Source organism: Coregonus lavaretus (genome assembly GCF_964263955.1).
Source record: "Coregonus lavaretus genome assembly, contig: HAP1_SCAFFOLD_1433, whole genome shotgun sequence".
NCBI lineage: Eukaryota > Metazoa > Chordata > Actinopteri > Salmoniformes > Salmonidae > Coregonus > Coregonus lavaretus.
In genome coordinates this window covers 29989-100983 of record NW_028162720.1, presented here as the reverse complement: position 1 = coordinate 100983, position 70995 = coordinate 29989, and the positions used below count along the sequence as shown (strand labels likewise).

The 70995-nt window shown below is 46.3% G+C and overlaps 2 protein-coding genes across 4 annotated transcripts in view; both read right to left on the bottom strand.

Moving 5' to 3' along the window:
- Nucleotides 1-8689, bottom strand: part of LOC311118978 (protein disulfide-isomerase-like) — a gene marked incomplete at its 3' end in the record, with an annotated part of 22520 nt that extends 13831 nt beyond the window's left edge. Inside the window, exons 1-3 of the mRNA XM_084193725.1 lie at nucleotides 8423-8689; nucleotides 4383-4583; nucleotides 4121-4254 (exon numbers count right to left, since the gene is read on the bottom strand). Coding sequence (XP_084049851.1) covers nucleotides 4121-4254; nucleotides 4383-4583; nucleotides 8423-8579 — 492 coding nt within the window. The remainder of the gene's footprint in view (nucleotides 1-4120; nucleotides 4255-4382; nucleotides 4584-8422) is intronic.
- Nucleotides 8690-28472: 19783 nt separating this feature from the next.
- On the bottom strand, nucleotides 28473-50729 carry LOC311118979 (serine/threonine-protein kinase PLK1-like). 3 transcript variants are annotated; one of them, XM_084193727.1, is made up of 11 exons: nucleotides 50493-50729; nucleotides 50018-50397; nucleotides 49415-49583; nucleotides 48886-49030; nucleotides 48100-48193; nucleotides 44256-44478; nucleotides 39786-39929; nucleotides 36198-36275; nucleotides 34474-34628; nucleotides 29956-30138; nucleotides 28473-29527 (listed from the first exon to the last, which is right to left on the bottom strand). In XM_084193727.1, exons 2-11 carry the CDS (start codon nucleotides 50378-50380, stop codon nucleotides 29336-29338), a joined length of 1746 nt encoding a protein of 581 aa, XP_084049853.1. In that variant the 5' UTR covers nucleotides 50381-50397; nucleotides 50493-50729; the 3' UTR covers nucleotides 28473-29335. The 3 variants fall into 3 exon arrangements, with proteins under 3 accessions (XP_084049853.1, XP_084049852.1, XP_084049854.1); XM_084193726.1 differs by having other exon boundaries at nucleotides 50018-50729; XM_084193728.1 differs by lacking the exon at nucleotides 50493-50729 and having other exon boundaries at nucleotides 39786-39926; nucleotides 50018-50470.
- Between the last annotated feature and the right edge of the window lie 20266 nt (nucleotides 50730-70995).

The following is a 70995-nucleotide window of genomic DNA, read 5'->3' as shown; positions in this document are numbered from 1 at the left end:
TTAACCAGGAAGTCATGTCTAGCTATGTATAAGTCTGGAGCCTAGTTAATCAGGAAGTCATGTCTAGCTATGTATAAGTCTGGAGCCTAGTTAACCAGGAAGTCATGTCTAGCTATGTATAAGTCTGGATCCTAGTTAACCAGGAAGTCATGTCTAGCTATGTATAAGTCTGGAGCCTAGTTAACCAGGAAGTCATGTCTAGCTATGTATAAGTCTGGAGCCTAGTTAACCAGGAAGTCATGTCTAGCTATGTATAAGTCCGGAGCCTAGTTAACCAGGAAGTCATGTCTAGCTATGTATAAGTCTGGATCCTAGTTAACCAGGAAGTCATGTCTAGCTATGTATAAGTCTGGATCCTAGTTAACCAGGAAGTCATGTCTAGCTATGTATAAGTCTGGATCCTAGTTAACCAGGAAGTCATGTCTAGCTATGTATAAGTCTGGAGCCTAGTTAACCTCCCCTTTCATGCAAGATAGTCATGATCAGCATGATTTCAGGGAAATAAGATTATTTTGTACATGTATTAAACTGCGAGTTTGACCAATTCCAGTCCAGTTATTGTTAATTATTATTTATGATTATTCACTCGGGGGGGGGGGGGAAATGTTTATTTTGGTTTCTATTTGATAAAGGATGTCATTGCCCTTTTAAGACGCCATTGCCCCTTTAAAGAGCTCTGTTGTGCAGCTCCACCTAAACCATGCCCTGGTTGGAACGGCGTTTTTTAAAACGATGCCACGCCCTCAATTATTGGAGTAGAGAAATAAACGTGGTAACAATGGAAAGCTGGGATCTTTTTTTAACAAAGGGTTAGGGTTTCAAACTGCTTTCAAAACGTGTTTCCTGAGATTGCATTAAGAACTGTTGTGAGTTGACTGCTTGTCAGAATACACGTTTCACTCCCTATGGCTCTCACATGAATGCGCCTGGAGAGGAATATTTATCTTGCATAGAACAACAAGTTGCCTACTATGGGGTTGTCCTGTTTTGTTTTAATAGCAACATTACATGGCAAAAAAATAGTCGCACTGGAAAGTTCCATCCTGAATAATAATTAATGACTTCGCCATTAGCTACGGTAGTCTTCACACCACTGTGTGAGTCGCCATTAGCTACGGTAGTCTACACACCACTGTGGGAGTCGCCATTAGCTACGGTAGTCTACACACCACTGTGTGAGTCGCCATTAGCTACGGTAGTCTACACACCACTGTGGGAGTCGCCATTAGCTACGGTAGTCTACACACCACTGTGGGAGTCGCCATTAGCTACGGTAGTCTACACACCACTGTGTGAGTCGCCATTAGCTACGGTAGTCTACACACCACTGTGTGAGTCGCCATTAGCTACGGTAGTCTACACACCACTGTGTGAGTCGCCATTAGCTACGGTAGTCTACACACCACTGGTCGCCATTAGCTACGGTAGTCTACACGCCGCTGTGGGAGTCGCCATTAGCTACGGTAGTCTACACACCACTGTGTGAGTCGCCATTAGCTACGGTAGTCTACACACCACTGTGTGAGTCGCCATTAGCTACGGTAGTCTACACACCACTGTGTGAGTCGCCATTAGCTACGGTAGTCTACACACCACTGTGGGAGTCGCCATTAGCTACGGTAGTCTTCACACCACTGTGTGAGTCGCCATTAGCTACGGTAGTCTACACACCACTGGTCGCCATTAGCTACGGTAGTCTACACACCACTGTGTGAGTCGCCATTAGCTACGGTAGTCTACACACCACTGTGGGAGTCGCCATTAGCTACGGTAGTCTACACACCACTGTGGGAGTCGCCATTAGCTACGGTAGTCTTCACACCACTGTGTGAGTCGCCATTAGCTACGGTAGTCTACACACCACTGTAGGAGTCGCCATTAGCTACGGTAGTCTACACACCACTGTGGGAGTCGCCATTAGCTACGGTAGTCTTCACACCACTGTGTGAGTCGCCATTAGCTACGGTAGTCTACACACCACTGTGGGAGTCGCCATTAGCTACGGTAGTCTACACACCACTGTGGGAGTCGCCATTAGCTACGGTAGTCTTCACACCACTGTGTGAGTCGCCATTAGCTACGGTAGTCTACACACCACTGTGGGAGTCGCCATTAGCTACGGTAGTCTTCACACCACTGTGTGAGTCGCCATTAGCTACGGTAGTCTACACACCACTGTGTGAGTCGCCATTAGCTACGGTAGTCTACACACCACTGTGGGAGTCGCCATTAGCTACGGTAGTCTACACACCACTGGTCGCCATTAGCTACGGTAGTCTACACACCACTGTGTGAGTCGCCATTAGCTACGGTAGTCTTCACACCACTGTGTGAGTCGCCATTAGCTACGGTAGTCTACACACCACTGTGGGAGTCGCCATTAGCTACGGTAGTCTACACGCCACTGTGTGAGTCGCCATTAGCTATGGTAGTCTACACGCCGCTGGTCGCCATTAGCTACGGTAGTCTACACGCCACTGTGGGAGTCGCCATTAGCTACGGTAGTCTACACACCACTGTGTGAGTCGCCATTAGCTACGGTAGTCTACACGCCGCTGGTCGCCATTAGCTACGGTAGTCTACACGCCACTGTGTGAGTCGCCATTAGCTACGGTAGTCTACACGCCGCTGTGGGAGTCGCCATTAGCTACGGTAGTCTACACACCACTGTGTGAGTCGCCATTAGCTACGGTAGTCTACACACCACTGTGGGAGTCGCCATTAGCTACGGTAGTCTACACACCACTGTGTGAGTCGCCATTAGCTACGGTAGTCTACACACCACTGTGTGAGTCGCCATTAGCTACGGTAGTCTACACACCACTGTGGGAGTCGCCATTAGCTACGGTAGTCTACACACCACTGGTCGCCATTAGCTACGGTAGTCTACACACCACTGTGTGAGTCGCCATTAGCTACGGTAGTCTTCACACCACTGTGTGAGTCGCCATTAGCTACGGTAGTCTACACACCACTGTGGGAGTCGCCATTAGCTACGGTAGTCTACACACCACTGTGGGAGTCGCCATTAGCTACGGTAGTCTACACACCACTGTGGGAGTCGCCATTAGCTACGGTAGTCTACACACCACTGTGTGAGTCGCCATTAGCTACGGTAGTCTACACGCCGCTGTGTGAGTCGCCATTAGCTACGGTAGTCTACACGCCGCTGGTCGCCATTAGCTACGGTAGTCTACACGCCACTGTGGGAGTCGCCATTAGCTACGGTAGTCTACACACCACTGTGTGAGTCGCCATTAGCTACGGTAGTCTACACACCACTGTGGGAGTCGCCATTAGCTACGGTAGTCTACACACCACTGTGGGAGTCGCCATTAGCTACGGTAGTCTACACACCACTGTGTGAGTCGCCATTAGCTACGGTAGTCTACACACCACTGTGGGAGTCGCCATTAGCTACGGTAGTCTACACACCACTGGTCGCCATTAGCTACGGTAGTCTACACGCCGCTGGTCGCCATTAGCTACGGTAGTCTACACACCACTGTGGGAGTCGCCATTAGCTACGGTAGTCTACACACCACTGGTCGCCATTAGCTACGGTAGTCTACACGCCGCTGGTCGCCATTAGCTACGGTAGTCTACACACCACTGGTCGCCATTAGCTACGGTAGTCTACACACCACTGGTCGCCATTAGCTACGGTAGTCTACACGCCGCTGGTCGCCATTAGCTACGGTAGTCTACACGCCACTGTGTGAGTTAAGCACCTCGTGCATTATAGACTATTTAATTGACTTCATCTGAACATCGTCAGTGTCAGCAACAAATCAACAATGCATTTCAGTTTGGGGCACAAAGCGTAACCGAGAAAATAAAATATTTGACAATACATTTATTTTGGGGGAATATATTTCGTAGAACAGACATGCTTCTATAACAGGCTACGTCATCTCCAAACCAGATTTTTTTTATATTGCGGATTGAAATTCTTCGCAGTGAGAACTTTAACCCAATGTGAGTCTGCAACAACTGCAACTGTCTGTGTCCATCTGAGATCCACTCCAGTCCCCCGGTAGATAAAAAAAGTTGTTGAGGTCACACACGTTACAGCTACAGGTACAGGAAGTACTACGGACCCTACAGGAAGTGATGTCACCTTAAACAGTCCGAGAACCACCAGCTCCTCCGAGGCGACGAAGCGATCTGATTGGTTCAGGTCAGTGATGATGTCAGCACTAGGCCCCGCCCTCCTCTTCAGCCACGTTACGATGGAGGCCGAATTCTGGAAGACTAACAGACAGAAGAGAGAGGGTGTGTGTGTGTGTGTGTGTGTGTGTGTGTGTGTGTGTGTGTGTGTGTAATGTGTGTGTGTGTGTAATGTGTGTGTGTGTGTAATGTGTGTGTGTGTGTGTCTGTACCTGGGCAGGGTACAGGGTTGTGTCTGTCTCCTGATAGGTAGAGCCGTAGAGGGGGTGGAGTCGTGGCGTTCAGTTCTTTGGTCAGTTTGGGTTCCTTGGAGACGTCGACCACGCCCAGTTTCACCTCCGAGCCAATCAGCTGCTCCGCTGCACCACGGAACGCTAACGCCAGCCGCTGGGCATCCCCAGAGAGAGGAGCAACTACATGCACACACACACACACACACACACACACACACACACACACACACACACACACACACACATTACACACACACACACACACACACACACACATTACACACACACACACACACACACACACACACATTACACACACACACATTACACACACACACACACACACACACACACATTACACACATTACACACACACACACACACACATTACACACACACACATTATAAACACACACACACACACACACACACACACACACACACACACATTACACACACACACATTACACACACACACACACACACACACACACATTACACACACACACACACACACACACACACACATTACACACACACACATTACACACACATTACACACACACACATTACACACACACACATTACACACACACACACACACACACACACACACATTACACACATTACACACACACACATTACACACACACACACACACACACACACACACACACACACATTACACGGCAGGTAGCTTAGTGGGTAAGAGCGTTGTGCCAGTAACCGAAAGGTCGCTGGTTCTAATCCCCGAGCCGACTAGGTGAAAAATCTGTCGATGTGCCCTTGAGCAAGGCACTTAACCCTAATTGCTCCTGTAAGTCGCTCTGGATAAGAGCGTCTGCTAAATGACTAAAATGTAAATGTAAATGTACACACACACACATTACACACATACACATTACACACACATTACACACATTACACACACACACACACATTACACACACACACATTACACACACACACATTACACACACATTACATACACACACACACACATTACACACACATTACACACACACACATTACACACACACACATTACACACACACACATTACACACACACACATTACACACACATTACACACACACACATTACACACACATTACACACACACACACACACATTACACACACATTACACACACATTACACACATACACATTACACACACATTACACACACATTATAAACACACACACACACACATTACACACACACACACATTACACACACGCATTACACACACATTTAGCGTCTGCTAAATGGCATATTATTATTATTATAAAGTAAAACTGTCAAAAATGTGGCAAAGAAATTAACTTTTATGTCCTGAATACAAAGCATTATGTTTGGGGCAAATCCAACACGACACATCACTGAGTACCACTCTCCACATTTTCCAGCATGCTGGTGGCTGCATCATGTTATGGGTATGATTGTCATCGTCAAGGGAGGGTTTTAGGATACAAACAAACAGAATAGAGCTAAGCAGAGGCAAAATCCTAGCGAAAACCCTTTCCAACAGACACTGGGACACAAATTCACCTTTCAGCAGAACAAAAACCTAATGTACACTGGAGTTGCTCACCAAGACCACAGTGAATGTTCCCGAGTGGCCGAGTTACAATTTTGACTTAAATCAACTTGAAAATCTATTGCAAGACAGCACCGCCGAGTGCTGAAGCGCATAGCATATAAAAATCTTCTGTCCTCAGTTGCCAACACTCACTACAGAGTTCCAAACTGCCTCTGGAAGCAACGTCAGCACAATAACTGTTCGTCGGGAGCTTCATGAAATGGGTTTCCATGGCCGAGCAGCTGCACACAAGCCTAAGATCACCATGAGCAATGCCAAGCGTCGGATGGAGTGGTGTAAAGCTCGCCGCCATTGGACTCTGGAGCAGTGGAAACACGTTCTCTGGAGTGATGAATCACGCTTTACCATCTGGCAGTCCGACGGACGCATCTGGGTTTGGCGGATGCCTGGAGAACGCTACCTGTCCGAATGCATAGTGCCAACTGTAAAGTTTGGTGGAGGAGGAGTAATGGTCTGGGGCTGTTTTTAACGGCTCGGGCTAGGCCCCTTAGTTCCAGTGAAGGGAAAGGCCCTTTCCTGTTTCAGCATGACAATGCCCCCGTGCACAAAGCGAGGTCCATACAGAAATGGTTTGTAGAGATCGGTGTGGAAGAACTTGACTGGCCTGCACAGAGCCCTGACCTCAACCCCATCGAACACCTTTGGGATGAATTGGAACGCCGACTAATCGCCCAACATCAGTGCCCGACCTCACTAATGCTCTTGTGGCTGAATGGAAGCAAGTCCCCGCAGCACTTTTCCAACACCTAGTGGAAAGCCTTCCCAGAAGAGTGGAGGCTGTTATAGCAGCAAAGGGGGGACCAACTCCATATTAATGCCCATGATTTTGGAATGAGATGTTCGACGAGTAGGTGTCCACATACTTTTGGTCATGTAGTGTAACTACTACTATTATGACCCCATATAACGACTACTACTATTATGACCCCATATAACGACTACTACTATTATGACCCCATATAACGACTACTACTAATATGACCCCATATAACGACTACTACTATTATGACCCCATATAACGACTACTACTATTATGACCCCATATAACGACTACTACTATTATGACCCCATATAACGACTACTACTATTATGACCCCATATAACGACTACTACTATTATGACCCCATATAACGACTACTACTATTATGACCCCATATAACGACTACTACTATTATGACCCCATATTACTACCCTGGTCATGGCAGTCAGTAGAATCAGTTGATTGGGAGAAGCAGGGTCTTTACTGCTTGGTTGGAGCAAAAGCCTGCACTAACACCAGCCCTCTGCAGATTGGTTCCAGTACCAGGTTGGATGTGTAGAGGGCTTAGGGTTAGTACTAGTTAGGGTTAGTACTAGTTAGGGTTAGTACTAGTTACAGTACTTAGGGTTAGTACTAGTTACAGTACTTAGGGTTAGTACTAGGTACAGTACTTAGGGTTAGTACTAGGTACAGTACTTAGGGTTATTACTAGTTACAGTACTTAAGGTTAGTACTAGTTACAGTACTTAGGGTTAGTACTAGTTACAGTACTTAGGGTTAGTATTAGTTAGGGTTAGTACTAGTTACAGTACTTAGGGTTAGTATTAGTTAGGGTTAGTACTAATTACAGTACTTAGGGTTAGTACTAGTTACAGTACTTAATGTTAGTACTAGTTACAGTACTTAGGGTTAGTACTAGTTACAGTACTTAGGGTTAGTACTAGTTAAGGTTAATACTAGTTACAGTACTTAGGGTTAGTACTAGTTACAGTACTTAAGGTTAGTACTAGTTACAGTACTTAGGGTTAGTACTAGTTACAGAACTTAGGGTTAGTACTAGTTACAGTACTTAAGGTTAGTACTAGTTACAGTACTTAGGGTTAGTACTAGTTACAATACTTAGGGTTAGTATTAGTTAGGGTTAGTACTAGTTACAGTACTTAGGGTTAGTACTAGTTACAGTACTTAGGATTAGTACTAGTTACAGTACTTAGGGTTAGTACTAGCTACAGTAATTAGGGTTAGTACTAGTTACAGTACTTAGGGTTAGTACTAGTTACAGTACTTAGGGTTAGTACTAGTTACAGAACTTAGGGTTAGTACTAGTTACAGTACTTAAGGTTAGTACTAGTTACAGTACTTAGGGTTAGTACTAGTTACAATACTTAGGGTTAGTATTAGTTAGGGTTAGTACTAGTTACAGTACTTAGGGTTAGTACTAGTTACAGTACTTAGGATTAGTACTAGTTACAGTACTTAGGGTTAGTACTAGCTACAGTAATTAGGGTTAGTACTAGTTACAGTACTTAGGGTTAGTACTAGTTACAGTACTTATGGTTAGTACTAGTTACAGTACTTAGGGTTAGTACTAGTTACAGTACTTCAGGTTAGTACTCGTTACAGTATTTAGGGCTAAAGGTTAGTGGGTTACTTACAGAAGTGCACCAGCAGCTGTTTGTGTTGTTGGAGCGCTCGGTTAAAGTTCTCCTTCTTCAACTGCAGCACCCCGTTCTCCTCCGGGAGAGAGGTAGAGCTGCCAGGTCCACTCAGACAGCAGCCAGCTACGCAGAGCAGCAGTAGTGCCCTCCTCATGGTTATTCACAGTGGAACTGACTCTCACACAGAGGGAGTCTGGGTCTGTCTGTGTGAATGTGTGACAGTGTCTGTGTTAGTATGTGTGTGGTGTGTGTGTGTGTGTGTGTAGTGTGTGTGTAGTGCGTGTAGTGTGTGTAGTGTGTAGTGTGTGTGCTGCTGAGGGGGAATGTAAGATAGGGCTGATAAGAAACGTGTACTTTGGTTCCGCTGGTAATGGCCCCTCTCTGATTGTGTGGGTGTGTGAGATGTGTGAGATGTGTGTGTGTGTCTGCAGGTGTGTGTGTGTGTGTGTGTGTGTGTGTGTGTGTGTGTGTGTGTGTGTGACTGTGTGTGTGTGTGTGTGTGTGAGTGTGTGAGATGTGTGTGAGTGTGTCTGTGTGTGCAGGTGTGTGTGTGTGTCTGTGTGTGCAGGTGTGTGTGTGTGTGTGTGTGTGTGTGTGTCTGTGTCTGTGTGTGTGTGTGTGTGTGTGTGTGTGTGTGTGTGTCTGTGTGTGCAGGTGTGTGTGTGTGTGTGTGTGTGTGTCTGTGTGTGCAGGTGTGTGTGTGTGTGTCTCTCTCTGTGTGTGTGTGTGTGTGTGTGTGTCTGTGTGTGTGTGTGTGTGTGTTAATGCTGAGCTGGTAAAGAAGTCTTTATCATAGTTGGTACAGAAACACTACTGTTGTCTCCAGCCAACTATCACACTCATATCAGCTGTATATCACCAGGAGCCTATCAAACACACCGCACTCTGCACTCACACACTCACACGGCTGATATCTGAGTTTTAATAATGACTGTTTATTAGCCAGAGAGGCTGTTGGGAAGGCAAGGTGACCCCAGACGCACCGCTGCAGTGCACTCTGGGTAGTCAGACAAGGGTGGAGTCTGGTTGACCGGGTTTGAACACACGTCGTCTAAGCAAATGCCTAGGCATCACCCGACTGTGTTAGCCTGCTGAACTAAATACATCACCAGACTGTATTAGCCTGCTGAACTAAATACATCACCAGACTGTATTAGCCTGCTGAACTAAAGCCTAGACATCACCAGACTGTATTAGCCTGCTGAACTAAACCCTAGGCATCACCCGACTGTATTAGCCTGCTGAACTAAATACATCACCAGACTGTATTAGCCTGCTGAACTAAACCCTAGGCACCACCAGACTGTATTAGCCTGCTGAACTAAATACATCACCAGACTGTATTAGCCTGCTGAACTAAAGCCTAGGCACCACCAGACTGTATTAGCCTGCTGAACTAAAGCCTAGGCATCACCAGACTGTATTAGCCTGCTGAACTAAATACATCACCAGACTGTATTAGCCTGCTGAACTAAATACATCACCAGACTGTATTAGCCTGCTGAACTAAAGCCTAGGCATCACCAGACTGTATTAGCCTGCTGAACTAAATACATCACCAGACTGTATTAGCCTGCTGAACTAAATCCTAGGCATCACCAGACTGTGTTAGCCTGCTGAACTAAATATATCACCAGACTGTGTTAGCCTGCTGAACTAAAGCCTAGGCATCACCAGACTATATTAGCCTGCTGAACTAAAGCCTAGGCACCACCAGACTGTATTAGCCTGCTGAACTAAATACATCACCAGACTGTATTAGCCTGCTGAACTAAAGCCTAGGCATCACCAGACTGTATTAGCCTGCTGAACTAAATACATCACCAGACTGTATTAGCCTGCTGAACTAAAGCCTAGACATCACCAGACTGTATTAGCCTGCTGAACTAAAGCCTAGGCATCACCAGACTGTATTAGCCTGCTGAACTAAAGCCTAGGCACCACCAGACTGTATTAGCCTGATGAACTAAATACATCACCAGCCTGTATTAGCCTGCTGAACTAAATACATCACCAGACTGTATTAGCTTGCTGAACTAAATACATCACCAGACTGTATTAGCCTGCTGAACTAAATACATCACCAGACTGTATTAGCCTGCTGAACTAAAGCCTAGACATCACCAGACTGTATTAGCCTGCTGAACTAAATACATCACCAGACTGTATTAGCCTGCTGAACTAAAGCCTAGACATCACCAGACTGTATTAGCCTGATGAACTAAATACATCACCAGCCTGTATTAGCCTGCTGAACTAAATACATCACCAGACTGTATTAGCCTGCTGAACTAAATACATCACCAGACTGTGTTAGCCTGATGAACTAAATCCTAGGCATCACCAGACTGTATTAGCCTGCTGAACTAAATACATCACCAGACTGTATTAGCCTGCTGAACTAAATACATCACCAGACTGTATTAGCCTGCTGAACTAAATACATCACCAGACTGTGTTAGCCTGCTGAACTAAAGCCTAGACATCACCAGACTGTATTAGCCTGCTGAACTAAAGCCTAGGCATCACCAGACTGTATTAGCTTGCTGAACTAAATACATCACCAGACTGTATTAGCCTGCTGAACTAAATACATCACCAGACTGTATTAGCCTGCTGAACTAAATACATCACCAGACTGTATTAGCCTGCTGAACTAAATACATCACCAGACTGTGTTAGCCTGCTGAACTAAAGCCTAGACATCACCAGACTGTATTAGCCTGCTGAACTAAAGCCTATGCATCACCAGACTGTATTAGCCTGCTGAACTAAAGCCTAGGCATCACCAGACTGTGTTAGCCTGCTGAACTAAAGCCTAGGCATCACCAGACTGTATTAGCCTGCTGAACTAAAGCCTAGGCATCACCAGACTGTATTAGCCTGCTGAACTAAAGCCTAGGCATCACCAGACTGTGTTAGCCTGCTGAACTAAATACATCACCAGACTGTATTAGCCTGCTGAACTAAATACATCACCAGACTGTATTAGCCTGCTGAACTAAATACATCACCAGACTGTGTTAGCCTGCTGAACTAAAGCCTAGGCATCACCAGACTGTGTTAGCCTGCTGAACTAAATACATCACCAGACTGTATTAGCCTGCTGAACTAAAGCCTAGGCATCACCAGACTGTGTTAGCCTGCTGAACTAAATACATCACCAGACTGTGTTAGCCTGCTGAACTAAATACATCACCAGACTGTGTTAGCCTGCTGAACTAAAGCCTAGGCATCACCAGACTGTGTTAGCCTGCTGAACTAAATACATCACCAGACTGTATTAGCCTGCTGAACTAAAGCCTAGGCATCACCAGACTGTGTTAGCCTGCTGAACTAAATACATCACCAGACTGTGTTAGCCTGCTGAACTAAAGCCTAGGCATCACCAGACTGTATTAGCCTGCTGAACTAAATACATCACCAGACTGTGTTAGCCTGCTGAACTAAAGCCTAGACATCACCAGACTGTATTAGCCTGCTGAACTAAAGCCTAGGCATCACCAGACTGTATTAGCTTGCTGAACTAAATACATCACCAGACTGTATTAGCCTGCTGAACTAAATACATCACCAGACTGTATTAGCCTGCTGAACTAAATACATCACCAGACTGTATTAGCCTGCTGAACTAAATACATCACCAGACTGTGTTAGCCTGCTGAACTAAAGCCTAGACATCACCAGACTGTATTAGCCTGCTGAACTAAAGCCTATGCATCACCAGACTGTATTAGCCTGCTGAACTAAAGCCTAGGCATCACCAGACTGTGTTAGCCTGCTGAACTAAAGCCTAGGCATCACCAGACTGTATTAGCCTGCTGAACTAAAGCCTAGGCATCACCAGACTGTATTAGCCTGCTGAACTAAAGCCTAGGCATCACCAGACTGTGTTAGCCTGCTGAACTAAATACATCACCAGACTGTATTAGCCTGCTGAACTAAATACATCACCAGACTGTATTAGCCTGCTGAACTAAATACATCACCAGACTGTGTTAGCCTGCTGAACTAAAGCCTAGGCATCACCAGACTGTGTTAGCCTGCTGAACTAAATACATCACCAGACTGTATTAGCCTGCTGAACTAAAGCCTAGGCATCACCAGACTGTGTTAGCCTGCTGAACTAAATACATCACCAGACTGTGTTAGCCTGCTGAACTAAATACATCACCAGACTGTGTTAGCCTGCTGAACTAAAGCCTAGGCATCACCAGACTGTGTTAGCCTGCTGAACTAAATACATCACCAGACTGTATTAGCCTGCTGAACTAAAGCCTAGGCATCACCAGACTGTGTTAGCCTGCTGAACTAAATACATCACCAGACTGTGTTAGCCTGCTGAACTAAAGCCTAGGCATCACCAGACTGTATTAGCCTGCTGAACTAAATACATCACCAGACTGTGTTAGCCTGCTGAACTAAATACATCACCAGACTGTATTAGCCTGCTGAACTAAAGTAGTTGTGTTGTTGTGGTCAGAAGTTGTGTTGTTGTGGTCAGTAGTTGTGTTGTTGTGGTCAGTAGTTGTGTGGTTGTGGTCAGTAGTTGTGTGGTTGTGGTCAGTAGTTGTGTGGTTGTGGTCAGAAGTTGTGTTGTTGTGGTCAGTAGTTGTGTGGTTGTGGTCAGTAGTTGTGGTCAGAAGTTGTGTTGTTGTGGTCAGAAGTTGTGGTCAGAAGTTGTGTTGTTGTGGTCAGAAGTTGTGTGGTTGGGGTCAGTAGTTGTGTGGTTGTGGTCAGTAGTTTTGGTCAGAAGTTGTGTTGTTGTGGTCAGAAGTTGTGTTGTTGTGGTCAGTAGTTGTGTTGTTGTGGTCAGTAGTTGTGTGGTTGTGGTCAGTAGTTGTGTGGTTGTGGTCAGTAGTTGTGTGGTTGTGGTCAGAAGTTGTGTTGTTGTGGTCAGTAGTTGTGTGGTTGTGGTCAGTAGTTGTGGTCAGAAGTTGTGTTGTTGTGGTCAGAAGTTGTGTGGTTGTGGTCAGTAGTTGTGTGGTTGTGGTCAGTAGTTGTGTGGTTGGGGTCAGTAGTTGTGTGGTTGTGGTCAGTAGTTGTCTGGTTGTGGTCAGAAGTTGTGTTGTTGTGGTCAGTAGTTGTGTTGTTGTGGTCAGTAGTTGTGTTGTTGTGGTCAGTAGTTGTGGTCAGTAGTTGTGTGGTTGTGGTCAGTAGTTGTGTGGTTGTGGTCAGAAGTTGTGTTGTTGTGGTCAGTAGTTGTGTGGTTGTGGTCAGTAGTTGTGGTCAGAAGTTGTGTTGTTGTGGTCAGAAGTTGTGTTGTTGTGGTCAGTAGTTGTGTTGTTGTGGTCAGTAGTTGTGTTGTTGTGGTCAGTAGTTGTGTGGTTGTGGTCAGTAGTTGTGTGGTTGTGGTCAGAAGTTGTGTTGTTGTGGTCAGTAGTTGTGTGGTTGTGGTCAGTAGTTGTGGTCAGAAGTTGTGTTGTTGTGGTCAGAAGTTGTGTGGTTGGGGTCAGTAGTTGTGTGGTTGTGGTCAGTAGTTGTGTGGTTGTGGTCAGTAGTTGTGTGGTTGGGGTCAGTAGTTGTGTGGTTGTGGTCAGTAGTTGTCTGGTTGTGGTCAGAAGTTGTGTTGTTGTGGTCAGTAGTTGTGTTGTTGTGGTCAGTAGTTGTGTTGTTGTGGTCAGTAGTTGTGGTCAGTAGTTGTGTGGTTGTGGTCAGTAGTTGTGTGGTTGTGGTCAGTAGTTGTGTGGTTGTGGTCAGTAGTTGTGTGGTTGTGGTCAGAAGTTGTGTTGTTGTGGTCAGTAGTTGTGTGGTTGTGGTCAGTAGTTGTGGTCAGAAGTTGTGTTGTTGTGGTCAGAAGTTGTGGTCAGAAGTTGTGTTGTTGTGGTCAGAAGTTGTGTGGTTGGGGTCAGTAGTTGTGTGGTTGTGGTCAGTAGTTGTGTGGTTGCGGTCAGTAGATGTGGTCAGTAGTTGTGTTGTTGTGGTCAGTAGTTGTGGTCAGTAGTTGTGTGGTTGTGGTCAGTAGTTGTGTGGTTGTGGTCAGTAGTTGTCTGGTTGTGGTCAGTAGTTGTGTGGTTGTGGTCAGTAGTTGTGTGGTTGTGGTCAGTAGTTGTCTGGTTGTGGTCAGAAGTTGTGTTGTTGTGGTCAGTAGTTGTGTTGTTGTGGTCAGTAGTTGTGTTGTTGTGGTCAGTAGTTGTGTTGTTGTGGTCAGTAGTTGTGGTCAGTGGTTGTCTGGTTGTGGTCAGTAGTTGTGTGGTTGTGGTCAGTAGTTGTCTGGTTGTGGTCAGTAGTTGTGTGGTTGTGGTCAGTAGTTGTGTGGTTGTGGTCAGTAGTTGTCTGGTTGTGGTCAGAAGTTGTGTTGTTGTGGTCAGTAGTTGTGTTGTTGTGGTCAGTAGTTGTCTGGTTGTGGTCAGTAGTTGTCTGGTTGTGGTCAGTAGTTGTGTGGTTGTGGTCAGTAGTTGTGTGGTTGTGATCAGTAGTTGTGTGGTCAATCTTTGTGTGGTTGTGATCAGTAATTGTGGCCACTCTCTTCACCCTGCTCCTATTGGCTGCCCTCTATGTCTGTGAGTACCCATAGCAACTGCTCCGTTTGGGCTTCTCCATGATGACACAGAGAGCTGTTGGTAGACGTCATCATGCCACTCTCTCTCACTCTAAACTCCGACAAACATCTGGAACTTTTTATTGCTTGAGGCTATTCCTAATCCGCTCTTTCCAATTAGAGTGGTACAGCCCGCCCTTCTCTTTAGAGACAGGCAAACTAGCGTTGCATGGCAACAGTAGCCTTGGCAACACTGCTGCCTTTTGGCTAAAGCAAGTGTGAGAGACATGCTAACATACAGTAAGTTTGTGCTTTATTATTAAGTAAACACTGCACTCTGACCCACAAAACGTATTTCCTAGATTCATGATAGTGTTGTTAGACAAAGCAAGGAAAGTGAACTTCAAAACACAATGTAGTTTTATTGCAATTTGCAGCTGTTGTTGGTAAGTATTTAATCTACTAGCTTCTGACATGATTTACTGCAGCTAGAAAGAGAGCAGTTGATGGGTTACTAAAACAGCTCTATCCACAGATTGGTACGCATGATTTCGAATCCGATTGCGGATTTGACAAGCAGAGAAGTAGAGGAAGATTTCATACCTTAAAAAAAGTTTCCTCTAACTTGTTGGGGTAGTGGTCAAAATGCCAGTTGTTTGGGAAAAGTTGGAAGAACACGTGGTAATGCAGTTACGAAAACAGCTGTACCGTAAATTCAGAAATGAATAGCAGAGAAGTAGACGAATATCCCATATGCTCTAACTTGTTGTCTAACTTGTTGGGGTAGTGGTCAAAACGGCAGTTGTTTGCAAAAAAAAGTTACAGAAAATGTTGTTGCCGTGGTTACTTAAACTGCTGTAACCTTTGATCCGAATATTATTTTTTGTCCAAACGTCAGATTTGAGTAGCAGAGAAGTAAATGAAGATTATTAGCTGATTTGGGACAAAATATTTGCATGATTTCACTTACAGAGAAATGGCAGTTGGATGTGATGATGTCACAATGGGGAGCCTTAGAATCTTGAGAAACCCCATGAAAGCGGACGGAGGAGACAAAAAAAGAGGACAGGAAGTGAAGAACGTAAAAAAAAATATATAACAGATATCAGAAAGTTGTATACAAGCAACTCGATCGAGAACGTTCCTCACGTTTTAAAGTTTGAACGGCGTTTCTAGTTTAAACGGCGTAGGAGGAGTAACGTGCAGAAGAAGAAGTATGCTGAATATCTAAGCCGGGGCTCCTGCTGCCAAGCCCCACAATAAGAAGAAGTATGCTGAATATCTAAGCCGGGGCTCTTGCTGCCAAGCCCCACAATAAGAAGAAGTATGCTGAATATCTAAGCCGGGGCTCCTGCTGCCAAGCCCCACAATAAGAAGAAGTATGCTGAATATCTAAGCCGGGGCTCCTGCTGCCAAGCCCCACAATAAGAAGAAGTATGCTGAATATCTAAGCCGGGGCTCCTGCTGCCAAGCCCCACAATAAGAAGAAGTATGCTGAATATCTAAGCCGGGGCTCTTGCTGCCAAGCCCCACAATAAGAAGAAGTATGCTGAATATCTAAGCCGGGGCTCTTGCTGCCAAGCCCCACAATAAGAAGAAGTATGCTGAATATCTAAGCCGGGGCTCTTGCTGCCAAGCCCCACAATAAGAAGAAGTATGATGAATATCTAAGCTGGAGGTTTTGATGTACAAGCCCCACAATAATAATAATAATAATAATAATATTTATTTAGAGCTAATCTCTTTCTAGTGTGGATGAGTTTATCATCACTCTCTATAACTCTATACAGTGCCTTCAGAAAGTATTCATACCCCTTGACTTATTCCACATGTTGTTGTGTTACAGCTTGAATTCAAAATGGATTACAAAAATAAAATCTTAGCCATCTCCACGGGAGATAAAGTGAAAATATGTTTAAAAAAATGTTTGCACATTTATTGAAAATGAAATACAGAAATATCAAATGTACCTAAATATTCACACCCCCTGAGTCAATACATGTTAGAATCACCTTTGGCTGCGATCACAGTTGTGAGTCTTTCTGGGTAAGTCTCTTAGAATTTTGCACACCTGGATTATTACAATATTTGCCCATTATTCCTAAAAAAAATATTCAAGCTCTGTCAAGTTGGTTGTTGATTATTGCTAGACGGACATTTTCAAGCCGATTTAAGTCAAAACTGTAACTAGGCCTCTCCTAGATATAGGACAGACTTCAAAACCTTATTCCTTATGATTTATTTTTTGACATTTATGAATGTACACTACATGACTAAAAGTATGTGGACCCCTGCTCGTCGAACATCTCATTCCAAAATCATGGGCATTAATATGGCGTTGGTCCCCCCTTTGCTGCTATAATTAATCCCAAAAGTGTTCGATTGGGTTGAGGTCAGGGCTCTGTGCAGGCCAGTCAAGTTATTCCACACCAATCTCGACAAATCATTTCTGTATGGACCTTGTTTTGTGCACGGGGGCATTGTCATGCTGAAAGAGGAAAGGGCCTTCCCCAAACTGTTGCCAAATCGTCTAGAACATTGCTGTAAAATTAAGATTTCCCTTCACTGGAACTAAGGGGCCTAGCCCGAACCATGATAAACAGCCCCAGACCATTATTCCTCCTCCGCCAAACTTTACAGTTGGCACTATGCATTCAGGCAGGTAACGTTCTCTGGCATCCGCCAAACCCAGATTCGTCCGTCGGACTGCCAGATGGTGAAGCGTGATTCATCACTCCAGAGAACGTGTTTCCACTGCTCCAGAGTCCAATGGCGGCGAGCTTTACACCACTCCAGCCAACACTTGGCATTGCGCATGGTGATCTTAGGCATGTGTACGGCTGCTCGGCCATGGAAACCCATTTCATGAAGCTCCCGACGAACAGTTCTTGTGCTGACGTTGCTTTCCAGAGGCAGTTTGGAACTCGGTAGTGAGTGTTGCAACCGAGGACAGACGATTTTTACGAGTTACGCGCTTCAGCACTCTAAGGGCCATTCTACTGCCAATGTTTGTCTATGGAGATTGCATGGCGGTGCGCTCAATTCTATACACCTGTCAGCAACGTGTTGCTTAAATAGCCGAATCCACTAATTTGAAGGGGTGTCCACATACTTTTGGTGATGTAGTGTTTTAGTCAATGCGTTTCTATGGGATTTTGTACTAAAGGCCAATTTCAATATTTTATCAAATGATTGTTATATTTTTGGGGGGATACCTAAAGGAGAACTACAATACTAACTCAAATAGCTAGATGATCCATAGTATGACCATCTTAAAACAATTCCATATGTCTGCTTCAGTGAACTTCAATGTCCTTCAATGAGCTTCAGTGTACTTCAATGATCTTCAATGACCTTCAGTTAGCTTCAATGTCTTTCAATGAGCTTCAATGATCTTGAATGACAGCTTCAATGTCTTTCAATGTCCTTCAATTAGCTTCAATGTTCTTCAATGAGCTTCAATGAGCTTCAATGAGCTTCCATGTCCTTCAATGAGCTTCAATGTCCTTCAATGAGCTTCAATGTGCTTCAATGATCTTCAATTAGCTTCAATGAGCTTAAATGTGCAGAAGATTGAAACAAAATGACAATAATACATTGAGGGGGGTTTCACATATGAATTTCAGTTCCCTGGTTCGGTTTCCTGGAGCGTTTGTGAGAATTCTACAAATACGTTTGCTTTCACAAGACCTGAACGTTACAGGATTCAATTTGCTAGACACACCTTCTACATGACGTTAGCAAGCTAGCTTGTTTACAATCGGCAGAAAGTTCCATGCGACTCGCGCTGCTGGTCTCACAATACCTGCTACTCACGCAGATCCAGGATTGGTTTCAGCCAGGGTTGCGTTTCACACATGCTTTATAGCGTGGGTCAGAGTACTGAAGGCTTCAGGATCCGGATCACACAGGGATATGGGAAAGGAGTACTGAAGGCTTCAGGATCCGGATCACACAGGGATATGGGAAAGGAGTACTGAAGGCTTCAGGATCCGGATCACACAGGGATATGGGAAAGGAGTACTGAAGGCTTCAGGATCCGGATCACACAGGGATATGGGAAAGGAGTACTGAAGGCTCCAGGATCCGGATCACACAGGGATATGGGAAAGGAGTACTGAAGGCTTCAGGATCCGGATCACACAGGGATATGGGAAAGGAGTACTGAAGGCTTCAGGATCCGGATCACACAGGGATATGGGAAAGGAGTACTGAAGGCTCCAGGATCCGGATCACACAGGGATATGGGAAAGGAGTACTGAAGGCTCCAGGATCCGGATCACACAGGGATATGGGAAAGGAGTACTGAAGGCTCCAGGATCCGGATCACACAGGGATATGGGAAAGGAGTACTGAAGGCTCCAGGATCCGGATCACACAGGGATATGGGAAAGGAGTACTGAAGGCTCCAGGATCCGGATCACACAGGGATATGTGAAAGGAGTACTGAATGCTCCAGGATCCGGATCACACAGGGATATGGGAAAGGAGTACTGAAGGCTCCAGGATCCGGATCACACAGGGATATGGGAAAGGAGTACTGAAGGCTCCAGGATCCGGATCACACAGGGATATGGGAAAGGAGTACTGAAGGCTCCAGGATCCGGATCACCCAGGGATATGGGAAAGGAGTACTGAAGGCTCCAGGATCCGGATCACACAGGGATATGGGAAAGGAGTACTGAAGGCTCCAGGATCCGGATCACACAGGGATATGGGAAAGGAGTACTGAAGGCTCCAGGATCCGGATCACACAGGGATATGGGAAAGGAGTACTGAAGGCTCCAGGATCCGGATCACACAGGGATATGGGAAAGGAGTACTGAAGGCTTCAGGATCCGGATCACACAGGGATATGGGAAAGGAGTACTGAAGGCTCCAGGATCCGGATCACACAGGGATATGGGAAAGGAGTACTGAAGGCTCCAGGATCCGGATCACACAGGGATATGGGAAAGGAGTACTGAAGGCTCCAGGATCCGGATCACACAGGGATATGGGAAAGGAGTACTGAAGGCTCCAGGATCCGGATCACAAAGGGATATGGGAAAGGAGTACTGAAGGCTCCAGGATCCGGATCACACAGGGATATGGGAAAGGAGTACTGAAGGCTCCAGGATCCGGATCACACAGGGATATGGGAAAGGAGTACTGAAGGCTTCAGGATCCGGATCACACAGGGATATGGGAAAGGAGTACTGAAGGCTCCAGGATCCGGATCACACAGGGATATGGGAAAGGAGTACTGAAGGCTCCAGGATCCGGATCACACAGGGATATGGGAAAGGAGTACTGAAGGCTTCAGGATCCGGATCACACAGGGATATGGGAAAGGAGTACTGAAGGCTTCAGGATCCGGATCACACAGGGATATGGGAAAGGAGTACTGAAGGCTCCAGGATCCGGATCACACAGGGATATGGGAAAGGAGTACTGAAGGCTCCAGGATCCGGATCACACAGGGATATGGGAAAGGAGTACTGAAGGCTCCAGGATCCGGATCACACAGGGATATGGGAAAGGAGTACTGAAGGCTCCAGGATCCGGATCACACAGGGATATGGGAAAGGAGTACTGAAGGCTCCAGGATCCGGATCACACAGGGATATGGGAAAGGAGTACTGAAGGCTCCAGGATCCGGATCACACAGGGATATGGGAAAGGAGTACTGAAGGCTCCAGGATCCGGATCACACAGGGATATGGGAAAGGAGTACTGAAGGCTTCAGGATCCGGATCACACAGGGATATGGGAAAGGAGTACTGAAGGCTTCAGGATCCGGATCACACAGGGATATGGGAAAGGAGTACTGAAGGCTTCAGGATCCGGATCACACAGGGATATGGGAAAGGAGTACTGAAGGCTCCAGGATCCGGATCACACAGGGATATGGGAAAGGAGTACTGAAGGCTCCAGGATCCGGATCACACAGGGATATGGGAAAGGAGTACTGAAGGCTCCAGGATCCGGATCACACAGGGATATGGGAAAGGAGTACTGAAGGCTCCAGGATCCGGATCACACAGGGATATGGGAAAGGAGTACTGAAGGCTCCAGGATCCGGATCACACAGGGATATGGGAAAGGAGTACTGAAGGCTCCAGGATCCGGATCACACAGGGATATGGGAAAGGAGTACTGAAGGCTTCAGGATCCGGATCACACAGGGATATGGGAAAGGAGTACTGAAGGCTTCAGGATCCGGATCACACAGGGATATGGGAAAGGGGTACTGAAGGCTCCAGGATCCGGATCACACAGGGATATGGGAAAGGAGTACTGAAGGCTCCAGGATCCGGATCACACAGGGATATGGGAAAGGAGTACTGAAGGCTTCAGGATCCGGATCACACAGGGATATGGGAAAGGAGTACTGAAGGCTTCAGGATCCGGATCACACAGGGATATGGGAAAGGAGTACTGAAGGCTCCAGGATCCGGATCACACAGGGATATGGGAAAGGAGTACTGAAGGCTTCAGGATCCGGATCACACAGGGATATGGGAAAGGAGTACTGAAGGCTTCAGGATCCGGATCACACAGGGATATGGGAAAGGAGTACTGAAGGCTTCAGGATCCGGATCACACAGGGATATGGGAAAGGAGTACTGAAGGCTCCAGGATCCGGATCACACAGGGATATGGGAAAGGAGTACTGAAGGCTCCAGGATCCGGATCACACAGGGATATGGGAAAGGAGTACTGAAGGCTCCAGGATCCGGATCACACAGGGATATGGGAAAGGAGTACTGAAGGCTCCAGGATCCGGATCACACAGGGATATGGGAAAGGAGTACTGAAGGCTCCAGGATCCGGATCACACAGGGATATGGGAAAGGAGTACTGAAGGCTCCAGGATCCGGATCACACAGGGATATGGGAAAGGAGTACTGAAGGCTCCAGGATCCGGATCACACAGGGATATGGGAAAGGAGTACTGAAGGCTTCAGGATCCGGATCACACAGGGATATGGGAAAGGAGTACTGAAGGTTCCAGGATCCGGATCACACAGGGATATGGGAAAGGAGTACTGAAGGCTTCAGGATCCGGATCACACAGGGATATGGGAAAGGAGTACTGAAGGCTCCAGGATCCGGATCACACAGGGATATGGGAAAGGAGTACTGAAGGCTCCAGGATCCGGATCACACAGGGATATGGGAAAGGAGTACTGAAGGCTTCAGGATCCGGATCACACAGGGATATGGGAAAGGAGTACTGAAGGCTTCAGGATCCGGATCACACAGGGATATGGGAAAGGAGTACTGAAGGCTTCAGGATCCGGATCACACAGGGATATGGGAAAGGAGTACTGAAGGCTTCAGGATCCGGATCACACAGGGATATGGGAAAGGAGTACTGAAGGCTCCAGGATCCGGATCACACAGGGATATGGGAAAGGAGTACTGAAGGCTCCAGGATCCGGATCACACAGGGATATGGGAAAGGAGTACTGAAGGCTTCAGGATCCGGATCACACAGGGATATGGGAAAGGAGTACTGAAGGCTCCAGGATCCGGATCACACAGGGATATGGGAAAGGAGTACTGAAGGCTCCAGGATCCGGATCACACAGGGATATGGGAAAGGAGTACTGAAGGCTCCAGGATCCGGATCACACAGGGATATGGGAAAGGAGTACTGAAGGCTCCAGGATCCGGATCACACAGGGATATGGGAAAGGAGTACTGAAGGCTTCAGGATCCGGATCACACAGGGATATGGGAAAGGAGTACTGAAGGCTTCAGGATCCGGATCACACAGGGATATGGGAAAGGAGTACTGAAGGCTCCAGGATCCGGATCACACAGGGATATGGGAAAGGAGTACTGAAGGCTCCAGGATCCGGATCACACAGGGATATGGGAAAGGAGTACTGAAGGCTTCAGGATCCGGATCACACAGGGATATGGGAAAGGAGTACTGAAGGCTTCAGGATCCGGATCACACAGGGATATGGGAAAGGAGTACTGAAGGCTCCAGGATCCGGATCACACAGGGATATGGGAAAGGAGTACTGAAGGCTTCAGGATCCGGATCACACAGGGATATGGGAAAGGAGTACTGAAGGCTTCAGGATCCGGATCACACAGGGATATGGGAAAGGAGTACTGAAGGCTCCAGGATCCGGATCACACAGGGATATGGGAAAGGAGTACTGAAGGCTCCAGGATCCGGATCACACAGGGATATGGGAAAGGAGTACTGAAGGCTTCAGGATCCGGATCACACAGGGATATGGGAAAGGAGTACTGAAGGCTTCAGGATCCGGATCACACAGGGATATGGGAAAGGAGTACTGAAGGCTCCAGGATCCGGATCACACAGGGATATGGGAAAGGAGTACTGAAGGCTCCAGGATCCGGATCACACAGGGATATGGGAAAGGAGTACTGAAGGCTTCAGGATCCGGATCACACAGGGATATGGGAAAGGAGTACTGAAGGCTCCAGGATCCGGATCACACAGGGATATGGGAAAGGAGTACTGAAGGCTCCAGGATCCGGATCACACAGGGATATGGGAAAAGAGTACTGAAGGCTCCAGGATCCGGATCACACAGGGATATGGGAAAGGAGTACTGAAGGCTCCAGGATCCGGATCACACAGGGATATGGGAAAGGAGTACTGAAGGCTCCAGGATCCGGATCACACAGGGATATGTGAAAGGAGTACTGAAGGCTCCAGGATCCGGATCACACAGGGATATGGGAAAGGAGTACTGAAGGCTCCAGGATCCGGATCACACAGGGATATGGGAAAGGAGTACTGAAGGCTCCAGGATCCGGATCACACAGGGATATGGGAAAGGAGTACTGAAGGCTCCAGGATCCGGATCACACAGGGATATGGGAAAGGAGTACTGAAGGCTTCAGGATCCGGATCACACAGGGATATGGGAAAGGAGTACTGAAGGCTCCAGGATCCGGATCACACAGGGATATGGGAAAGGAGTACTGAAGGCTTCAGGATCCGGATCACACAGGGATATGGGAAAGGAGTACTGAAGGCTTCAGGATCCGGATCACACAGGGATATGGGAAAGGAGTACTGAAGGCTCCAGGATCCGGATCACACAGGGATATGGGAAAGGAGTACTGAAGGCTCCAGGATCCGGATCACACAGGGATATGGGAAAGGAGTACTGAAGGCTTCAGGATCCGGATCACACAGGGATATGTGAAAGGAGTACTGAAGGCTTCAGGATCCGGATCACACAGGGATATGGGAAAGGAGTACTGAAGGCTCCAGGATCCGGATCACACAGGGATATGGGAAAGGAGTACTGAAGGCTTCAGGATCCGGATCACACAGGGATATGGGAAAGGAGTACTGAAGGCTTCAGGATCCGGATCACACAGGGATATGGGAAAGGAGTACTGAAGGCTCCAGGATCCGGATCACACAGGGATATGGGAAAGGAGTACTGAAGGCTTCAGGATCCGGATCACACAGGGATATGTGAAAGGAGTACTGAAGGCTTCAGGATCCGGATCACACAGGGATATGGGAAAGGAGTACTGAAGGCTCCAGGATCCGGATCACACAGGGATATGGGAAAGGAGTACTGAAGGCTTCAGGATCCGGATCACACAGGGATATGGGAAAGGAGTACTGAAGGCTTCAGGATCCGGATCACACAGGGATATGGGAAAGGAGTACTGAAGGCTTCAGGATCCGGATCACACAGGGATATGGGAAAGGAGTACTGAAGGCTTCAGGATCCGGATCACACAGGGATATGGGAAAGGAGTACTGAAGGCTCCAGGATCCGGATCACACAGGGATATGGGAAAGGAGTACTGAAGGCTCCAGGATCCGGATCACACAGGGATATGGGAAAGGAGTACTGAAGGCTCCAGGATCCGGATCACACAGGGATATGGGAAAGGAGTACTGAAGGCTCCAGGATCCGGATCACACAGGGATATGGGAAAGGAGTACTGAAGGCTTCAGGATCCGGATCACACAGGGATATGGGAAAGGAGTACTGAAGGCTCCAGGATCCGGATCACACAGGGATATGGGAAAGGAGTACTGAAGGCTCCAGGATCCGGATCACACAGGGATATGGGAAAGTAGTACTGAAGGCTTCAGGATCCGGATCACACAGGGATATGGGAAAGGAGTACTGAATGCTTCAGGATCCGGATCACACAGGGATATGGGAAAGGAGTACTGAAGGCTTCAGGATCCGGATCACACAGGGATATGGGAAAGGAGTACTGAAGGCTCCAGGATCCGGATCACACAGGGATATGGGAAAGGAGTACTGAAGGCTTCAGGATCCGGATCACACAGGGATATGGGAAAGGAGTACTGAAGGCTCCAGGATCCGGATCACACAGGGATATGTGAAAGGAGTACTGAATGAACAACGTCAGAGAATATAAATGTAAATGTATATGATGGTGTGTATAGACAGAATGGACAGTATATTAATAGAAAAGGTGTGTACAGCAGTAGTTATATAGGATGAACCATGACTAGAATACAGTATATACATATGGAGTGGACAGCAGTAGTTATATAGGATGAACCATGACTAGAATACAGTATATACATATGAAGAGGACAGCAGTAGTTATATAGGATGAACCATGACTAGAATACAGTATATACATATGAAGTGGACAGCAGTAGTTATATAGGATGAACCATGACTAGAATACAGTATATACATATGAAGTGGACAGCAGTAGTTATATAGGATGAACCATGACTAGAATACAGTATATACATATGAAGTGGACATCAGTAGTTATATAGGATGAACCATGACTAGAATACAGTATATACATATGAAGTGGACAGCAGTAGTTATATAGGATGAACCATGACTAGAATACAGTATATACATATGAAGAGGACAGCAGTAGTTATATAGGATGAACCATGACTAGAATACAGTATATACATATGAAGTGGACAGCAGTAGTTATATAGGATGAACCATGACTAGAATACAGTATATACATATGAAGCGGACAGCAGTAGTTATATAGGATGAACCATGACTAGAATACAGTATATACATATGAAGAGGACAGCAGTAGTTATATAGGATGAACCATGACTAGAATACAGTTTATACATATGAAGTGGACAGCAGTAGTTATATAGGATGAACCATGACTAGAATACAGTATATACATATGAAGAGGACAGCAGTAGTTATATAGGATGAACCATGACTAGAATACAGTATATACATATGAAGAGGACAGCAGTAGTTATATAGGATGAACCATGACTAGAATACAGTATATACATATGAAGTGGACAGCAGTAGTTATATAGGATGAACCATGACTAGAATACAGTATATACATATGAAGTGGACAGCAGTAGTTATATAGGATGAACCATGACTAGAATACAGTATATACATATGAAGTGGACAGCAGTAGTTATATAGGATGAACCATGACTAGAATACAGTATATACATATGAAGAGGACAGCAGTAGTTATATAGGATGAACCATGACTAGAATACAGTATATACATATGAAGAGGACAGCAGTAGTTATATAGGATGAACCATGACTAGAATACAGTATATACATATGGAGTGGACAGCAGTAGTTATATAGGATGAACCATGACTAGAATACAGTATATACATATGAAGCACACATCCTTGTGGGGCCCCCGTGTTGAGGATCAGCGCAGTGGAGGTGTTGACTACCTTCACCACCTAGGGCCGGCCCGTCAGGAAGTCCAGGACCCAGTTGCACAGGGCGGGGTTCAGACCCAGGGCCCCGAGCTTAATGATATGTGTGGCGCAGCGGTCTTAAGGCACTGCATCTCAGCGCTTGAGGCGTCACTACAGACCCCCTGGTTCGGTTCCAGGCTGTATCACAACCGGCCGTGATTGGGAGTCCCCATAGGGCGGCGCACAATTGGCCCAGCGTCGTCCGGGGTTTGGCCGCTGTAGGCCGTCGTTGTAAATAAGAATTTGTTCTTAACTGACTTGCCTGGTTAAATAAAGGTTAAATAAATAAATGATGATGAGCTTGGAGGGTACTATGGTGCTGAAGGCTGAGCTGTAGTCGATGAACAGCATTCGGACGTAGGTATTCCTCTTGTCCAGATGGGATAGGGCAGCGTGCAGCGTCATCCGTGAATCTGTTGGGGCGGTATGCAGATTGGCCTCTCAAAGCACTTCATGATGACAGAGGTGAGTCGTTTAGTTCAGTTACCTGATATGATTCTTGACTAGCCTCTCAAAGCACTTCATGATGACAGAGGTGAGTCGTTTAGTTCAGTTACCTGATATGATTCTTGACTAGCCTCTCAAAGCACTTCATGATGACAGAGGTGAGTCGTTTAGTTCAGTTACCCGATATGATTCTTGACTCTCAAAGCACTTAATGACAGAGGTGAGTCGTTCAGTTCAGTTACCTGATATGATTCTTGACTAGCCTCTCAAAGCACTTCATGATGACAGAGGTGAGTCGTTTAGTTCAGTTACCTGATATGATTCTTGACTAGCCTCTCAAAGCACTTCATGATGACAGAGGTGAGTCGTTTAGTTCAGTTACCTGATATGATTCTTGACTAGCCTCTCAAAGCACTTCATGATGACAGAGGTGAGTCGTTCAGTTACCTGATATGATTCTTGACTAGCCTCTCAAAGCACTTCATGATGACAGAGGTGAGTCGTTCAGTTCAGTTACCTCTGTCTGGAGTAATGATTCCCCCCCAGGGCAACAGTAAAAGCCATTAACACCACGGCTGCGTTCACTATGAAAACATTAAATTAAACGGAAACTGTGCTGTACTGAACGCGACCAGTTAGAAAACGGTGAGGGGGTTGTGGGTAACGCCGTCAGCATGGCCACTGCCCTTTAAATACGAGCCACACCCCGCAAAACATACCTTAAAAAGTACGTCCGAGGACGTTTTAGGGGGGAAACGTGTCGTTCAGTACCGCACCCCCCAGGACTAGGGCTGACCCCCTGATCTCTCATTCTAATGCTGGTTGTCGGTGTTGTGTAGTGAAACGAAAACATTCAACCTAGTTACCACACGTGTCTCTATGGTTACATTATAGACCAACCCCCATCCTTCTAGGTTTACAGTAACATACAACCCTGTTAGATTAATTTGTATTTTAAGAATAATGACTAAAAGGATTTCACCCCAAATACAGTATAAATGTGTGACCGGTGTTAGTTATAATGTAGTGTCAACCCACTAACAGAGGGGGGCGGGACTAAACATTCCAGGGTGAAGGAGAAAGGTCTTTAAGAAAGCCTCCTAAAGGTGGGCGGAGCAAAGTGCCTTTGTGTGTCAAGGGGTATAAAACAGGAGGGTATGGGGTTTTTGGGCGCCAGAGCTCTCCATGAATAAAAATACAGATAATACTTGCTGGTTGTGGACCTTGAATCATTTTACGATTAAAACCAGAGCCTTACAACCTCCGGTAATGATTCAAGCTTAGGTTGAATTAGAGATAGAAATTCTCGTAACAAACCCTCTGATTGTTCAGTTGGATCCTCTTCCTGTTTTATGATGCTTTGGGGTTTAGTCTGCTTCAAGTCAACAAAAACAACCAGTAACAACCTCTTTCAATACTTTATTAATGTGGAAGAATATTCAAACTTTAAAAACATCTTTAACATTTAATAAACCTTCTGGAAGTTTGTACAAGAGGAAGGAGGAATAATGTTGGAGAGAAAAAAAAAGACATTTAAAAACAGGTAAAATGAGGAAGAGGAAAGGTAGAGAAGAGCCTGTACAGGATACCGTCTGTCAGCACGGTCAGTTTCACATCTCACCCAACACCCAGTGCACTACATTGGATAGGGCATCAATTCAGACAAACATCCAGGGTGAGACAGACAGACAGACGGGGTGAGAGACAGGCAGGCAGGGTGAGAGACAGACAGGCAGACAGGCAGACAGGGTGAGACAGACAGACAGACGGGGTGAGAGACAGGCAGGCAGGGTGAGAGACAGGCAGACAGACAGGGTGAGACAGACAGACAGACGGGGTGAGAGACAGACAGACGGGGTGAGAGACAGGCAGGCAGGGTGAGAGACAGGCAGACAGACAGGGTGAGACAGACAGACAGACGGGGTGAGAGACAGACAGGCAGGGTGAGAGACAGACAGGCAGGGTGAGAGACAGACAGGGTGAGAGACAGGCAGACAGACAGACGGGGTGAGAGACAGGCAGACAGGGTGAGAGAGAGACAGGCAGACAGGCAGGGTGAGACTGATCACCTGTGTGACTACAATAAGACGGCGTTTCAACATTACAGAGACCGTCGGTAGATCCAGCGTCCTGACATCACAACAACCTGAACACCCCTCCATCCAGCACTCTGATTGGCCAGCAGACAGCGGGGAAGTGGATAAACAGCCTGCCTCCTCCTGTGTGCTGTGATAGGCTGCGGGCCAGAGAGGAGGGTGATTGGTTAGCGGGGCGTGGAGGACTTGCAGGCCAGCAGTTTCTCCACCATCAGCCGAGCGTATCTCATCCTGCTGGCCAGCTCCTTACAGCAGCCAAACTCCTCAATCAGAGACATCTTATAGGTCCGGAACTCTCTCTTCTCGTCGATGAAGGACACCGCACCCATCAGAGGACACAGGATCAACTTGGTGTGGTCCTATAGAAGAGAGGGGACATAGATAAGACTAAACTCACACTGGGTGGAGACAGAGACACAGAGAGCGAGAGCCAGAGAGAGAGACAGAGACAGAGACAGAGAGACAGAGAGACAGAGAGACAGAGAGGGGAGAGAGGGGAGAGAGGGGAGAGAGAGGAGAGAGACAGAGAGCGAGAGAGAGAGAAACAGAGCGAGAGAGAGAGAGAGAGCGAGAGAGAGAGAAACAGAGCGAGAGAGAGAGAGAGAGCGAGAGAGAGAGAAACAGAGAGCGAGAGCGAGAGAGAGAGAGAGAGAGAGACAGAGAGAGAGAGAGAGAGAGAGCGAGAGACAGAGAGCGAGAGACAGAGAGCGAGAGACAGAGAGAGAGAGAGAGAGAGAGAGAGAGAGAGAGAGAGAGAGAGACAGAGAGAGAGACAGAGGAGGAGAACCTGGAAGAAGTTGATCTGCACGGTGCCGTTGGTGAGGTGGAGGACGATGGCTGACTTGGTTCTGAACCAGTGGCTGAGGTAGGGCAGGCGGGCCAGCTCGTCTCCGTCACGAGGCGTGATGTTGGCGCCCGCCTTCAGAAGGTGCTCCGACATGTAGTTACGGAAGTACTTCAACAACGTGATCTAGGGAGGGCAGAGGTCAGGGGTCACAGGTCAGCTAGGTTCTAACCCTTTAACAGACATGTAGTTAAAGTACTTCAACAACGTGATCTAGGGAGGGCAGAGGTCAGGGGTCACAGGTCAGCTAGGTTCTAACCCTTAACAGACATGTAGTTACGGAAGTACTTCAACAACGTGATCTAGGGAGGGCAGAGGTCAGGGGTCACAGGTCAGCTAGGTTCTAACCCTTTAACAGACATGTAGTTACGGAAGTACTTCAACAACGTGATCTAGGGAGGGCAGAGGTCAGGGGTCACAGGTCAGCTAGGTTCTAACCCTTTAACAGACATGTAGTTACGGAAGTACTTCAACAACGTGATCTAGGGAGGGAAGAGGTCAGGGGTCACAGGTCAGCTAGGTTCTAACCCTTTAACAGACATGTAGTTACGGAAGTACTTCAACAACGTGCTCTAGGGAGGGCAGAGGTCAGGGGTCACAGGTCAGCTAGGTTCTAACCCTTTAACAGACATGTAGTTACGGAAGTACTTCAACAACGTGCTCTAGGGAGGGCAGAGGTCAGGGGTCACAGGTCAGCTAGGTTCTAACCCTTTAACAGACATGTAGTTACGGAAGTACTTCAACAACGTGCTCTAGGGAGGGCAGAGGTCAGGGGTCACAGGTCAGCTAGGTTCTAACCCTTTAACAGACATGTAGTTACGGAAGTACTTCAACAACGTGCTCTAGGGAGGGCAGAGGTCAGGGGTCACAGGTCAGCTAGGTTCTAACCCTTTAACAGACATGTAGTTACGGAAGTACTTCAACAACGTGCTCTAGGGAGGGCAGAGGTCACAGGTCAGCTAGGTTCTAACCCTTTCAACAACGTGCTCTAGGGAGGGCAGAGGTCAGGGGTCACAGGTCAGCTAGGTTCTAACCCTTTAACAGACATGTAGTTACGGAAGTACTTCAACAACGTGATCTAGGGAGGGCAGAGGTCAGGGGTCACAGGTCAGCTAGGTTCTAACCCTTTAACAGACATGTAGTTACGGAAGTACTTCAACAACGTGATCTAGGGAGGGCAGAGGTCAGAGGTCACAGGTCAGCTAGGTTCTAACCCTTTAACAGACATGTAGTTAAAGTACTTCAACAACGTGCTCTAGGGAGGGCAGAGGTCAGGGGTCACAGGTCAGCTAGGTTCTAACCCTTTCAACAACGTACTCTAGGGAGGGCAGAGGTCACAGGTCAGCTAGGTTCTAAGCCTTTCAACAACGTACTCTAGGGAGGGCAGAGGTCACAGGTCAGCTAGGTTCTAAGCCTTTAACAGACATGTAGTTAAATAAATACTTCAACAACGTGCTCTAGGGAGGGCAGAGGTCAGGGGTTACAGGTCAGCTAGGTTCTAACCCTTTAACAGACATGTAGTTACGGAAGTACTTCAACAACGTGATCTAGGGAGGGCAGAGGTCAGGGGTCAGCTAGGTTCTAACCCTTTCAACAACGTGATCTAGGGAGGGCAGAGGTCAGGGGTTACAGGTCAGCTAGGTTCTAACCCTTTAACAGACATGTAGTTACGGAAGTACTTCAACAACGTGATCTAGGGAGGGCAGAGGTCAGGGGTCACAGGTCAGCTAGGTTCTAACCCTTTAACAGACATGTAGTTACGGAAGTACTTCAACAACGTGATCTAGGGAGGGCAGAGGTCAGGGGTCACAGGTCAGCTAGGTTCTAACCCTTTAACAGACATGTAGTTAAAGTACTTCAACAACGTGCTCTAGGGAGGGCAGAGGTCAGGGGTCACAGGTCAGCTAGGTTCTAACCCTTTCAACAACGTACTCTAGGGAGGGCAGAGGTCACAGGTCAGCTAGGTTCTAAGCCTTTCAACAACGTACTCTAGGGAGGGCAGAGGTCACAGGTCAGCTAGGTTCTAAGCCTTTAACAGACATGTAGTTAAATAAATACTTCAACAACGTGCTCTAGGGAGGGCAGAGGTCAGGGGTTACAGGTCAGCTAGGTTCTAACCCTTTAACAGACATGTAGTTACGGAAGTACTTCAACAACGTGATCTAGGGAGGGCAGAGGTCACAGGTCAGCTAGGTTCTAACCCTTTCAACAACGTGCTCTAGGGAGGGCAGAGGTCAGGGGTCACAGGTCAGCTAGGTTCTAACCCTTTAACAGACATGTAGTTACGGAAGTACTTCAACAACGTGATCTAGGGAGGGCAGAGGTCAGGGGTCACAGGTCAGCTAGGTTCTAACCCTTTAACAGACATGTAGTTACGGAAGTACTTCAACAACGTGATCTAGGGAGGGCAGAGGTCAGGGGTCACAGGTCAGCTAGGTTCTAACCCTTTAACAGACATGTAGTTACGGAAGTACTTCAACAACGTGATCTAGGGAGGGCAGAGGTCAGGGGTCACAGGTCAGCTAGGTTCTAACCCTTTAACAGACATGTAGTTACGGAAGTACTTCAACAACGTGATCTAGGGAGGGCAGAGGTCAGGGGTCACAGGTCAGCTAGGTTCTAACCCTTTCAACAACGTGCTCTAGGGAGGGCAGAGGTCAGGGGTCACAGGTCAGCTAGGTTCTAACCCTTTAACAGACATGTAGTTACGGAAGTACTTCAACAACGTGATCTAGGGAGGGCAGAGGTCAGGGGTCACAGGTCAGCTAGGTTCTAACCCTTTAACAGACATGTAGTTACGGAAGTACTTCAACAACGTGATCTAGGGAGGGCAGAGGTCAGAGGTCACAGGTCAGCTAGGTTCTAACCCTTTAACAGACATGTAGTTAAAGTACTTCAACAACGTGCTCTAGGGAGGGCAGAGGTCAGGGGTCACAGGTCAGCTAGGTTCTAACCCTTTCAACAACGTACTCTAGGGAGGGCAGAGGTCACAGGTCAGCTAGGTTCTAAGCCTTTCAACAACGTACTCTAGGGAGGGCAGAGGTCACAGGTCAGCTAGGTTCTAAGCCTTTAACAGACATGTAGTTAAATAAATACTTCAACAACGTGCTCTAGGGAGGGCAGAGGTCAGGGGTTACAGGTCAGCTAGGTTCTAACCCTTTAACAGACATGTAGTTACGGAAGTACTTCAACAACGTGATCTAGGGAGGGCAGAGGTCAGGGGTCAGCTAGGTTCTAACCCTTTCAACAACGTGATCTAGGGAGGGCAGAGGTCAGGGGTTACAGGTCAGCTAGGTTCTAACCCTTTAACAGACATGTAGTTACGGAAGTACTTCAACAACGTGATCTAGGGAGGGCAGAGGTCAGGGGTCACAGGTCAGCTAGGTTCTAACCCTTTAACAGACATGTAGTTACGGAAGTACTTCAACAACGTGATCTAGGGAGGGCAGAGGTCAGGGGTCACAGGTCAGCTAGGTTCTAACCCTTTAACAGACATGTAGTTAAAGTACTTCAACAACGTGCTCTAGGGAGGGCAGAGGTCAGGGGTCACAGGTCAGCTAGGTTCTAACCCTTTCAACAACGTACTCTAGGGAGGGCAGAGGTCACAGGTCAGCTAGGTTCTAAGCCTTTCAACAACGTACTCTAGGGAGGGCAGAGGTCACAGGTCAGCTAGGTTCTAAGCCTTTAACAGACATGTAGTTAAATAAATACTTCAACAACGTGCTCTAGGGAGGGCAGAGGTCAGGGGTTACAGGTCAGCTAGGTTCTAACCCTTTAACAGACATGTAGTTACGGAAGTACTTCAACAACGTGATCTAGGGAGGGCAGAGGTCACAGGTCAGCTAGGTTCTAACCCTTTCAACAACGTGCTCTAGGGAGGGCAGAGGTCAGGGGTCACAGGTCAGCTAGGTTCTAACCCTTTAACAGACATGTAGTTACGGAAGTACTTCAACAACGTGATCTAGGGAGGGCAGAGGTCAGGGGTCACAGGTCAGCTAGGTTCTAACCCTTTAACAGACATGTAGTTACGGAAGTACTTCAACAACGTGATCTAGGGAGGGCAGAGGTCAGGGGTCACAGGTCAGCTAGGTTCTAACCCTTTAACAGACATGTAGTTACGGAAGTACTTCAACAACGTGATCTAGGGAGGGCAGAGGTCAGGGGTCACAGGTCAGCTAGGTTCTAACCCTTTAACAGACATGTAGTTACGGAAGTACTTCAACAACGTGATCTAGGGAGGGCAGAGGTCAGGGGTCACAGGTCAGCTAGGTTCTAACCCTTTCAACAACGTGCTCTAGGGAGGGCAGAGGTCAGGGGTCACAGGTCAGCTAGGTTCTAACCCTTTCAACAACGTGATCTAGGGAGGGATGACCAGAGGCCAAGGACATTCTCCCAACGCTATCTGAACGTTAGCCCGATGCTAGCCACAGCCATAGAGAACCCCTAGCAGCGATCGCTAACCTTCTTGGATAGCGTCGCTGGGTAGGAGCGGACGCTGAGGTAGCTCTCAGCAGCCATCTTGTCGATGTACTGAAGACTGTCTCCGTCAGCGTACATGATCATCCTGGTACAGTCGTTAAACAACACCCCGACGCTGTTGTCACACAGCTGGTAGCCTGGAAGAGAGGTCGCGCCCCGACACGCCGTTCAGTGGGGATCACAGTGACATAGGGTTTACAGCACAGTGACATAGGGTTTACAGCACAGAGACATAGGGTTTACAGCACAGTGACATAGGGTTTACAGCACAGTGACATAGGGTTTACAGCACAGTGACATAGGGTTTACAGCACAGTGACATAGGGTTTACAGCACAGTGACATAGGGTTTACAGCACAGTGACATAGGGTTTACAGCACAGTGACATAGGGTTTACAGCACAGTGACATAGGGTTTACAGCACAGTGACATAGGGTTTACAGCACAGTGACATAGGGTTTACAGCACAGTGACATAGGGTTTACAGCACAGTGACATAGGGTTTACAGCACAGTGACATAGGGTTTACAGCACATTGACACAGGGTTTACAGCACATTGACACAGGGTTTACAGCACATTGACACAGGGTTTACAGCACATTGACACAGGGTTTAGATAGTGACATAGGGTTTACAGCACAGTGACATAGGGTTTACAGCACATTGACATAGGGTTTAGATAGTGACATAGGGTTTACAGCACAGTGACATAGGGTTTACAGCACAGTGACATAGGGTTTAGATAGTGACATAGGGTTTACAGCACAGTGACATAGGGTTTAGATAGTGACATAGGGTTTACAGCACATTGACATAGGGTTTACAGCACAGTGACATAGGGTTTACAGCACAGTGACATAGGGTTTACAGCACATTGACACAGGGTTTACAGCACATTGACACAGGGTTTAGATAGTGACATAGGGTTTACAGCACAGTGACATAGGGTTTACAGCACATTGACATAGGGTTTAGATAGTGACATAGGGTTTAGATAGTGACATAGGGTTTACGGCACAGTGACATAGGGTTTAGATAGTGACATAGGGTTTACAGCACAGTGACATAGGGTTTAGATAGTGACATAGGGTTTACAGCACAGTGACATGGGGTTTACAGCACATTGACATAGGGTTTAGATAGTGACATAGGGTTTACAGCACAGTGACATAGGGTTTACAGCACATTGACATAGGGTTTAGATAGTGACATAGGGTTTACAGCACATTGACATAGGGTTTACAGCACAGTGACATAGGGTTTAGATAGTGACATAGGGTTTACAGCACAGTGACATAGGGTTTACAGCACAGTGACATAGGGTTTACAGCACATTGACATAGGGTTTAGATAGTGACATAGGGTTTACAGCACAGTGACATAGGGTATAGAGAGTGACATAGGGTGTAGAGAGTGACAGAGGGTGTAGAGAGTGACAGAGGGTGTAGATGGTGACAGAGGGTGTAGAGAGTGACAGAGGGTGTAGAGAGTGACAGAGGGTGTAGAGAGTGACAGAGGGTGTAGAGAGTGACAGAGGGTGTAGAGAGTGACAGAGGGTGTAGAGAGTGACAGAGGGTGTAGATGGTGACAGAGGGTGTAGAGAGTGACAGAGGGTGTAGAGAGTGACAGAGGGTGTAGAGAGTGACAGAGGGTGTAGAGAGTGACAGAGGGTGTAGAGAGTGACAGAGGATTTCATTCTTCTTACCCAGTCCATATTTGTCGCTGTAGTCGACCCACTTGCTGATCCAGAAGATGGGGACACAGGCTGGGTCCTCTGCCTCCTCTGGAAACACAGGGGTTAGACGTCAGGGGGGGAGAGGAACCCTGATACCTTTAGTTAAGGTTTCTGTGTACAGCACGTCATAACTAACAGAGGTCAATATGCTGGGATGTGTGCTACCCCATGGGAATGACTCCTCTCTCTGAGGGCTTGGTAGTGTGGATGTGTCCTACCCCATGGGAATGACTCCTCTCTCTGAGGGCTTGGTAGTGTGGATGTGTCCTACCCCATGGGAATGACTCCTCTCTCTGAGGGCTTGGTAGTGTGGATGTCTGCTACCCCATGGGAATGACTCCTCTCTCTGAGGGCTTGGTAGTGTGGATGTCTGCTACCCCATGGGAATGACTCCTCTCTGAGGGCTTGGTAGTGTGGATGTGTCCTACCCCATGGGAATGACTCCTCTCTCTGAGGGCTTGGTAGTGTGGATGTGTCCTACCCCATGGGAATGACTCCTCTCTCTGAGGGCTTGGTAGTGTGGATGTGTCCTACCCCATGGGAATGACTCCTCTCTCTGAGGGCTTGGTAGTGTGGATGTCTGCTACCCCATGGGAATGACTCCTCTCTCTGAGGGCTTGGTAGTGTGGATGTGTCCTACCCCATGGGAATGACTCCTCTCTCTGAGGGCTTGGTAGTGTGGATGTGTCCTACCCCATGGGAATGACTCCTCTCTCTGAGGGCTTGGTAGTGTGGATGTCTGCTACCCCATGGGAATGACTCCTCTCTCTGAGGGCTTGGTAGTGTGGATGTGTCCTACCCCATGGGAATGACTCCTCTCTCTGAGGGCTTGGTAGTGTGGATGTGTCCTACCCCATGGGAATGACTCCTCTCTCTGAGGGCTTGGTAGTGTGGATGTGTCCTACCCCATGGGAATGACTCCTCTCTCTGAGGGCTTGGTAGTGTGGATGTGTCCTACCCCATGGGAATGACTCCTCTCTCTGAGGGCTTGGTAGTGTGGATGTCTGCTACCCCATGGGAATGACTCCTCTCTCTGAGGGCTTGGTAGTGTGGATGTCTGCTACCCCATGGGAATGACTCCTCTCTCTGAGGGCTTGGTAGTGTGGATGTCTGCTACCCCATGGGAATGACTCCTCTCTCTGAGGGCTTGGTAGTGTGGATGTCTGCTACCCCATGGGAATGACTCCTCTCTCTGAGGGCTTGGTAGTGTGGATGTCTCCTACCCCATGGGAATGACTCCTCTCTCTGAGGGCTTGGTAGTGTGGATGTGTCCTACCCCATGGGAATGACTCCTCTCTCTGAGGGCTTGGTAGTGTGGATGTCTGCTACCCCATGGGAATGACTCCTCTCTCTGAGGGCTTGGTAGTGTGGATGTGTCCTACCCCATGGGAATGACTCCTCTCTCTGAGGGCTTGGTAGTGTGGATGTCTGCTACCCCATGGGAATGACTCCTCTCTCTGAGGGCTTGGTAGTGTGGATGTCTGCTACCCCATGGGAATGACTCCTCTCTCTGAGGGCTTGGTAGTGTGGATGTGTCCTACCCCATGGGAATGACTCCTCTCTCTGAGGGCTTGGTAGTGTGGATGTCTGCTACCCCATGGGAATGACTCCTCTCTCTGAGGGCTTGGTAGTGTGGATGTGTCCTACCCCATGGGAATGACTCCTCTCTCTGAGGGCTTGGTAGTGTGGATGTCTGCTACCCCATGGGAATGACTCCTCTCTCTGAGGGCTTGGTAGTGTGGATGTCTGCTACCCCATGGGAATGACTCCTCTCTCTGAGGGCTTGGTAGTGTGGATGTCTGCTACCCCATGGGAATGACTCCTCTCTCTGAGGGCTTGGTAGTGTGGATGTGTCCTACCCCATGGGAATGACTCCTCTCTCTGAGGGCTTGGTAGTGTGGATGTGTCCTACCCCATGGGAATGACTCCTCTCTCTGAGGGCTTGGTAGTGTGGATGTCTGCTACCCCATGGGAATGACTCCTCTCTCTGAGGGCTTGGTAGTGTGGATGTGTCCTACCCCATGGGAATGACTCCTCTCTCTGAGGGCTTGGTAGTGTGGATGTCTGCTACCCCATGGGAATGACTCCTCTCTCTGAGGGCTTGGTAGTGTGGATGTGTCCTACCCCATGGGAATGACTCCTCTCTCTGAGGGCTTGGTAGTGTGGATGTGTCCTACCCCATGGGAATGACTCCTCTCTCTGAGGGCTTGGTAGTGTGGATGTCTGCTACCCCATGGGAATGACTCCTCTCTGAGGGCTTGGTAGTGTGGATGTGTCCTACCCCATGGGAATGACTCCTCTCTCTGAGGGCTTGGTAGTGTGGATGTGTCCTACCCCATGGGAATGACTCCTCTCTCTGAGGGCTTGGTAGTGTGGATGTGTCCTACCCCATGGGAATGACTCCTCTCTCTGAGGGCTTGGTAGTGTGGATGTCTGCTACCCCATGGGAATGACTCCTCTCTCTGAGGGCTTGGTAGTGTGGATGTGTCCTACCCCATGGGAATGACTCCTCTCTCTGAGGGCTTGGTAGTGTGGATGTGTCCTACCCCATGGGAATGACTCCTCTCTCTGAGGGCTTGGTAGTGTGGATGTCTGCTACCCCATGGGAATGACTCCTCTCTCTGAGGGCTTGGTAGTGTGGGTGTCTGCTACCCCATGGGAATGACTCCTCTCTCTGAGGGCTTGGTAGTGTGGATGTCTGCTACCCCATGGGAATGACTCCTCTCTCTGAGGGCTTGGTAGTGTGGATGTGTCCTACCCCATGGGAATGACTCCTCTCTCTGAGGGCTTGGTAGTGTGGATGTCTGCTACCCCATGGGAATGACTCCTCTCTCTGAGGGCTTGGTAGTGTGGATGTCTGCTACCCCATGGGAATGACTCCTCTCTCTGAGGGCTTGGTAGTGTGGATGTGTCCTACCCCATGGGAATGACTCCTCTCTCTGAGGGCTTGGTAGTGTGGATGTGTCCTACCCCATGGGAATGACTCCTCTCTCTGAGGGCTTGGTAGTGTGGATGTCTGCTACCCCATGGGAATGACTCCTCTCTCTGAGGGCTTGGTAGTGTGGATGTGTCCTACCCCATGGGAATGACTCCTCTCTCTGAGGGCTTGGTAGTGTGGATGTGTCCTACCCCATGGGAATGACTCCTCTCTCTGAGGGCTTGGTAGTGTGGATGTCTGCTACCCCATGGGAATGACTCCTCTCTCTGAGGGCTTGGTAGTGTGGATGTCTGCTACCCCATGGGAATGACTCCTCTCTCTGAGGGCTTGGTAGTGTGGATGTGTGTCGTACCCATGTAAGTATGTGTGTGTGTCGTACCCATGTAAGTGTGTGTGTGTCGTACCCATTCGTATGAGTCCTCTCTCTGAGGGCTTGGCAGTGTGTGTGTGTGTGTGTATGTCTCGTACCCATTCGTATGAGTCCTCTCTCGGAGGGCTTGGCAGTGTGGATGTGTGTCGTACCCATGTAAGTGTGTGTCGTACCCATTCGTATGAGTCCTCTCTCTGAGGGCTTGGCAGTGTGTGTGTCGTACCCATGTAAGTGAGTGTGTGTGTCGTACCCATTCGTATGAGTCCTCTCTCGGAGGGCTTGGCAGCGTTGCAGGTGTTGAGTTGCAGCAGCATGTCACTCAGGTGGCAATCTGTGGCCTCTGGAATCTCTCGGTGCAGTGGCTCATCTTTCTGTTCCACATTCTCTGTCCCTGCTGAAGAGAGAGACCAACACTAGACCCCCGCTGAAGAGAGAACCCAACACTAGACCCCCGCTGAAGAGAGACCAACACTAGACCCCCGCTGGAGAGAGAGAGAGAGACCAACACTAGACCCCCGCTGAAGAGAGAGACCAACACTAGACCCCCGCTGAAGAGAGAGACCAACACTAGACCCCCGCTGAAGAGAGAGAGAGAGACCAACACTAGACCTACGCTGAAGAGAGACCAACACTAGACCCCCGCTGAAGAGAGAGACCAACACTAGACCCCCGCTGAAGAGAGAGAGAGAGACCAACACTAGACCTCCGCTGAAGAGAGACCAACACTAGACCCCCGCTGAAGAGAGAGACCAACACTAGACCCCCGCTGAAGAGAGAGAGAGACCAACACTAGACCCCCGCTGAAGAGAGAGAGAGACCAACACTAGACCCCCGCTGAAGAGAGAGAGAGAGACCAACACTAGACCCCCGCTGAAGAGAGAGACCAACACTAGACCCCCGCTGAAGAGAGAGAGAGAGACCAACACTAGACCTCCGCTGAAGAGAGACCAACACTAGACCCCCGCTGAAGAGAGAGAGAGACCAACACTAGACCCCCGCTGAAGAGAGAGAGAGACCAACACTAGACCCCCGCTGAAGAGAGAGAGAGACCAACACTAGACCCCCGCTGAAGAGAGAGAGACCAACACTAGACCCCCGCTGAAGAGAGAGAGAGACCAACACTAGACCCCCGCTGAAGAGAGAGAGAGACCAACACTAGACCCCCGCTGAAGAGAGAGACCAACACTAGACCCCCGCTGAAGAGAGAGACCAACACTAGACCCCCGCTGAAGAGAGAGACCAACACTAGACCCCCGCTGAAGAGAGAGACCAACACTAGACCCCCGCTGGAGAGAGAGACCAACACTAGACCCCCGCTGAAGAGAGAGACCAACACTAGACCCCCGCTGAAGAGAGAGACCAACACTAGACCCCCGCTGAAGAGAGAGACCAACACTAGACCCCCGCTGAAGAGAGAGAGAGAGACCAACACTAGACCCCCGCTGAAGAGAGAGAGAGAGACCAACACTAGACCCCCGCTGAAGAGAGAGAGAGACCAACACTAGACCCCCGCTGAAGAGAGAGAGAGACCAACACTAGACCCCCGCTGAAGAGAGAGAGAGAGACCAACACTAGACCCCCGCTGAAGAGAGAGAGAGACCAACACTAGACCCCCGCTGAAGAGAGAGAGAGACCAACACTAGACCCCCGCTGAAGAGAGAGAGAGAGACCAACACTAGACCCCCGCTGAAGAGAGAGAGAGACCAACACTAGACCCCCGCTGAAGAGAGAGAGAGAACCCAACACTAGACCCCCGCTGGGGGGAGAGAGAGAGAGACCAACACTAGACCCCCGCTGAAGAGAGAGAGAGACCAACACTAGACCCCCGCTGAAGAGAGAGAGAGACCAACACTAGACCCCCGCTGAAGAGAGAGAGAGAACCCAACACTAGACCCCCGCTGGAGAGAGAGAGAGAACCCAACACTAGACCCCCGCTGAAGAGAGAGAGAGACCAACACTAGACCCCCGCTGGAGAGAGAGAGAGAGAGGGAGAGACCAACAGTAGACCCCCGCTGAAGAGAGAGAGACCAACACTAGACCCCCGCTGAAGAGAGAGAGAGAGAGAGACAAACACTAGACCCCCACTGAAGAGAGAGACCAACACTAGACCCCAGCTGAAGAGAGAGACCAACACTAGACCCCCGCTGAAGAGAGAGAGAGACCAACACTAGACCCCCGCTGAAGAGAGAGAGAGACCAACACTAGACCCCCGCTGAAGAGAGAGAGACCAACACTAGACCCCCGCTGGAGAGAGAGAGAGACCAACACTAGACCCCCGCTGAAGAGAGAGACCAACACTAGACCCCCGCTGGAGACAGAGACCAACACTAGACCCCCGCTGAAGAGAGAGAGACCAACACTAGACCCCCGCTGAAGAGAAAGAGAGAGACCAACACTAGACCCCCGCTGAAGAGAAAGAGAGAGACCAACACTAGACCCCCGCTGAAGAGAAAGAGAGAGACCAACACTAGACCCCCGCTGAAGAGAGACCAACACTAGACCCCCGCTGAAGAGAGACCAACACTAGACCCCCGCTGGAGAGAGAGACCAACACTAGACCCCCGCTGAAGAGAGAGAGAGACCAACACTAGACCCCCGCTGAAGAGAGAGAGAGACCAACACTAGACCCCCGCTGAAGAGAGAGAGAGAGAGAGAGAGACCAACACTAGACCCCCGCTGAAGAGAGAGAGACCAACACTAGACCCCCGCTGGAGAGAGAGAGAGACCAACACTAGACCCCCGCTGAAGAGAAAGAGAGAGACCAACACTAGACCCCCGCTGAAGAGAAAGAGAGAGACCAACACTAGACCCCCGCTGAAGAGAAAGAGAGAGACCAACACTAGACCCCCGCTGAAGAGAGAGAGAGACCAACACTAGACCCCCGCTGAAGAGAGACCAACACTAGACCCCCGCTGGAGAGAGAGACCAACACTAGACCCCCGCTGGAGAGAGAGACCAACACTAGACCCCCGCTGAAGAGAGAGAGAGACCAACACTAGACCCCCGCTGAAGAGAGAGAGAGAGAGAGAGAGAGAGACCAACACTAGACCCCCGCTGGAGAGAGACCAACACTAGACCCCCGCTGAAGAGAGACCAACACTAGACCCCGCTGAAGAGAGAGACCAACACTAGACCCCCGCTGAAGAGAGAGAGAGAGAGACCAACACTAGACCCCCGCTGGAGAGAGAGAGAGAGACCAACACTAGACCCCCGCTGAAGAGAGAGACCAACACTAGACCCCCCGCTGAAGAGAGAGAGAGACCAACACTAGACCCCCGCTGAAGAGAGACCAACACTAGACCCCCGCTGAAGAGAGAGAGAACAACACTAGACCCCCGCTGAAGAGAGAGACCAACACTAGACCCCCGCTGGAGAGAGAGAGAGAGACCAACACTAGACCCCCGCTGAAGAGAGACCAACACTAGACCCCCGCTGGAGAGAGAGAGAGAGACCAACACTAGACCCCCGCTGAAGAGAAAGAGAGAGACCAACACTAGACCCCCGCTGAAGAGAGAGAGAGACCAACACTAGACCCCCGCTGGAGAGAGAGACCAACACTAGACCCCCGCTGAAGAGAGAGAGAGACCAACACTAGACCCCCGCTGGAGAGAGAGACCAACACTAGACCCCCGCTGAAGAGAGACCAACATTAGACCCCCGCTGGAGAGAAAGAGAGAGACCAACACTAGACCCCCGCTGAAGAGAAAGAGAGAGACCAACACTAGACCCCCGCTGAAGAGAGAGAGAGACCAACACTAGACCCCCGCTGGAGAGAGAGACCAACACTAGACCCCCGCTGGAGAGAGAGACCAACACTAGACCCCCGCTGAAGAGAGAGAGAGACCAACACTAGACCCCCGCTGGAGAGAGAGAGAGACCAACACTAGACCCCCGCTGGAGAGAGAGACCAACACTAGACCCCCGCTGAAGAGAGAGACCAACACTAGACCCCCGCTGAAGAGAGAGACCAACACTAGACCCCCGCTGAAGAGAGAGACCAACACTAGACCCCCGCTGAAGAGAGAGACCAACACTAGACCCCCGCTGAAGAGAGACCAACACTAGACCCCCGCTGAAGAGAGAGACCAACACTAGACCCCCGCTGAAGAGAGAGACCAACACTAGACCCCCGCTGGAGAGAGAGAGAGAGAGACCAACACTAGACCCCTGCTGGAGAGAGAGAGAGAGAGACCAACACTAGACCCCCGCTGGAGAGAGAGAGAGACCAACACTAGACCCCCGCTGAAGAGAGAGAGAGAGAGACCAACACTAGACCCCCGCTGGAGAGAGAGAGAGAGAGACCAACACTAGACCCGCGCTGAAGAGAGAGAGAGAGAGACCAACACTAGACCCCCGCTGGAGAGAGAGAGAGAGAGACCAACACTAGACCCGCGCTGAAGAGAGAGAGAGAGAGACCAACACTAGACCCCCGCTGGAGAGAGAGAGAGACCAACACTAGACCCCCGCTGAAGAGAGAGAGACCAACACTAGACCCCCGCTGGAGAGAGAGATAGACCAACACTAGACCCCCGCTGGAGAGAGAGAGAGAGAGACCAACACTAGACCCCCGCTGAAGAGAGAGAGAGACCAACACTAGACCCCCGCTGGAGAGAGAGAGAGAGAGAGAGAGACCAACACTAGACCCCCGCTGAAGAGAGAGAGAGACCAACACTAGACCATACAGTGTTCTATGTAGTGTGTATCCATCCATCTATCTAACCTTGGTTGTTGAGAGCGGTGAGTGGGCGTCTCTGGCTGGGCTCCAGAGAGGAGGGGGCGATGGAGAAGCGTGGGGGCACGGTGAGGCAGGTGGTGGGGAGGCGCAGGGGGATGTACCCCCCCGTGAAGAACTCATCAGTTTGCAGCTGGGAGACGGTGGGACGCTGGGCCGGGTCGGCATGGAGCATCCGCTTGATCAGAGACGCTGCCACTGGGTTGATTTGCTGCAGACAGACAGAGACGGGGAATAAAAGGGGGAGAGACGTTAGTGACAAAACTGACATAAGCATGGATGACCTTTGAACTATTAAAAGGTACTTTACACCGTCATGAATGTGTTAGTCCACCCAGGGGGATAGCTTAGTGGTGTAGTAGTAGTAGTATGTGGTGTTAGTCCACCCAGGGGGATAGCTTAGTGGTGTAGTAGTAGTAGTAGTAGTATGTGGTGTTAGTCCACCCAGGGGGATAGCTTAGTGGTGTAGTAGTAGTATGTGGTGTTAGTCCACCCAGGGGGATAGCTTAGTGGTGTAGTAGTAGTAGTAGTATGTGGTGTTAGTCCACCCAGGGGGATAGCTTAGTGGTGTAGTAGTAGTAGTATGTGGTGTTAGTCCACCCAGGGGGATACCTTAGTGGTGTAGTAGTAGTATGTGGTGTTAGTCCAACCAGGGGAATAGCTTAGTGGTGTAGTAGTAGTATGTGGTGTTAGTCCACCCAGGGGGATAGCTTAGTGGTGTAGTAGTAGTATGTGGTGTTAGTCCACCCAGGGGGATAGCTTAGTGGTGTAGTAGTAGTAGTATGTGGTGTTAGTCCACCCAGGGGGATAGCTTAGTGGTGTAGTAGTAGTGTGTGGTGTTAGTCCACCCAGGGGGATAGCTTAGTGGTGTAGTAGTAGTATGTGGTGTTAGTCCACCCAGGGGGATAGCTTAGTGGTGTAGTAGTAGTAGTATGTGGTGTTAGTCCACTCAGGGGGATAGCTTAGTGGTGTAGTAGTAGTAGTAGTATGTGGTGTTAGTCCACCCAGGGGGATAGCTTAGTGGTGTAGTAGTAGTAGTAGTATGTGGTGTTAGTCCACCCAGGGGGATAGCTTAGTGGTGTAGTAGTAGTAGTATGTGGTGTTAGTCCACCCAGGGGGATAGCTTAGTGGTGTAGTAGTAGTAGTAGTAGTATGTGGTGTTAGTCCACCCAGGGGGATAGCTTAGTGGTGTAGTAGTAGTAGTAGTAGTATGTGGTGTTAGTCCACCCAGGGGGATAGCTTAGTGGTGTAGTAGTAGTAGTAGTAGTATGTGGTGTTAGTCCACCCAGGGGGATAGCTTAGTGGTGTAGTAGTAGTAGTAGTATGTGGTGTTAGTCCACCCAGGGGGATAGCTTAGTGGTGTAGTAGTAGTAGTAGTATGTGGTGTTAGTCCACCCAGGGGGATAGCTTAGTGGTGTAGTAGTAGTAGTATGTGGTGTTAGTCCACCCAGGGGGATAGCTTAGTGGTGTAGTAGTAGTAGTATGTGGTGTTAGTCCACCCAGGGGGATAGCTTAGTGGTGTAGTAGTAGTAGTATGTGGTGTTAGTCCACCCAGGGGGATAGCTTAGTGGTGTAGTAGTAGTAGTAGTAGTAGTAGTAGTAGTAGTAGTAGTAGTAGTAGTAGTAGTAGTAGTAGTAGTATGTGGTGTTAGTCCACCCAGGGGGATAGCTTAGTGGTGTAGTAGTAGTAGTAGTATGTGGTGTTAGTCCACCCAGGGGGATAGCTTAGTGGTGTAGTAGTAGTAGTAGTAGTATGTGGTGTTAGTCCACCCAGGGGGATAGCTTAGTGGTGTAGTAGTAGTAGTAGTATGTGGTGTTAGTCCACCCAGGGGGATAGCTTAGTGGTGTAGTAGTAGTATGTGGTGTTAGTCCACCCAGGGAGATAGCTTAGTGGTGTAGTAGTAGTAGTAGTAGTAGTATGTGGTGTTAGTCCACCCAGGGGGATAGCTTAGTGGTGTAGTAGTAGTAGTATGTGGTGTTAGTCCACCCAGGGGGATATCTTAGTGGTGTAGTAGTAGTAGTATGTGGTGTTAGTCCACCCAGGGGGATAGCTTAGTGGTGTAGTAGTAGTAGTATGTGGTGTTAGTCCACCCAGGGGGATAGCTTAGTGGTGTAGTAGTAGTAGTATGTGGTGTTAGTCCACCCAGGGGGATAGCTTAGTGGTGTAGTAGTAGTAGTATGTGGTGTTAGTCCACCCAGGGGGATAGCTTAGTGGTGTAGTAGTAGTAGTATGTGGTGTTAGTCCACCCAGGGGGATAGCTTAGTGGTGTAGTAGTAGTAGTATGTGGTGTTAGTCCACCCAGGGGGATAGCTTAGTGGTGTAGTAGTAGTAGTATGTTGTGTTAGTCCACCCAGGGGGATAGCTTAGTGGTGTAGTAGTAGTAGTATGTGGTGTTAGTCCACCCAGGGGGATAGCTTAGTGGTGTAGTAGTAGTAGTATGTGGTGTTAGTCCACCCAGGGGGATAGCTTAGTGGTGTAGTAGTAGTAGTATGTGGTGTTAGTCCACCCAGGGGGATAGCTTAGTGGTGTAGTAGTAGTAGTATGTGGTGTTAGTCCACCCAGAGGGATAGCTTAGTGGTGTAGTAGTAGTAGTATGTGGTGTTAGTCCACCCAGGGGGATATCTTAGTGGTGTAGTAGTAGTAGTATGTGGTGTTAGTCCACCCAGGGGGATAGCTTAGTGGTGTAGTAGTAGTAGTAGTAGTATGTGGTGTTAGTCCACCCAGGGGGATAGTTTAGTGGTGTAGTAGTAGTAGTATGTGGTGTTAGTCCACCCAGAGGGATAGCTTAGTGGTGTAGTAGTAGTAGTAGTAGTATGTGGTGTTAGTCCACCCAGGGGGATAGCTTAGTGGTGTAGTAGTAGTAGTATGTGGTGTTAGTCCACCCAGGGGGATAGCTTAGTGGTGTAGTAGTAGTAGTATGTGGTGTTAGTCCACCCAGGGGGATAGCTTAGTGGTGTAGTAGTAGTAGTAGTAGTATGTGGTGTTAGTCCACCCAGGGGGATAGCTTAGTGGTGTAGTAGTAGTAGTAGTAGTATGTGGTGTTAGTCCACCCAGGGGGATAGCTTAGTGGTGTAGTAGTATGTGGTGTTAGTCCACCCAGGGGGATAGCTTAGTGGTGTAGTAGTAGTAGTATGTGGTGTTAGTCCACCCAGGGGGATAGCTTAGTGGTGTAGTAGTAGTAGTAGTATGTGGTGTTAGTCCACCCAGGGGGATAGCTTAGTGGTGTAGTAGTATGTGGTGTTAGTCCACCCAGGGGGATAGCTTAGTGGTGTAGTAGTAGTAGTAGTATGTGGTGTTAGTCCACCCAGGGGGATAGCTTAGTGGTGTAGTAGTAGTAGTAGTAGTATGTGGTGTTAGTCCACCCAGGGGGATAGCTTAGTGGCGTAGTAGTAGTAGTAGTAGTAGTAGTATGTGGTGTTAGTCCACCCAGGGGGATAGCTTAGTGGTGTAGTAGTAGTATGTGGTGTTAGTCCACCCAGGGGGATAGCTTAGTGGTGTAGTAGTAGTAGTAGTATGTGGTGTTAGTCCACCCAGGGGGATAGCTTAGTGGTGTAGTAGTAGTAGTAGTATGTGGTGTTAGTCCACCCAGGGGGATAGCTTAGTGGTGTAGTAGTAGTAGTATGTGGTGTTAGTCCACCCAGGGGGATAGCTTAGTGGTGTAGTAGTGGTGTAGTAGTGTATGTGGTGTTAGTCCACCCAGGGGGATAGCTTAGTAGTGTAGTAGTAGTATGTGGTGTTAGTCCACCCAGGGGGATAGCTTAGTGGTGTATGTGGTGTAGTAGTAGTAGTGTATGTGGTGTAGTAGTAGTGGTGTATGTGGTGTTAGCTCACCCAGGGGATTGTGTAGTTGTTCTTTTTGATACGGTTGTAGGTCTCCTTCAGACAAGACGTCTCAAATGGAGGTTTACCAACCAGCAGAGTGTACCTGAGAGAGAGAGAGAGAGAGAGAGATCAAGACTTAAAATCCAGACCACTACTGGGGATCCAGATAAAGTATTGAAAGTATGTTGAGGTGATGAGTGTGTGTCATCTCTGGTGCAGGGCTGAAAATGGCAGGTGGTCCACCAGCCAGTAGCAAGTAGATGAAAACCCACCAGCCAGTAGCAAGTAGATGAAAACCTACCAGCCAGTGGCAAGTAGATGAAAACCCACCAGCCAGTGGCAAGTAGATGAAAACCCACCAGCCAGTGGCAAGTAGATGAAAACCCACCAGCCAGTGGCAAGTAGATGAAAACCCACCAGCCAGTCGGATGTTTTACCAGCCCACTGTGTGTCATTACATACATAAAAAAATAACATGTTTTGGAACGTTTCTAAAAACAACAACAAGTGTATTAGTAAGAAGTAACGTGATATCGCTCAATTGAATTTCTTGTGACCAGAAATACTTTGAAAACAGATGCTGCAGCATTTTTCTATGCCCAACTCGCATATGTGCTCATACATGTCTTTTTAATGCACTAACGTAATGATCGCACTGCAAATTGACCACCCGCCAACTCGGCTGGTGAAACATACATCTTTACCCGCCAATACCTAAAATCTACCCGCGGTTTGGCAGGTGTTCATTTCATGCCCCCGTCAGTCTGTCTGTGCATCGTCTGCGGTTCCACTTACAGGATACACCCCAGAGACCAGACGTCGACCTCGAAGCTGTGTCCTTTCTTACAGAGAACCTCCGGGGCGATGTAGTTAGGCGTTCCACACAGAGTCTTCTTACGCTCGCCGTCAAATTCTATCTTAGTGGCCAGGCCAAAGTCACCTGTGGGAGATGCGAGACAGGTGTTTAGACAAGGTGCTGTACAGAGGCGCTGGTGTGTTTATAGAGTGTGTCTTGCCAAACTCTTCGTGTTGTGAGACCATAGTCACCGTGGAGAAGTGAAGAACCGGACCGCCAAGTGTGTGGTGTACATGGTCGGCAGGTAGCTTAGTGGGTAAGAGCGTTGTGCCAGTAACCGAAAGGTCGCTGGTTCTAATCCCCGAGCCGACTAGGTGAAAAATCTGTCGATGTGCCCTTAAGCAAGGCACTTAACCCTAATTGCTCATGTAAGTCGCTCTGGATAAGAGCGTCTGCTAAATAATGTAATTTATTTTTTTATTTTGTACATTCTGGAGTGTGTCGCACACAGAGTGCGTGTGAACCTACCTATCTTGACATCCATGTCGTCACTGAGGAAGATGTTTCCTAGTTTCAGGTCTCTGTGTATCACTCTGTTGTTGTGGAGGTACTGGCAGCCTTTAACCAGCTGCATCATGTAGTAGCGGGCCTCTGGCTCGGTCACCGCCTTCCGACGCTTATGCAGCTCCAACAGAGACTGGGGACAGAACACGGGGGGTTAACGACTATTTTATATAGCTAGGTTAACTTGTATTCTTAGGGTTTACTTCTGAATGTCTGATTGGGGAGACATGTACTTAGCCTAAAGTTGTCATGCCAAGAAACCAGCTTTCAGTACAGTTTGCACAAAATCATCAAAAGGGCTAACTACTACTTTTAAGTGCAAAGTTGTAAATAACTTTCATTCAAAAGCACAAAGCTATAAACCTAGTTATTTATGCAATGCTAGTCAGTCAACTTGTGGGCAAGCTGTGGTTAACAACAAAGTATTGTCAAATCAAGTAACTAGCCATGTTGACCGGTGGATTTCCTTTCCTAGATTAGGAAATGGTTAGCTAGCTACAGTAACTAGCAAAATACGTTGTTAGCAAAGACAACTTACCTAAGTAATCAGTCAACAAATCCACTCACCCTTCGCCTGCAGATTTCCAAAACCACATAAACGAAGTCGTCGTCCTCGAAAAAGCCGTGAAATCCCACGACGTGCGGGTTGTCGAGACTCTTGTGAATGGCGATTTCGGAAGTCATCTTCTCCCTCTGGTGAGGCTTGAGAATCATGGATTTGGGGACGACTTTACCGGCGAACACCTCTTTGGTGTCCATGTCTGTGATTTCGTAGCATTTGGCGAACCCTCCCTTACCGAGAAATCTTCCCCGAGTGTACCTTTTCATTGTCCGGGGATCCACAAGGATATCTGGGATCTCTTTGAGAGGTGCCGATTTGGGGTCAACATGCGTCGACGGATTCGCCGCCTTGGCTACCGGTGCACTCATATTGATGTAAACGTGCTCTTCAGTTTACGAAGGCAGAAAATAAGAAACAAGTTTGACAATCTAAAAACGACAATTTAAAAGAAATAAAAATGCAAAAAGTTTGGCTACCTACCTCACTACCATCCACCTTCGAGCAAACCACTGAATTCAAATCAAAACCCAACCATTCAGGTGCCCCAAAGTTAACAAACTGTTTTGCTTAAAATAAGCCGTGAACGTGTAGCGTACACGATTGCCCAAGAACCGATAGATTTGACCAAATATAATTTAATAGTAGTGGCAAAAAAATAATAATGATAAATTTGTTTCCCCGCTGTTATTTGCTCTTCGTTTAACAACAGCGTCGACTAGCTAGCTGCAAGTTTAAATGCTGCTCTGTTCGTTAGAACCGCCTGTGATTGGTCCTCCCGATTTGAATTCCAGCAAAGCAGCATGGGAAGGTTGAACCAAAATGGGCCAATTACCGACCGGGAAGTTCAAATCCGCAGCGCCGATTGGTCAAAACCCTGTAGCTAACGCTACGTTCCTTAAACACGGACCAATCACCGACAACCAGACGATAACCAAATGAACTGTGGGAAGTGTAGTAGCTTTAGTATTTTCACGACTGCACCTTGGAAAGAATGTTATGTCGTGTGACTAGAAAAACACTAGCCAGAAGGAAAATAAACGTTATTATTACAAACCATCGCCGATAAACAATACTTGTATGTTTTAGGTAACTATGAACATAGAACTGTGGACACATTTAAACTTCGTCTGACTGATGAGTCTGACTCTGTCACTCCCCCAAACCCCCCTCCCCCTGGGTTGTCACTAGTACCACAGCCACAATGTCCAAATTGGCTTTAGAAACATTCATGAAAACTGTGCCGTTTGGTCTTTAATTTTAGGTTAGGGTAAAGGCAGCCCCATGCTTCCCAACCGAAACAGGTCGTGCATATATTGGGTGGGTTCATAAATTCAATCTGGAGTGCCAGAGCATGCTCAGAGTGCACTCTGGGCGTTTGTCAATTCAGAGCGTTGTCAGATTGTCTGTTTGTAAATTCAGAGCGTTGTCAGATTGTCCGTTTGTAAATTCGGAGCGTTGTCAGATTGTCCGTTTGTAAATTCAGAGCGTTGTCAGATTGTCCGTTTGTAAATTCAGAGCGTTGTCAGATTGTCCGTTCGTATATTCAGAGCGTTGTCAGATTGTCCGTTTGTAAATTCAGAGCGTTGTCAGATTGTCCGTTTGTAAATTCAGAGCGTTGTCAGATTGTCCGTTTGTAAATTCAGAGCGTTGTCAGATTGTCCGTTTGTAAATTCAGAGCGTTGTCAGATTGTCCGTTTGTAAATTCGGAGCGTTGTCAGATTGTCCGTTTGTAAATTCAGAGCGTTGTCAGATTGTCCGTTTGTAAATTCAGAGCGTTGTCAGATTGTCCGTTTGTAAATTCGGAGCGTTGTCAGATTGTCCGTTTGTAAATTCGGAGCGTTGTCAGATTGTCCGTTTGTAAATTCAGAGCGTTGTCAGATTGTCCGTTTGTAAATTCGGAGCGTTGTCAGATTGTCCGTTTGTAAATTCGGAGCGTTGTCAGATTGTCCGTTTGTAAATTCAGAGCGTTGTCAGATTGTCCGTTTGTAAATTCAGAGCGTTGTCAGATTGTCCGTTTGTAAATTCAGAGCGTTGTCAGATTATCCATTCGTAAAATTCAGAGCGTTGTCAGATTATCCATTCGTAAAATTCAGAGCGTTGTCAGATTGTCAGTTTGTAAATTCGGAGCGTTGTCAAATTGTCCGTTTGTAAATTCGGAGCGTTGTCAGATTGTCCATTCGTAAAATTTGGAGCGTTGTCAGATTGTCCGTTTGTAAATTCAGAGCGTTGTCAGATTGTCCGTTTGTAAATTCAGAGCGTTGTCAGATTGTCCGTTTGTAAATTCAGAGCGTTGTCAGATTGTCCGTTTGTAAATTCAGAGCGTTGTCAGATTGTCCGTTTGTAAATTCAGAGCGTTGTCAGATTGTCCGTTTGTAAATTCGGAGCGTTGTCAGATTGTCCGTTTGTAAATTCGGAGCGTTGTCAGATTGTCCGTTTGTAAATTCAGAGCGTTGTCAGATTGTCCGTTTGTAAATTCGGAGCGTTGTCAGATTGTCCGTTTGTAAATTCGGAGCGTTGTCAGATTGTCCGTTTGTAAATTCAGAGCGTTGTCAGATTGTCCGTTTGTAAATTCAGAGCGTTGTCAGATTGTCCGTTTGTAAATTCAGAGCGTTGTCAGATTATCCATTCGTAAAATTCAGAGCGTTGTCAGATTATCCATTCGTAAAATTCAGAGCGTTGTCAGATTGTCAGTTTGTAAATTCGGAGCGTTGTCAAATTGTCCGTTTGTAAATTCGGAGCGTTGTCAGATTGTCCATTCGTAAAATTTGGAGCGTTGTCAGATTGTCCGTTTGTAAATTCAGAGCGTTGTCAGATTGTCCGTTTGTAAATTCGGAGCGTTGTCAGATTGTCCGTTTGTAAATTCGGAGCGTTGTCAGATTGTCCGTTTGTAAATTCAGAGCGTTGTCAGATTGTCCGTTTGTAAATTCGGAGCGTTGTCAGATTGTCCGTTTGTAAATTCAGAGCGTTGTCAGATTGTCCGTTTGTAAATTCAGAGCGTTGTCAGATTGTCCGTTTGTAAAATTCGTAGCGTTGTCAGATTGTCCGTTTGTAAATTCGGAGCGTTGTCAGATTGTCCGTTTGTAAATTCAGAGCGTTGTCACATTGTCCGTTTGTAAATTCGGAGCGTTGTCAGATTGTCCGTTTGTAAATTCAGAGCGTTGTCAGATTGTCCGTTTGTAAATTCGGAGCGTTGTCAGATTGTCCGTTTGTAAATTCAGAGCGTTGTCAGATTGTCCGTTTGTAAATTCGGAGCGTTGTCAGATTGTCCGTTTGTAAATTCAGAGCGTTGTCAGATTGTCCGTTTGTAAATTCGGAGCGTTGTCAGATTGTCCGTTTGTAAATTCGGAGCGTTGTCAGATTGTCCGTTTGTAAATTCAGAGCGTTGTCAGATTGTCCGTTTGTAAATTCGGAGCGTTGTCAGATTGTCCGTTTGTAAATTCAGAGCGTTGTCAGATTGTCCGTTTGTAAATTCGGAGCGTTGTCAGATTGTCCGTTTGTAAATTCAGAGCGTTGTCAGATTGTCCGTTTGTAAATTCGGAGCGTTGTCAGATTGTCCGTTTGTAAATTCGGAGCGTTGTCAGATTGTCCGTTTGTAAATTCAGAGCGTTGTCAGATTGTCCGTTTGTAAATTCAGAGCGTTGTCAGATTGTCCGTTTGTAAATTCAGAGCGTTGTCAGATTATCCATTCGTAAAATTCAGAGCGTTGTCAGATTATCCATTCGTAAAATTCAGAGCGTTGTCAGATTGTCAGTTTGTAAATTCGGAGCGTTGTCAAATTGTCCGTTTGTAAATTCGGAGCGTTGTCAGATTGTCCATTCGTAAAATTTGGAGCGTTGTCAGATTGTCCGTTTGTAAATTCAGAGCGTTGTCAGATTGTCCGTTTGTAAATTCGGAGCGTTGTCAGATTGTCCGTTTGTAAATTCGGAGCGTTGTCAGATTGTCCGTTTGTAAATTCAGAGCGTTGTCAGATTGTCCGTTTGTAAATTCGGAGCGTTGTCAGATTGTCCGTTTGTAAATTCAGAGCGTTGTCAGATTGTCCGTTTGTAAATTCAGAGCGTTGTCAGATTGTCCGTTTGTAAAATTCAGAGCGTTGTCAGATTGTCCGTTTGTAAATTCGGAGCGTTGTCAGATTGTCCGTTTGTAAATTCGGAGCGTTGTCAGATTGTCCGTTTGTAAATTCAGAGCGTTGTCAGATTGTCCGTTTGTAAATTCGGAGCGTTGTCAGATTGTCCGTTTGTAAATTCAGAGCGTTGTCAGATTGTCCGTTTGTAAATTCGGAGCGTTGTCAGATTGTCCGTTTGTAAATTCAGAGCGTTGTCAGATTGTCCGTTTGTAAATTCGGAGCGTTGTCAGATTGTCCGTTTGTAAATTCGGAGCGTTGTCAGATTGTCCGTTTGTAAATTCAGAGCGTTGTCAGATTGTCCGTTTGTAAATTCGGAGCGTTGTCAGATTGTCCGTTTGTAAATTCAGAGCGTTGTCAGATTGTCCGTTTGTAAATTCGGAGCGTTGTCAGATTGTCCGTTTGTAAATTCAGAGCGTTGTCAGATTGTCCGTTTGTAAATTCGGAGCGTTGTCAGATTGTCCGTTTGTAAATTCGGAGCGTTGTCAGATTGTCCGTTTGTAAATTCAGAGCGTTGTCAGATTGTCCGTTTGTAAATTCGGAGCGTTGTCAGATTGTCCGTTTGTAAATTCAGAGCGTTGTCAGATTGTCCGTTTGTAAATTCGGAGCGTTGTCAGATTGTCCGTTTGTAAATTCAGAGCGTTGTCAGATTGTCCGTTTGTAAATTCGGAGCGTTGTCAGATTGTCCGTTTGTAAATTCGGAGCGTTGTCAGATTGTCCGTTTGTAAATTCAGAGCGTTGTCAGATTGTCCGTTTGTAAATTCAGAGCGTTGTCAGATTGTCCGTTTGTAAATTCAGAGCGTTGTCAGATTATCCATTCGTAAAATTCAGAGCGTTGTCAGATTATCCATTCGTAAAATTCAGAGCGTTGTCAGATTGTCAGTTTGTAAATTCGGAGCGTTGTCAAATTGTCCGTTTGTAAATTCGGAGCGTTGTCAGATTGTCCATTCGTAAAATTTGGAGCGTTGTCAGATTGTCCGTTTGTAAATTCAGAGCGTTGTCAGATTGTCCGTTTGTAAATTCGGAGCGTTGTCAGATTGTCCGTTTGTAAATTCGGAGCGTTGTCAGATTGTCCGTTTGTAAATTCAGAGCGTTGTCAGATTGTCCGTTTGTAAATTCGGAGCGTTGTCAGATTGTCCGTTTGTAAATTCAGAGCGTTGTCAGATTGTCCGTTTGTAAATTCAGAGCGTTGTCAGATTGTCCGTTTGTAAATTCGGAGCGTTGTCAGATTGTCCGTTTGTAAATTCGGAGCGTTGTCAGATTGTCCATTTGTAAATTCAGAGCGTTGTCAGATTGTCCGTTTGTAAATTCGGAGCGTTGTCAGATTGTCCGTTTGTAAATTCAGAGCGTTGTCAGATTGTCCGTTTGTAAATTCGGAGCGTTGTCAGATTGTCCGTTTGTAAATTCAGAGCGTTGTCAGATTGTCCGTTTGTAAATTCGGAGCGTTGTCAGATTGTCCGTTTGTAAATTCGGAGCGTTTTCAGATTGTCCGTTTGTAAATTCAGAGCGTTGTCAGATTGTCCGTTTGTAAATTCGGAGCGTTGTCAGATTGTCCGTTTGTAAATTCAGAGCGTTGTCAGATTGTCCGTTTGTAAATTCGGAGCGTTGTCAGATTGTCCGTTTGTAAATTCAGAGCGTTGTCAGATTGTCCGTTTGTAAATTCGGAGCGTTGTCAGATTGTCCGTTTGTAAATTCGGAGCGTTGTCAGATTGTCCGTTTGTAAATTCAGAGCGTTGTCAGATTGTCCGTTTGTAAATTCAGAGCGTTGTCAGATTGTCCGTTTGTAAATTCAGAGCGTTGTCAGATTATCCATTCGTAAAATTCAGAGCGTTGTCAGATTATCCATTCGTAAAATTCAGAGCGTTGTCAGATTGTCAGTTTGTAAATTCGGAGCGTTGTCAAATTGTCCGTTTGTAAATTCGGAGCGTTGTCAGATTGTCCATTCGTAAAATTTGGAGCGTTGTCAGATTGTCCGTTTGTAAATTCAGAGCGTTGTCAGATTGTCCGTTTGTAAATTCGGAGCGTTGTCAGATTGTCCGTTTGTAAATTCGGAGCGTTGTCAGATTGTCCGTTTGTAAATTCAGAGCGTTGTCAGATTGTCCGTTTGTAAATTCGGAGCGTTGTCAGATTGTCCGTTTGTAAATTCAGAGCGTTGTCAGATTGTCCGTTTGTAAATTCAGAGCGTTGTCAGATTGTCCGTTTGTAAAATTCGTAGCGTTGTCAGATTGTCCGTTTGTAAATTCGGAGCGTTGTCAGATTGTCCGTTTGTAAATTCGGAGCGTTGTCAGATTGTCCGTTTGTAAATTCAGAGCGTTGTCAGATTGTCCGTTTGTAAATTCGGAGCGTTGTCAGATTGTCCGTTTGTAAATTCAGAGCGTTGTCAGATTGTCCGTTTGTAAATTCGGAGCGTTGTCAGATTGTCCGTTTGTAAATTCAGAGCGTTGTCAGATTGTCCGTTTGTAAATTCGGAGCGTTGTCAGATTGTCCGTTTGTAAATTCGGAGCGTTGTCAGATTGTCCGTTTGTAAATTCAGAGCGTTGTCAGATTGTCCGTTTGTAAATTCGGAGCGTTGTCAGATTGTCCGTTTGTAAATTCAGAGCGTTGTCAGATTGTCCGTTTGTAAATTCGGAGCGTTGTCAGATTGTCCGTTTGTAAATTCAGAGCGTTGTCAGATTGTCCGTTTGTAAATTCGGAGCGTTGTCAGATTGTCCGTTTGTAAATTCGGAGCGTTGTCAGATTGTCCGTTTGTAAATTCAGAGCGTTGTCAGATTGTCCGTTTGTAAATTCAGAGCGTTGTCAGATTGTCCGTTTGTAAATTCAGAGCGTTGTCAGATTATCCATTCGTAAAATTCAGAGCGTTGTCAGATTATCCATTCGTAAAATTCAGAGCGTTGTCAGATTGTCAGTTTGTAAATTCGGAGCGTTGTCAAATTGTCCGTTTGTAAATTCGGAGCGTTGTCAGATTGTCCATTCGTAAAATTTGGAGCGTTGTCAGATTGTCCGTTTGTAAATTCAGAGCGTTGTCAGATTGTCCGTTTGTAAATTCGGAGCGTTGTCAGATTGTCCGTTTGTAAATTCGGAGCGTTGTCAGATTGTCCGTTTGTAAATTCAGAGCGTTGTCAGATTGTCCGTTTGTAAATTCAGAGCGTTGTCAGATTGTCCGTTTGTAAATTCAGAGCGTTGTCAGATTATCCATTCGTAAAATTCAGAGCGTTGTCAGATTATCCATTCGTAAAATTCAGAGCGTTGTCAGATTGTCAGTTTGTAAATTCGGAGCGTTGTCAAATTGTCCGTTTGTAAATTCGGAGCGTTGTCAGATTGTCCATTCGTAAAATTTGGAGCGTTGTCAGATTGTCCGTTTGTAAATTCAGAGCGTTGTCAGATTGTCCGTTTGTAAATTCGGAGCGTTGTCAGATTGTCCGTTTGTAAATTCGGAGCGTTGTCAGATTGTCCGTTTGTAAATTCAGAGCGTTGTCAGATTGTCCGTTTGTAAATTCGGAGCGTTGTCAGATTGTCCGTTTGTAAATTCAGAGCGTTGTCAGATTGTCCGTTTGTAAATTCGGAGCGTTGTCAGATTGTCCGTTTGTAAATTCAGAGCGTTGTCAGATTGTCCGTTTGTAAATTCGGAGCGTTGTCAGATTGTCCGTTTGTAAATTCAGAGCGTTGTCAGATTGTCCGTTTGTAAATTCGGAGCGTTGTCAGATTGTCCGTTTGTAAATTCGGAGCGTTGTCAGATTGTCCGTTTGTAAATTCAGAGCGTTGTCAGATTGTCCGTTTGTAAATTCAGAGCGTTGTCAAATTGTCCGTTTGTAAATTCGGAGCGTTGTCAGATTGTCCATTCGTAAAATTTGGAGCGTTGTCAGATTGTCCGTTTGTAAATTCAGAGCGTTGTCAGATTGTCCGTTTGTAAATTCGGAGCGTTGTCAGATTGTCCGTTTGTAAATTCGGAGCGTTGTCAGATTGTCCGTTTGTAAATTCAGAGCGTTGTCAGATTGTCCGTTTGTAAATTCGGAGCGTTGTCAGATTGTCCGTTTGTAAATTCAGAGCGTTGTCAGATTGTCCGTTTGTAAATTCAGAGCGTTGTCAGATTGTCCGTTTGTAAAATTCGTAGCGTTGTCAGATTGTCCGTTTGTAAATTCGGAGCGTTGTCAGATTGTCCGTTTGTAAATTCGGAGCGTTGTCAGATTGTCCGTTTGTAAATTCAGAGCGTTGTCAGATTGTCCGTTTGTAAATTCGGAGCGTTGTCAGATTGTCCGTTTGTAAATTCAGAGCGTTGTCAGATTGTCCGTTTGTAAATTCGGAGCGTTGTCAGATTGTCCGTTTGTAAATTCAGAGCGTTGTCAGATTGTCCGTTTGTAAATTCGGAGCGTTGTCAGATTGTCCGTTTGTAAATTCGGAGCGTTGTCAGATTGTCCGTTTGTAAATTCAGAGCGTTGTCAGATTGTCCGTTTGTAAATTCGGAGCGTTGTCAGATTGTCCGTTTGTAAATTCAGAGCGTTGTCAGATTGTCCGTTTGTAAATTCGGAGCGTTGTCAGATTGTCCGTTTGTAAATTCAGAGCGTTGTCAGATTGTCCGTTTGTAAATTCGGAGCGTTGTCAGATTGTCCGTTTGTAAATTCGGAGCGTTGTCAGATTGTCCGTTTTTAAATTCAGAGCGTTGTCAGATTGTCCGTTTGTAAATTCAGAGCGTTGTCAGATTGTCCGTTTGTAAATTCAGAGCGTTGTCAGATTATCCATTCGTAAAATTCAGAGCGTTGTCAGATTATCCATTCGTAAAATTCAGAGCGTTGTCAGATTGTCAGTTTGTAAATTCGGAGCGTTGTCAAATTGTCCGTTTGTAAATTCGGAGCGTTGTCAGATTGTCCATTCGTAAAATTTGGAGCGTTGTCAGATTGTCCGTTTGTAAATTCAGAGCGTTGTCAGATTGTCCGTTTGTAAATTCGGAGCGTTGTCAGATTGTCCGTTTGTAAATTCGGAGCGTTGTCAGATTGTCCGTTTGTAAATTCAGAGCGTTGTCAGATTGTCCGTTTGTAAATTCGGAGCGTTGTCAGATTGTCCGTTTGTAAATTCAGAGCGTTGTCAGATTGTCCGTTTGTAAATTCGGAGCGTTGTCAGATTGTCCGTTTGTAAATTCAGAGCGTTGTCAGATTGTCCGTTTGTAAATTCGGAGCGTTGTCAGATTGTCCGTTTGTAAATTCGGAGCGTTGTCAGATTGTCCGTTTGTAAATTCAGAGCGTTGTCAGATTGTCCGTTTGTAAATTCGGAGCGTTGTCAGATTGTCCGTTTGTAAATTCAGAGCGTTGTCAGATTGTCCGTTTGTAAATTCGGAGCGTTGTCAGATTGTCCGTTTGTAAATTCAGAGCGTTGTCAGATTGTCCGTTTGTAAATTCGGAGCGTTGTCAGATTGTCCGTTTGTAAATTCGGAGCGTTGTCAGATTGTCCGTTTGTAAATTCAGAGCGTTGTCAGATTGTCCGTTTGTAAATTCAGAGCGTTGTCAGATTGTCCGTTTGTAAATTCAGAGCGTTGTCAGATTGTCCGTTTGTAAATTCAGAGCGTTGTCAGATTGTCCGTTTGTAAATTCGGAGCGTTGTCAGATTGTCCGTTTGTAAATTCGGAGCGTTGTCAGATTGTCCGTTTGTAAATTCAGAGCGTTGTCAGATTGTCCGTTTGTAAATTCAGAGCGTTGTCAGATTGTCCGTTTGTAAATTCAGAGCGTTGTCAGATTATCCATTCGTAAAATTCAGAGCGTTGTCAGATTATCCATTCGTAAAATTCAGAGCGTTGTCAGATTGTCAGTTTGTAAATTCGGAGCGTTGTCAGATTGTCCGTTTGTAAATTCAGAGCGTTGTCAGATTGTCCGTTTGTAAATTCGGAGCGTTGTCAGATTGTCCGTTTGTAAATTCAGAGCGTTGTCAGATTGTCCGTTTGTAAATTCGGAGCGTTGTCAGATTGTCCGTTTGTAAATTCAGAGCGTTGTCAGATTGTCCGTTTGTAAATTCGGAGCGTTGTCAGATTGTCCGTTTGTAAATTCGGAGCGTTGTCAGATTGTCCGTTTGTAAATTCAGAGCGTTGTCAGATTGTCCGTTTGTAAATTCGGAGCGTTGTCAGATTGTCCGTTTGTAAATTCAGAGCGTTGTCAGATTGTCCGTTTGTAAATTCGGAGCGTTGTCAGATTGTCCGTTTGTAAATTCAGAGCGTTGTCAGATTGTCCGTTTGTAAATTCGGAGCGTTGTCAGATTGTCCGTTTGTAAATTCGGAGCGTTGTCAGATTGTCCGTTTGTAAATTCAGAGCGTTGTCAGATTGTCCGTTTGTAAATTCGGAGCGTTGTCAGATTGTCCGTTTGTAAATTCAGAGCGTTGTCAGATTGTCCGTTTGTAAATTCGGAGCGTTGTCAGATTGTCCGTTTGTAAATTCAGAGCGTTGTCAGATTGTCCGTTTGTAAATTCGGAGCGTTGTCAGATTGTCCGTTTGTAAATTCGGAGCGTTGTCAGATTGTCCGTTTGTAAATTCAGAGCGTTGTCAGATTGTCCGTTTGTAAATTCAGAGCGTTGTCAGATTGTCCGTTTGTAAATTCAGAGCGTTGTCAGATTATCCATTCGTAAAATTCAGAGCGTTGTCAGATTATCCATTCGTAAAATTCAGAGCGTTGTCAGATTGTCAGTTTGTAAATTCGGAGCGTTGTCAAATTGTCCGTTTGTAAATTCGGAGCGTTGTCAGATTGTCCATTCGTAAAATTTGGAGCGTTGTCAGATTGTCCGTTTGTAAATTCAGAGCGTTGTCAGATTGTCCGTTTGTAAATTCGGAGCGTTGTCAGATTGTCCGTTTGTAAATTCGGAGCGTTGTCAGATTGTCCGTTTGTAAATTCAGAGCGTTGTCAGATTGTCCGTTTGTAAATTCGGAGCGTTGTCAGATTGTCCGTTTGTAAATTCAGAGCGTTGTCAGATTGTCCGTTTGTAAATTCAGAGCGTTGTCAGATTGTCCGTTTGTAAATTCGGAGCGTTGTCAGATTGTCCGTTTGTAAATTCGGAGCGTTGTCAGATTGTCCGTTTGTAAATTCAGAGCGTTGTCAGATTGTCCGTTTGTAAATTCGGAGCGTTGTCAGATTGTCCGTTTGTAAATTCAGAGCGTTGTCAGATTGTCCGTTTGTAAATTCGGAGCGTTGTCAGATTGTCCGTTTGTAAATTCAGAGCGTTGTCAGATTGTCCGTTTGTAAATTCGGAGCGTTGTCAGATTGTCCGTTTGTAAATTCGGAGCGTTGTCAGATTGTCCGTTTGTAAATTCAGAGCGTTGTCAGATTGTCCGTTTGTAAATTCGGAGCGTTGTCAGATTGTCCGTTTGTAAATTCAGAGCGTTGTCAGATTGTCCGTTTGTAAATTCGGAGCGTTGTCAGATTGTCCGTTTGTAAATTCAGAGCGTTGTCAGATTGTCCGTTTGTAAATTCGGAGCGTTGTCAGATTGTCCGTTTGTAAATTCGGAGCGTTGTCAGATTGTCCGTTTGTAAATTCAGAGCGTTGTCAGATTGTCCGTTTGTAAATTCAGAGCGTTGTCAGATTGTCCGTTTGTAAATTCAGAGCGTTGTCAGATTATCCATTCGTAAAATTCAGAGCGTTGTCAGATTATCCATTCGTAAAATTCAGAGCGTTGTCAGATTGTCAGTTTGTAAATTCGGAGCGTTGTCAAATTGTCCGTTTGTAAATTCGGAGCGTTGTCAGATTGTCCATTCGTAAAATTTGGAGCGTTGTCAGATTGTCCGTTTGTAAATTCAGAGCGTTGTCAGATTGTCCGTTTGTAAATTCGGAGCGTTGTCAGATTGTCCGTTTGTAAATTCGGAGCGTTGTCAGATTGTCCGTTTGTAAATTCAGAGCGTTGTCAGATTGTCCGTTTGTAAATTCGGAGCGTTGTCAGATTGTCCGTTTGTAAATTCAGAGCGTTGTCAGATTGTCCGTTTGTAAATTCAGAGCGTTGTCAGATTGTCCGTTTGTAAAATTCGTAGCGTTGTCAGATTGTCCGTTTGTAAATTCGGAGCGTTGTCAGATTGTCCGTTTGTAAATTCGGAGCGTTGTCAGATTGTCCGTTTGTAAATTCAGAGCGTTGTCAGATTGTCCGTTTGTAAATTCGGAGCGTTGTCAGATTGTCCGTTTGTAAATTCAGAGCGTTGTCAGATTGTCCGTTTGTAAATTCGGAGCGTTGTCAGATTGTCCGTTTGTAAATTCAGAGCGTTGTCAGATTGTCCGTTTGTAAATTCGGAGCGTTGTCAGATTGTCCGTTTGTAAATTCGGAGCGTTGTCAGATTGTCTGTTTGTAAATTCAGAGCGTTGTCAGATTGTCCGTTTGTAAATTCGGAGCGTTGTCAGATTGTCCGTTTGTAAATTCAGAGCGTTGTCAGATTGTCCGTTTGTAAATTCGGAGCGTTGTCAGATTGTCCGTTTGTAAATTCAGAGCGTTGTCAGATTGTCCGTTTGTAAATTCGGAGCGTTGTCAGATTGTCCGTTTGTAAATTCGGAGCGTTGTCAGATTGTCCGTTTGTAAATTCAGAGCGTTGTCAGATTGTCCGTTTGTAAATTCAGAGCGTTGTCAGATTGTCCGTTTGTAAATTCAGAGCGTTGTCAGATTATCCATTCGTAAAATTCAGAGCGTTGTCAGATTATCCATTCGTAAAATTCAGAGCGTTGTCAGATTGTCAGTTTGTAAATTCGGAGCGTTGTCAAATTGTCCGTTTGTAAATTCGGAGCGTTGTCAGATTGTCCATTCGTAAAATTTGGAGCGTTGTCAGATTGTCCGTTTGTAAATTCAGAGCGTTGTCAGATTGTCCGTTTGTAAATTCGGAGCGTTGTCAGATTGTCCGTTTGTAAATTCGGAGCGTTGTCAGATTGTCCGTTTGTAAATTCAGAGCGTTGTCAGATTGTCCGTTTGTAAATTCAGAGCGTTGTCAGATTGTCCGTTTGTAAATTCAGAGCGTTGTCAGATTATCCATTCGTAAAATTCAGAGCGTTGTCAGATTATCCATTCGTAAAATTCAGAGCGTTGTCAGATTGTCAGTTTGTAAATTCGGAGCGTTGTCAAATTGTCCGTTTGTAAATTCGGAGCGTTGTCAGATTGTCCATTCGTAAAATTTGGAGCGTTGTCAGATTGTCCGTTTGTAAATTCAGAGCGTTGTCAGATTGTCCGTTTGTAAATTCGGAGCGTTGTCAGATTGTCCGTTTGTAAATTCGGAGCGTTGTCAGATTGTCCGTTTGTAAATTCAGAGCGTTGTCAGATTGTCCGTTTGTAAATTCGGAGCGTTGTCAGATTGTCCGTTTGTAAATTCAGAGCGTTGTCAGATTGTCCGTTTGTAAATTCGGAGCGTTGTCAGATTGTCCGTTTGTAAATTCAGAGCGTTGTCAGATTGTCCGTTTGTAAATTCGGAGCGTTGTCAGATTGTCCGTTTGTAAATTCAGAGCGTTGTCAGATTGTCCGTTTGTAAATTCGGAGCGTTGTCAGATTGTCCGTTTGTAAATTCGGAGCGTTGTCAGATTGTCCGTTTGTAAATTCAGAGCGTTGTCAGATTGTCCGTTTGTAAATTCAGAGCGTTGTCAAATTGTCCGTTTGTAAATTCGGAGCGTTGTCAGATTGTCCATTCGTAAAATTTGGAGCGTTGTCAGATTGTCCGTTTGTAAATTCAGAGCGTTGTCAGATTGTCCGTTTGTAAATTCGGAGCGTTGTCAGATTGTCCGTTTGTAAATTCGGAGCGTTGTCAGATTGTCCGTTTGTAAATTCAGAGCGTTGTCAGATTGTCCGTTTGTAAATTCGGAGCGTTGTCAGATTGTCCGTTTGTAAATTCAGAGCGTTGTCAGATTGTCCGTTTGTAAATTCAGAGCGTTGTCAGATTGTCCGTTTGTAAAATTCGTAGCGTTGTCAGATTGTCCGTTTGTAAATTCGGAGCGTTGTCAGATTGTCCGTTTGTAAATTCGGAGCGTTGTCAGATTGTCCGTTTGTAAATTCAGAGCGTTGTCAGATTGTCCGTTTGTAAATTCGGAGCGTTGTCAGATTGTCCGTTTGTAAATTCAGAGCGTTGTCAGATTGTCCGTTTGTAAATTCGGAGCGTTGTCAGATTGTCCGTTTGTAAATTCAGAGCGTTGTCAGATTGTCCGTTTGTAAATTCGGAGCGTTGTCAGATTGTCCGTTTGTAAATTCGGAGCGTTGTCAGATTGTCCGTTTGTAAATTCAGAGCGTTGTCAGATTGTCCGTTTGTAAATTCGGAGCGTTGTCAGATTGTCCGTTTGTAAATTCAGAGCGTTGTCAGATTGTCCGTTTGTAAATTCGGAGCGTTGTCAGATTGTCCGTTTGTAAATTCAGAGCGTTGTCAGATTGTCCGTTTGTAAATTCGGAGCGTTGTCAGATTGTCCGTTTGTAAATTCGGAGCGTTGTCAGATTGTCCGTTTTTAAATTCAGAGCGTTGTCAGATTGTCCGTTTGTAAATTCAGAGCGTTGTCAGATTGTCCGTTTGTAAATTCAGAGCGTTGTCAGATTATCCATTCGTAAAATTCAGAGCGTTGTCAGATTATCCATTCGTAAAATTCAGAGCGTTGTCAGATTGTCAGTTTGTAAATTCGGAGCGTTGTCAAATTGTCCGTTTGTAAATTCGGAGCGTTGTCAGATTGTCCATTCGTAAAATTTGGAGCGTTGTCAGATTGTCCGTTTGTAAATTCAGAGCGTTGTCAGATTGTCCGTTTGTAAATTCGGAGCGTTGTCAGATTGTCCGTTTGTAAATTCGGAGCGTTGTCAGATTGTCCGTTTGTAAATTCAGAGCGTTGTCAGATTGTCCGTTTGTAAATTCGGAGCGTTGTCAGATTGTCCGTTTGTAAATTCAGAGCGTTGTCAGATTGTCCGTTTGTAAATTCGGAGCGTTGTCAGATTGTCCGTTTGTAAATTCAGAGCGTTGTCAGATTGTCCGTTTGTAAATTCGGAGCGTTGTCAGATTGTCCGTTTGTAAATTCGGAGCGTTGTCAGATTGTCCGTTTGTAAATTCAGAGCGTTGTCAGATTGTCCGTTTGTAAATTCGGAGCGTTGTCAGATTGTCCGTTTGTAAATTCAGAGCGTTGTCAGATTGTCCGTTTGTAAATTCGGAGCGTTGTCAGATTGTCCGTTTGTAAATTCAGAGCGTTGTCAGATTGTCCGTTTGTAAATTCGGAGCGTTGTCAGATTGTCCGTTTGTAAATTCGGAGCGTTGTCAGATTGTCCGTTTGTAAATTCAGAGCGTTGTCAGATTGTCCGTTTGTAAATTCAGAGCGTTGTCAGATTGTCCGTTTGTAAATTCAGAGCGTTGTCAGATTGTCCGTTTGTAAATTCAGAGCGTTGTCAGATTGTCCGTTTGTAAATTCGGAGCGTTGTCAGATTGTCCGTTTGTAAATTCGGAGCGTTGTCAGATTGTCCGTTTGTAAATTCAGAGCGTTGTCAGATTGTCCGTTTGTAAATTCAGAGCGTTGTCAGATTGTCCGTTTGTAAATTCAGAGCGTTGTCAGATTATCCATTCGTAAAATTCAGAGCGTTGTCAGATTATCCATTCGTAAAATTCAGAGCGTTGTCAGATTGTCAGTTTGTAAATTCGGAGCGTTGTCAAATTGTCCGTTTGTAAATTCGGAGCGTTGTCAGATTGTCCATTCGTAAAATTTGGAGCGTTGTCAGATTGTCCGTTTGTAAATTCAGAGCGTTGTCAGATTGTCCGTTTGTAAATTCGGAGCGTTGTCAGATTGTCCGTTTGTAAATTCGGAGCGTTGTCAGATTGTCCGTTTGTAAATTCAGAGCGTTGTCAGATTGTCCGTTTGTAAATTCAGAGCGTTGTCAGATTGTCCGTTTGTAAATTCAGAGCGTTGTCAGATTATCCATTCGTAAAATTCAGAGCGTTGTCAGATTATCCATTCGTAAAATTCAGAGCGTTGTCAGATTGTCAGTTTGTAAATTCGGAGCGTTGTCAAATTGTCCGTTTGTAAATTCGGAGCGTTGTCAGATTGTCCATTCGTAAAATTTGGAGCGTTGTCAGATTGTCCGTTTGTAAATTCAGAGCGTTGTCAGATTGTCCGTTTGTAAATTCGGAGCGTTGTCAGATTGTCCGTTTGTAAATTCGGAGCGTTGTCAGATTGTCCGTTTGTAAATTCAGAGCGTTGTCAGATTGTCCGTTTGTAAATTCGGAGCGTTGTCAGATTGTCCGTTTGTAAATTCAGAGCGTTGTCAGATTGTCCGTTTGTAAATTCGGAGCGTTGTCAGATTGTCCGTTTGTAAATTCAGAGCGTTGTCAGATTGTCCGTTTGTAAATTCGGAGCGTTGTCAGATTGTCCGTTTGTAAATTCAGAGCGTTGTCAGATTGTCCGTTTGTAAATTCGGAGCGTTGTCAGATTGTCCGTTTGTAAATTCGGAGCGTTGTCAGATTGTCCGTTTGTAAATTCAGAGCGTTGTCAGATTGTCCGTTTGTAAATTCAGAGCGTTGTCAAATTGTCCGTTTGTAAATTCGGAGCGTTGTCAGATTGTCCATTCGTAAAATTTGGAGCGTTGTCAGATTGTCCGTTTGTAAATTCAGAGCGTTGTCAGATTGTCCGTTTGTAAATTCGGAGCGTTGTCAGATTGTCCGTTTGTAAATTCGGAGCGTTGTCAGATTGTCCGTTTGTAAATTCAGAGCGTTGTCAGATTGTCCGTTTGTAAATTCGGAGCGTTGTCAGATTGTCCGTTTGTAAATTCAGAGCGTTGTCAGATTGTCCGTTTGTAAATTCAGAGCGTTGTCAGATTGTCCGTTTGTAAAATTCGTAGCGTTGTCAGATTGTCCGTTTGTAAATTCGGAGCGTTGTCAGATTGTCCGTTTGTAAATTCGGAGCGTTGTCAGATTGTCCGTTTGTAAATTCAGAGCGTTGTCAGATTGTCCGTTTGTAAATTCGGAGCGTTGTCAGATTGTCCGTTTGTAAATTCAGAGCGTTGTCAGATTGTCCGTTTGTAAATTCGGAGCGTTGTCAGATTGTCCGTTTGTAAATTCAGAGCGTTGTCAGATTGTCCGTTTGTAAATTCGGAGCGTTGTCAGATTGTCCGTTTGTAAATTCGGAGCGTTGTCAGATTGTCCGTTTGTAAATTCAGAGCGTTGTCAGATTGTCCGTTTGTAAATTCGGAGCGTTGTCAGATTGTCCGTTTGTAAATTCAGAGCGTTGTCAGATTGTCCGTTTGTAAATTCGGAGCGTTGTCAGATTGTCCGTTTGTAAATTCAGAGCGTTGTCAGATTGTCTGTTTGTAAATTCGGAGCGTTGTCAGATTGTCCGTTTGTAAATTCGGAGCGTTGTCAGATTGTCCGTTTGTAAATTCAGAGCGTTGTCAGATTGTCCGTTTGTAAATTCAGAGCGTTGTCAGATTGTCCGTTTGTAAATTCAGAGCGTTGTCAGATTATCCATTCGTAAAATTCAGAGCGTTGTCAGATTATCCATTCGTAAAATTCAGAGCGTTGTCAGATTGTCAGTTTGTAAATTCGGAGCGTTGTCAAATTGTCCGTTTGTAAATTCGGAGCGTTGTCAGATTGTCCATTCGTAAAATTTGGAGCGTTGTCAGATTGTCCGTTTGTAAATTCAGAGCGTTGTCAGATTGTCCGTTTGTAAATTCGGAGCGTTGTCAGATTGTCCGTTTGTAAATTCGGAGCGTTGTCAGATTGTCCGTTTGTAAATTCAGAGCGTTGTCAGATTGTCCGTTTGTAAATTCGGAGCGTTGTCAGATTGTCCGTTTGTAAATTCAGAGCGTTGTCAGATTGTCCGTTTGTAAATTCGGAGCGTTGTCAGATTGTCCGTTTGTAAATTCAGAGCGTTGTCAGATTGTCCGTTTGTAAATTCGGAGCGTTGTCAGATTGTCCGTTTGTAAATTCGGAGCGTTGTCAGATTGTCCGTTTGTAAATTCAGAGCGTTGTCAGATTGTCCGTTTGTAAATTCGGAGCGTTGTCAGATTGTCCGTTTGTAAATTCAGAGCGTTGTCAGATTGTCCGTTTGTAAATTCGGAGCGTTGTCAGATTGTCCGTTTGTAAATTCAGAGCGTTGTCAGATTGTCCGTTTGTAAATTCGGAGCGTTGTCAGATTGTCCGTTTGTAAATTCGGAGCGTTGTCAGATTGTCCGTTTGTAAATTCAGAGCGTTGTCAGATTGTCCGTTTGTAAATTCAGAGCGTTGTCAGATTGTCCGTTTGTAAATTCAGAGCGTTGTCAGATTATCCATTCGTAAAATTCAGAGCGTTGTCAGATTATCCATTCGTAAAATTCAGAGCGTTGTCAGATTGTCAGTTTGTAAATTCGGAGCGTTGTCAAATTGTCCGTTTGTAAATTCGGAGCGTTGTCAGATTGTCCATTCGTAAAATTTGGAGCGTTGTCAGATTGTCCGTTTGTAAATTCAGAGCGTTGTCAGATTGTCCGTTTGTAAATTCGGAGCGTTGTCAGATTGTCCGTTTGTAAATTCGGAGCGTTGTCAGATTGTCCGTTTGTAAATTCAGAGCGTTGTCAGATTGTCCGTTTGTAAATTCGGAGCGTTGTCAGATTGTCCGTTTGTAAATTCAGAGCGTTGTCAGATTGTCCGTTTGTAAATTCAGAGCGTTGTCAGATTGTCCGTTTGTAAAATTCGTAGCGTTGTCAGATTGTCCGTTTGTAAATTCGGAGCGTTGTCAGATTGTCCGTTTGTAAATTCGGAGCGTTGTCAGATTGTCCGTTTGTAAATTCAGAGCGTTGTCAGATTGTCCGTTTGTAAATTCGGAGCGTTGTCAGATTGTCCGTTTGTAAATTCAGAGCGTTGTCAGATTGTCCGTTTGTAAATTCGGAGCGTTGTCAGATTGTCCGTTTGTAAATTCAGAGCGTTGTCAGATTGTCCGTTTGTAAATTCGGAGCGTTGTCAGATTGTCCGTTTGTAAATTCGGAGCGTTGTCAGATTGTCCGTTTGTAAATTCAGAGCGTTGTCAGATTGTCCGTTTGTAAATTCGGAGCGTTGTCAGATTGTCCGTTTGTAAATTCAGAGCGTTGTCAGATTGTCCGTTTGTAAATTCGGAGCGTTGTCAGATTGTCCGTTTGTAAATTCAGAGCGTTGTCAGATTGTCCGTTTGTAAATTCGGAGCGTTGTCAGATTGTCCGTTTGTAAATTCGGAGCGTTGTCAGATTGTCCGTTTGTAAATTCAGAGCGTTGTCAGATTGTCCGTTTGTAAATTCAGAGCGTTGTCAGATTGTCCGTTTGTAAATTCAGAGCGTTGTCAGATTATCCATTCGTAAAATTCAGAGCGTTGTCAGATTATCCATTCGTAAAATTCAGAGCGTTGTCAGATTGTCAGTTTGTAAATTCGGAGCGTTGTCATATTGTCCGTTTGTAAATTCGGAGCGTTGTCAGATTGTCCATTCGTAAAATTTGGAGCGTTGTCAGATTGTCCGTTTGTAAATTCAGAGCGTTGTCAGATTGTCCGTTTGTAAATTCGGAGCGTTGTCAGATTGTCCGTTTGTAAATTCGGAGCGTTGTCAGATTGTCCGTTTGTAAATTCAGAGCGTTGTCAGATTGTCCGTTTGTAAATTCGGAGCGTTGTCAGATTGTCCATTCGTAAAATTTGGAGCGTTGTCAGATTGTCCGTTTGTAAATTCAGAGCGTTGTCAGATTGTCCGTTTGTAAATTCGGAGCGTTGTCAGATTGTCCGTTTGTAAATTCGGAGCGTTGTCAGATTGTCCGTTTGTAAATTCAGAGCGTTGTCAGATTGTCCGTTTGTAAATTCGGAGCGTTGTCAGATTGTCCGTTTGTAAATTCAGAGCGTTGTCAGATTGTCCGTTTGTAAATTCGGAGCGTTGTCAGATTGTCCGTTTGTAAATTCAGAGCGTTGTCAGATTGTCCGTTTGTAAATTCGGAGCGTTGTCAGATTGTCCGTTTGTAAATTCGGAGCGTTGTCAGATTGTCCGTTTGTAAATTCAGAGCGTTGTCAGATTGTCCGTTTGTAAATTCGGAGCGTTGTCAGATTGTCCGTTTGTAAATTCAGAGCGTTGTCAGATTGTCCGTTTGTAAATTCGGAGCGTTGTCAGATTGTCCGTTTGTAAATTCAGAGCGTTGTCAGATTGTCCGTTTGTAAATTCGGAGCGTTGTCAGATTGTCCGTTTGTAAATTCGGAGCGTTGTCAGATTGTCCGTTTGTAAATTCAGAGCGTTGTCAGATTGTCCGTTTGTAAATTCAGAGCGTTGTCAGATTGTCCGTTTGTAAATTCAGAGCGTTGTCAGATTGTCCGTTTGTAAATTCAGAGCGTTGTCAGATTGTCCGTTTGTAAATTCGGAGCGTTGTCAGATTGTCCGTTTGTAAATTCGGAGCGTTGTCAGATTGTCCGTTTGTAAATTCAGAGCGTTGTCAGATTGTCCGTTTGTAAATTCAGAGCGTTGTCAGATTGTCCGTTTGTAAATTCAGAGCGTTGTCAGATTATCCATTCGTAAAATTCAGAGCGTTGTCAGATTATCCATTCGTAAAATTCAGAGCGTTGTCAGATTGTCAGTTTGTAAATTCGGAGCGTTGTCAAATTGTCCGTTTGTAAATTCGGAGCGTTGTCAGATTGTCCATTCGTAAAATTTGGAGCGTTGTCAGATTGTCCGTTTGTAAATTCAGAGCGTTGTCAGATTGTCCGTTTGTAAATTCGGAGCGTTGTCAGATTGTCCGTTTGTAAATTCGGAGCGTTGTCAGATTGTCCGTTTGTAAATTCAGAGCGTTGTCAGATTGTCCGTTTGTAAATTCAGAGCGTTGTCAGATTGTCCGTTTGTAAATTCAGAGCGTTGTCAGATTATCCATTCGTAAAATTCAGAGCGTTGTCAGATTATCCATTCGTAAAATTCAGAGCGTTGTCAGATTGTCAGTTTGTAAATTCGGAGC

Coding starts and splice junctions, on each gene's coding strand:
- LOC311118979 (XM_084193726.1), bottom strand. CDS start 50,380: ATGAGTGCACCGGTAGCCAAGGCGGCGAATCCGTCGACGCATGTTGAC. Junction 36,276..39,785: donor GAGAGGACTCATACGAATGG/GTACGACACACA, acceptor CTGTGTTTCCAG/AGGAGGCAGAGGACCCAGCC. Junction 34,629..36,197: donor CAGCGACAAATATGGACTGG/GTAAGAAGAATG, acceptor CCTCTCTTCCAG/GCTACCAGCTGTGTGACAAC.